At 33.9% G+C, this 51,116-nt stretch overlaps 6 protein-coding genes, 1 long non-coding RNA gene and 1 pseudogene across 9 annotated transcripts; 2 read left to right on the top strand and 6 right to left on the bottom strand.

Annotated features, from left to right (window-relative positions):
* Positions 1 to 16,672: 16,672 nt before the first annotated feature.
* Positions 16,673 to 17,571, top strand: LOC106418867. Its single transcript, XM_013859611.3, has 3 exons — positions 16,673 to 16,787; positions 17,030 to 17,150; positions 17,227 to 17,571. Exons 2-3 carry the CDS (start codon positions 17,045 to 17,047, stop codon positions 17,364 to 17,366), a joined length of 246 nt encoding a protein of 81 aa, XP_013715065.2. The 5' UTR covers positions 16,673 to 16,787; positions 17,030 to 17,044; the 3' UTR covers positions 17,367 to 17,571.
* A 1,607-nt stretch (positions 17,572 to 19,178) lies between these two features.
* LOC111198854 lies at positions 19,179 to 21,085 on the bottom strand. Its single transcript, XR_002652966.2, has 3 exons — positions 20,803 to 21,085; positions 19,978 to 20,098; positions 19,179 to 19,534 (listed from the first exon to the last, which is right to left on the bottom strand). It is a non-coding gene; the product is annotated as an uncharacterized LOC111198854 (long non-coding RNA).
* An 852-nt stretch (positions 21,086 to 21,937) lies between these two features.
* Positions 21,938 to 22,888, bottom strand: LOC125576903 (zinc finger BED domain-containing protein DAYSLEEPER-like). The gene is made up of 4 exons (XM_048737426.1): positions 22,598 to 22,888; positions 22,295 to 22,382; positions 22,086 to 22,189; positions 21,938 to 21,958 (listed from the first exon to the last, which is right to left on the bottom strand). Exons 1-4 carry the CDS (start codon positions 22,886 to 22,888, stop codon positions 21,938 to 21,940), a joined length of 504 nt encoding a protein of 167 aa, XP_048593383.1.
* A 2,694-nt stretch (positions 22,889 to 25,582) lies between these two features.
* Positions 25,583 to 28,691, bottom strand: LOC125577275 (annotated as a pseudogene).
* Positions 28,692 to 30,635: 1,944 nt separating this feature from the next.
* Positions 30,636 to 33,023, bottom strand: LOC106418791 (phosphoribulokinase, chloroplastic). The gene is made up of 4 exons (XM_013859544.3): positions 31,994 to 33,023; positions 31,497 to 31,666; positions 31,179 to 31,423; positions 30,636 to 31,080 (listed from the first exon to the last, which is right to left on the bottom strand). Exons 1-4 carry the CDS (start codon positions 32,530 to 32,532, stop codon positions 30,829 to 30,831), a joined length of 1,206 nt encoding a protein of 401 aa, XP_013714998.2. The 5' UTR covers positions 32,533 to 33,023; the 3' UTR covers positions 30,636 to 30,828.
* A 1,666-nt stretch (positions 33,024 to 34,689) lies between these two features.
* On the bottom strand, positions 34,690 to 37,396 carry LOC106418905 (secretory carrier-associated membrane protein 4). Of its 2 annotated transcripts, none has more exons than XM_048738561.1 (12): positions 37,204 to 37,396; positions 36,714 to 36,809; positions 36,574 to 36,636; positions 36,460 to 36,493; positions 36,240 to 36,362; positions 36,093 to 36,155; positions 35,875 to 35,968; positions 35,739 to 35,784; positions 35,575 to 35,642; positions 35,185 to 35,233; positions 35,017 to 35,082; positions 34,690 to 34,915 (listed from the first exon to the last, which is right to left on the bottom strand). In XM_048738561.1, exons 1-12 carry the CDS (start codon positions 37,267 to 37,269, stop codon positions 34,883 to 34,885), a joined length of 801 nt encoding a protein of 266 aa, XP_048594518.1. In that variant the 5' UTR covers positions 37,270 to 37,396; the 3' UTR covers positions 34,690 to 34,882. The 2 variants fall into 2 exon arrangements, with proteins under 2 accessions (XP_048594518.1, XP_048594519.1); XM_048738562.1 differs by having other exon boundaries at positions 36,717 to 36,809; positions 37,204 to 37,395.
* Positions 37,397 to 38,826: 1,430 nt separating this feature from the next.
* Positions 38,827 to 39,487, top strand: LOC125576904. The gene is made up of 2 exons (XM_048737427.1): positions 38,827 to 39,367; positions 39,453 to 39,487. The coding sequence occupies exons 1-2, from the start codon at positions 38,827 to 38,829 to the stop codon at positions 39,485 to 39,487; spliced, it is 576 nt and encodes a 191-aa protein (XP_048593384.1).
* Positions 39,488 to 45,518: 6,031 nt separating this feature from the next.
* LOC106418768 (DEAD-box ATP-dependent RNA helicase 5-like) lies at positions 45,519 to 48,390 on the bottom strand. 2 transcript variants are annotated; one of them, XM_013859524.3, is made up of 13 exons: positions 47,895 to 48,390; positions 47,708 to 47,829; positions 47,522 to 47,629; positions 47,369 to 47,449; positions 47,214 to 47,292; positions 47,033 to 47,118; positions 46,897 to 46,953; positions 46,754 to 46,821; positions 46,606 to 46,674; positions 46,427 to 46,520; positions 46,187 to 46,351; positions 45,993 to 46,085; positions 45,584 to 45,900 (listed from the first exon to the last, which is right to left on the bottom strand). In XM_013859524.3, exons 1-13 carry the CDS (start codon positions 48,373 to 48,375, stop codon positions 45,811 to 45,813), a joined length of 1,593 nt encoding a protein of 530 aa, XP_013714978.2. In that variant the 5' UTR covers positions 48,376 to 48,390; the 3' UTR covers positions 45,584 to 45,810. The 2 variants fall into 2 exon arrangements, with proteins under 2 accessions (XP_048594520.1, XP_013714978.2); XM_048738563.1 differs by having other exon boundaries at positions 45,519 to 45,900; positions 46,754 to 46,953.
* Between the last annotated feature and the right edge of the window lie 2,726 nt (positions 48,391 to 51,116).

A 51,116-nucleotide genomic window follows, 5' to 3' on the forward strand; every position in this document is an offset into this window, starting at 1 on the left:
CTTCACAAATAAATATTAACCACATAATCACATCATCAAAAATCATATTTAAGAACAATAAAATAATATTCCACGCGAAATGCGGATAACCCTGTAGTTTATTCATATGATTAATTCTATTTTATGTTATAGTCTAAACTCTAATTTGCTAACTAATCCTTCCGTATTTAATTACCAACTCTTCAGTATGCAACTAAAATTATATATATATATATATATATATATATATATATATATATATATATTTTCTCAGTTGGATCGAAAGAATTAGTAACATAAAATTTTTATATGAAGAGGATGTAAATGTGTAGGTAGTTAAGTTGGTTTACCAATCTCTCTAACCTATGCATGCATGCATCTGAGCATCAACTTATACACATGCAAAGCAATTAAAGACAAAATATTAACTCACGGATTCTTAATTCTAATTAATAGGATTTGTCGTTATCTGCAAATTAATTAGGTTAGTTAAAAAATTAAATTCATTTATATCGTCCCGTAGAGGGCATCGGAACAACGACCGGTTGGCTAACCGGAAAAACAGCCGCCGCTAGGCTACAAGAACAAAGACAGAGTTACATAATTAGATTTTGACCCCAAAAAAAAGTTACATAATTAGATTAGTTTTTTGGTTGGGTTAATTTCAGAACTTACTTAACAAAGCAGCCTGTTAAGTCAAAAGAAAAGAACTTACAAAAGGAGAATCAAGATTCGTGGTTGTGATAATTAAATGACATGAAATATATAAAACGTTATCACCAACACCAACTATGCAGTTCTCAAAAAAAAAAAAAAAGACACCAGTACCATTCATGTTTAAGAAAAGACACCAACTATGTAAGGAAACAATCTGTCTTTTTCATTTTTTCTCTTTTCTTTTAGATAATATAGTGATTCCATTACCATATGTACACACAATCACTAATGGTCCACAGTGTTCAAATGTCTGCCAACTTCTACATTCAGCATATATATAAAAAAGTTACATATGTTTTCCTTTGTCAAAATTGTTTGTCGACTTTATCTATTATTTAAATATTATTATAGGTATTGCATCATAAGTAGATATACTTGATTATAGACTTGTTTATTCTGGAATTCGTTTTTACTAACCTATTTTGTGTAGAAGACGAATTCTACTTTTAGTAAATAGATTTGTTTATTTTGAAATTCGTTTTTTACTTGTTGTGAACGTGAAGAAAACAACGTCAAAATAATACGCACCAAAACTTGACATTTTTGTGTTGTTATTTATTATGTGGAGTCCACCGTCACTATGCACGCACAGTAACTTTCTCTTTTTCACTTCTATATAAATGATCGTTTCGATCAATTGTAATACACCATCTCTTTTTCCTCTTATAACATATTCTCTCTCGTTATTATCTTGTATCAGTAGTATCTCCTTCCTGCGGGTATAAAATTTCGCTTTTATTTAAAATTTTCGATACTATAAAATTATAAGTTATTTTATAACACGTTATCAGCACGATCACTCTGCGATTCGGTAAAATTTATATGTATCATATCTACTCTGCTATAATGGCCGGTATACAGCCTATATTATTATTTATCATTTTATAGTGATTGTTTAAATTAATGCGGGCGGTATGTCGCCTTGTTAATAAACCTTGATTGCTAATTACACTATAATTATTAGCTTGGCTGTGCCGCCGCACAATCTATTTAATGTTATAGTTTTTATCACCATAATACGATTAATATCTATTTGTTCATCATATGGTTATTATATAAATGTTTGGTCACCTACATAAAAGATTACGAAATTTACGGAATTTGGTTGACTGATTGTTACAGTATTTTCAGATTGATTTTCGTTCATACGATTTAATCCAAACGGTCACAAAGAAAAAATTTCAAAATTTTTACCCTTTTCAAACGGCTATGAACAGTATTTTCATCTATAAATATAATCATTCTTCACTCATTTACTTCATCCAAAATATTTCATCTTCTCTCAAATATTTTCAAATCACCACATTCCGGTTATTCATTGCAAGAAAGATGATTCGCATATTTATGGTTTTATGTGCAATTCTAATTTTTGCTTCTATGTTCGGTCTTTTTATTGGAGAATTTTCTCCTGAAGAATTTACGCTTAATGTCGGTTTACTTTTCTATGTGTTGTTTAAAATTACACAATTCTAATAAAATATATTATTTTGTGTTTTAGAAATACAAATGGCAAACATCGAGAAACTTCAGTTCCCGGCTCTGAAAATAACTGGCGAAAACTACGTCGGATGGGTCACAAACGTGAAACCATATCTGATGACGAAAAAGATAACCGAAACGATTGTAATCGGTAACAAATCGCCGCCCGAGCATATAGCCGAAGCGATAATCTTCCTGAAGAAGCATTTAGATGAGAATCTAACGCACGACTATGCAAACGTCGAAGACCCAGCTGAACTGTGGCAAGCTTTAAGAGAAAGGTTCGATAACCAGAGACAAGTCAACCTCCCTCACGCTCTAGAAGAGTGGAAAAACCTGAGGTTCCAAGATTTTCAAAAGTTGAGGATTACAATTCCGCTGTCCTGAGGATAGTTTCACTCCTGAAATATTGCGGTAACCCTGTCTCTGAGGCAGAAATGATGAATAAAACATACAACACTTTTCACAAACAGCTTCACTTCCTGCCCAAAATTTACAGAAAATGCGGGTACACAAGATTTTCTAAATTGATGGTTGCGCTCATGTTGGCTGAAAAGAACAATGAGCTCCTGATCAAAAACCACAATTCCCGACCTACGGGAGCCAAAGCATTTCCTGAAGTGAATGCTACGGCGGTAGAAAATTCGGAAAGGAGGAACCAGACCAACCGAGGTCATGGTCGTCGTTTCAACAACAAACATGGAAAAACTTACAATCCCAAATGGAAGGGATCTAACAAGTGGGTTAGATCCGAGCAAGTTTCTAAGGGTAAAGAAACTCAAGGGGACACCACCCAGAAGCGTGAGACCGTGTGTTACAGATGTGGCTGTAAAGGACATTGGTCCCGTAGATGTCGTACTCCTCCACATCTCTGTAAGTTATATCAAGAGTCCACGAAAGGCAAAGCTAAAGAAGTGAACCTCACTGAAAACTTTGAAGGGACATCATACCTCGATGCCTCCGACTTCGCAAATGAGCTGGACTAGATTACTCCTGAAGAGAACTGAGATGCTTATAATAAGACTATTGAATAATTTTCAGTATTGTCATGTATAATTATTACATTTCCTGTTTTAAACAAATAATGATGTTTTAACGTCACCTTAATGTATAATTATTGTGTGTTTCCTTATATGATTATTATATGAATGAATTTTATGTTTTTCTTTTATTAATGACAATTTCAGAAATGGATCGAAATACTAATGGAGCAAAATCCAAGAAACGGATTCGTGAAATATGTATACCAGATAGTGGAACAACACACACTATTCTGAGACAAAAGAGATATTTCTCTAATATAAAACCGACAAGAATTGTTGTCAACACAATATCAGGTCCTGCAGACGTGATTGAAGGAACTGGTAAAGCAAACTTTACGTTGCCAAATGGAACAAAATTTTCCATAAATAATGCTCTATGTTCTCCAAGTTCTAAAAGAAATTTGTTGACTTTTAAAGATATATATCTTCACGGATATGATACTCAGTCTGCAACTGAGGATGGAAAGAAATACATGTATGTAACTTATGAACAATGTGGCAGAAAACACATATTGGAAAAGTTTCTAGAACTTCCTTCGGGACTACATCATACTTATATCAATGAGATTGAATCAAACCTTGTAGTAAAACGGAACCCAGAAGAGTTCACTTTATGGCATGATCGTCTCGGCCACCCAGGCACTACAATGATGCGTAAAATCATAGAAAGTTCACATGGCCATTCATTGAAAATCCAGGAGATTTCTCAAGGGAATAAAATGACATGTGTTGCATGTTCTCTAGGAAAATTGATCGTAAGGCCATCGCCAACCAAAATCGATAAAGAATCACCAAAGTTCCTTGAAAGAATTCAAGGTGATATATGTGGACCTATACACCCACCTTATGGACCATTCCACTATTTTATGGTATTAATTGACGCATCTAGTAGATGGTCACACGTTTGTCTATTATCATCTCGAAATGTGGCATTTGCGAGATTTCTAACTCAGATAATCAAACTGCGAGCACAGTTTCCTGATTATATTATTTAAAGAGTTAGACTAGACAACGCTGGTGAATTCACATCCCAAGCATTCAATGACTATTGTATGGTAACAGGAATTAAAGTTGAACATTCTGTTGCTCATGTTCATACGCAAAATGGTTTGGCTGAATCTTTGATTAAGCGTCTGCAATTGATTGCAAGACCATTGATCATGAGATCAGAACTTCCAACCTCTGTATGGGGACATGCTATTTTGCATGCTGAAGCACTTATTCGGATCAGACCGAGTGCATACCATAAGTATTCCCCACTACAGTTAGCGTTTGGTCGAGAACCAAACATTTCCCACTTTAGAATCTTTGGTTGTGCAGTATATGTACCTGTAGCACCACCACAACGTACAAAGATGGGACCACAAAGAAGATTGAGAATATATGTTGGTTGTGATTTTCCATCAATTATACGATATCTAGAACCACAGACTGGTGACGTCTTTATGGCACGTTTCGCCGATTGTCATTTTGATGAAAAAGTATTCCCAGTTCTAGGGGGAGAAAACAAAAATGTAGAAAATGATATCAAATAGAGTGTACCATCATTACTATATCTTGATCCTCCTACTAAAGAGTCTGAACTAGAAGTTCGACGAATCATGCATTTACGGAGTATAGCTGATCAGCTACCTGATGCATTTGTGGATACCAAAACGGTAACTAAATCTCATATACCAGCTGCAAATGCTCCTGCTTGTATCAAAATAACAAATGAGCAAGGAAAAGCAGACGATACACGAGATTCTAAAACACGCTTGAAGCGTGGCAGACCTACTGGTTCTAAGAATAAAAATCCTAGAAAATAAAAGGGTGTCGAAATAAATGACACACCCAAAATAGCGGAAAATATTTTGGAAGAAACAAATGATGAGAACAGTGACAATGTAGAGCATCATGAGTCAGAAAAGAACCATGAGATTTCTATCAACTACATCCATAATAAGAAGATATGGAATAGAAATGAACAAGATGATGTTGATGATGCTTTCTCATATATTGTGTCAAGTGAAATAAATGAAGAAATCGATGATTCATAACCAAAATCTGTCTATGAATGTCAAAAGAGACATGATTGGAAACAATGGAAAGATGCAATATAAGCCGAACTTGATTCTCTTAATAGACGAGAAGTATTTGGATCTATTGTCCTCACACCTGCAGATGTGAGACCAGTCGGGTAGAAATGGGTTTTCGTTCGAAAGCGAAATGAGAAAAATGAGGTTACGAGATACAAAGCTCGTCTTGTGGCTCAAGGTTTTTCTCAAAGACCTGGAATCGATTACGAAGAAACATATTCTCCAGTTATGGATACAATCACATTTAGATTCCTAATGAGTCTAGCCGCTGATAAATATCTAGAGATGCGTCTCATGGATGTTGTTACAGCTTATCTATATGGATCATTAGATACTGATATCTACATGAAAGTTCCTGATGGTTTTAAAATGCCAGAAGCATTAAGTTCCAAACCTAAAGAGTTATGTGCAATAAAATTGCAAATATCATTATATGGGTTAAAGCAATCTGGACGTATGTGGTATAATCGTCTCAGTGAGCATTTAACAAAAGAAGTGTATGTGAATGATCCTATATGCCCATGTGTTTTCATCAAGAAAACAATGTCTGGATTTATAATAATCGCGGTCTATGTTGATGATCTTAACATTATCGGGACTCAGAAGGAAATACAAAAGGCATCAGACTATCTCAAAAGAGAATTTGAGATGAAAGATCTTGGACAGACACAGTATTGTCTTGGCCTACAAATAGAGCATTCACAAAATGGTATATTTGTGCATCAATCCACATACACTAAAAGAGTATTGAAACGATTTAACATGGATAAATCAACTTCTCTTAGCACTCCGATGGTCGTTAGGTCACTTAATATTGAAAGTGATCCATTTCGACCACCTGAGGAGAAAGAAGAGATACTTGGTCCGGAAGTACCATATCTAAGTGCAATTGGAGCGCTGATGTACCTTGCAAATTGTACACGGCCTGATATATCATTTGCTGTAAATCTTTTGGCAAGATTCAGCTCATCTCCAACTCGAAGACATTGGAATGGGATTAAACATATTTTTCGTTACCTCCAAGGGACCATTGATTTGAGTTTGTTTTACCCTAAAGATTCAAAGGGTCAAATGATTGGTTTTGCAGATGCAGGATATCTTTCAGATCCACACAAAGCCCGATCGCAAACAGGATACGTTTTCACGATCGGAGGCACTGCTATATCTTGGCGTTCTCAGAAACAAACGCTCGTGGCTACTTCTTCAAATCATGCTGAAATCATCGCACTCCATGAAGCAAGTAGAGAATGTGTTTGGCTAAGATCAATAAGCCGACACATCTGTTCAAGCAGTGGGATTGACGGAAATACAGAGCCAACTATCCTACATGAAGATAATACGGCATGTGTTGCTCAAATAAATGACGGATATATCAAAAGCGATAGAACGAAACATATTCATCCGAAGTTCTTCTCATACACTCAAGAGCTCGTGAAAAAGAAAGAGATTGAAGTAAGATATGTCCGATCATGCGACAATGCAGCTGACCTTTTCACAAAATCACTTTCGACTTTGGTATTCAGAAAACATGTCCATAACATTGGAATGCGTCATCAGAAGGATCTATGACTGCTCATTCGAGGGGGAGCTTACGTAGTTGTACTCTTTTTACCTTACTATGGTTTTTCCCATTGGGTTTTCCTGGAAAAGTTTTTAACGAGGCAACAAAGACGTTAAGCAAGAAACGATAGTGACACTGGTCTCCAAGGGGGAGTGTTGTGAACGTGAAGAAAAAAACATCAAAATAATACGCACCAAAACTTGACATTTTTGTGTTGTTATTTAATATGTGGAGCCCACCGTCACTATGCACGCACAGTAACTTTCTCTTTTTCACTTCTATATAAACGATCGTTTCGATCAATTGTAATATACCATCTCTTCTTCCTCTTATAACATATTCTCTCTCGTTATTATCTTGTATCAGTAGTATCTCCTTTCTGCGGGTATAAAATTTCGCTCTTATTTAAAATTTTCTATACTAAAAATTATAAATTATTTTATAACATTACTAACTTATTTTCCATAAAAGACGAATTCTACTTTTAGTGTTACAACACAAATAACATGTTCACATCACGCATGTCCATACATTCTTTCTCAAACATTATATATGCTTTTGTAATATCTGTAGTTTTTAAATCTTTTATATTATGAAACATTATGTATGTTTATCAAGTTAAGATATTTGACATATTCACCGTATCACATCCATGTTACATGTGCTAGAAATTTTATATTTTTTGTACCCCCACCACATCAATCACGTCCACAATAAAGACTTTCTGTTGTATTGCGATCTTCTAAGGATGTGTTTTTAGTTTTACGTCTGAGTTCGTTAAGAACATTTTTGGAATAACAAACAAAATTCGGCAAAAAATAATAAGTATGTTAAATTTACAAAGAACACCATAGATAACAATTGTACAATTTTCAAAAATCTACTAAAATATTGACTGGCTAATAACGAACAACTAACAAACACGGAACACATATAACATATAGGGATATATATAGGAAAAGGTCAATTTTAGCAATCGTTAACCAATCAAAGAAGAATGAGAAAGTCTTGAGGTATTGAATATGGTAGAAACTCACCTGTATATGTTCTGGAGGGAGCTGACCTTATATACATCATTAGCATGTGGGTGTCATCATTATTAATTTGGTTTTATTTACTATATGAATCCCCACTCTTAAACTCATTGTTATTTCAAATTGATAACTGATAATCAATAAAATTATTTTCTTGATTTATGGGATTGGTATTATTTACTCTATTAATCCTCATAATTAAAACTCATTGTTATGGGGATTAATATGGTAAATAAAACCTATCTCCATATCCAAAAAAAAAGAAAAAATCATTGAGCCTATCTTCTAAAACACTATTTTCCCTAAATCTTGATTGTTCTATTTAGACTATTTTTAATTTCAGGTTATCTGTATAGTCTAAAAAAAAATGAAGATTTAGGAAAAATAGTGTTTTAGGAGATAGACTCGATGATATAATTTTTATACTGGATATTGAAGAGTAAATATTATCTACTCAATATCACTTTATGTATATACATAAATTGATTCGAAAGAAGCCTTAAAAATGAAGATAGGGGCATATATAAACTACTCGAAGATTCTTATTATAATTAGTATATGTAACTCACTATTGCTTTGGTCCATATATAGCACAAACAATCCATATATCAATAATTGAGCATGTTCTTCGGAAAATTATGGGAAAATGATATTTAATAACCAATAATAATGTGGTTACAACTTACAACACACAAGATATAAAATCAATTGCAGATGGTGGGTATGACATGTAATCATCTCCAATCTTGTTTGTGGGAAAACATATATACGCAAACAGATATAATGATAATGTTTCGAAGATTGATTAGCATGCAAGTTTTGTGCGCTTGTGGTACCGTGTCACGTTTGATCATGTACACCCTAATATCCATTAAAATATTTATTTTTTTTTGGCTGAAAATATTGAATTCCTTAGACTAAAAAATACAATTTGTTGTGAAACAAGAAAAAACAAAATTAGTTAATCTTATTCTTATTCCATAAATAACGATACATATATATATATAAATATATATAAATATAAATACAATGCTAGGGTTTAAAACCTCTAGAATATGAGTTTATGGACCTATATGAACATCCACATAATAGTTCGTAACACTCCTCATTGGATGTCCATTATACAAAAATACTTCTTAAAGCGCATAAGATGTTGCCTCATTAAAACCTTTATCAAGAAAACCCAGAAGGAAAAACCATGGTTAAGGAAAAAAGAGTGCAGCGCGCATCTACTCCCTCTGATGAGAACATAACTTGAGATATCTGAGACGATACAATCCCATCTGATAAACTGACTTCTTCTTAGTCTTCTTCTTCGGCCGGTCCACTTCTCTTGGCAGATTTGACACTTCTCGCTAAAACTTATATCTTGATGACCGTAGGACAAAATGACTTCAAACCATTTGAAAATCAAAGATAACATCCATGTTAGGCACCGGTCTAGCTCTGGTAAGATGGGAATATCGAGAAATATATGGGATATCAGTCGAAATTAGGTATTCTGATACAACTTGTACATGTCTCACGAAAACAAGCATATCTCGAGTTCTCTCATCGAGAATGACTTGATCCCAATTGGAGATTAAAATAGACTCAAAGATCTTTCTCTGGACACCGATTTAATATTTTAATTCCATCTACAAGGTCTCTTTTGATTGGCAAACTTTTGACCTTCGACTCTGTCTCGTGAATAGAATGTGTTCATGCCTTGATTTTTCATCAAGTATGCTTGATCTTGATCATTCTCTTCTGCTTCTCTAAATCTCGAAAATACATTGGAATATTGGTAGATCTTTATCACTTAAGTGATAACATTCCTTTTAAAGTGTCTATCATTTGCGTGTTCTTTGTTGTTTCGTTAAAACTTTGACATGGAAAACCCAATGAGACAAATCCAATGGCAAAGAAAAAGAGTACAACCACACACATCATCATATTCTCCCCTGGAAGAATCATATTTGGGAGATGTATTCTCATCATATATATAATCTTTTTAAGAGTTAATATATGCATATCCTTAGTGATAATCTCGTTTGATCGTCGGATAATCTCTTAGACCATAAGATTTCTTTTGTCCATAACATACTTTCACACAAAAGGTCATATTTTGGTTTATTTGGATTCCACGTCCAAATTTCTTTTTAGACAATCTTTTAAACTTGATATTGTACATACGAGTTATTCTCTTTCTTCTTATAAAATTTACTAGGATGGCCACTCTTCTTGTCATACGAAATTCCATCTTTTAATCATGTTATAAATAAGTAAATTTCCAATCATGGTACTTCATGACCAAGAATTATTTCTTTTATATGTTCAATACACTCGTGCGTTAATATTCTTGAGAACGAGCACTTACTTCTTCTAGCATCCAATCCTTATGGGGTTTACTCCTTCTTTCAGTTTGTATACTTTTGAATCATTGACATAATTGTCATTTTCCAGTGGCTTTCAATTCTTGCCTGACTAGAGAAACTTGAAAATTGATGCTTCCACCACATGATGATGTGTTTCTTTATAATCAATTATAGGTCTTTGTCACAAGCCTTGGAGAGAAAATGACAAAGGCCCGAAGTTGACCATCGATCATGAGTATCGATCGATGGGCGAAGGCAATAATCGATCGACACACACCCTGTGGTGTTGATCGACGGCGAAGCGCGCAGAAGACAGATTGGGTTCTAGCTGAGTTAAAGCGCAAGTCTCACAAGTATTACCGGATTACCCCTGACAAGTTTTAACCTAATATTTATGTGCTTTGGCATTCTTCTAGAAAACACACGCTTTCATACTTTCTACTTTTCATACAGAAAAATACTTAGAGTCTTAGGTTTGGAGAGAAGATCCAAGAACTCCTTCAGAGATTTGTGATTGGAACTCTAGTTTCTTTATTCTATTCTATTTTATGCATTTTTCTTATCTTGTTGTTATGAATTGCTTAGCCATGTCTGAGCAGTTCCTCTTGTTAGATTTTGGGTTCATATATTCATGAGAAAATAGCCCGAAATACAAAATTGCTAAGTGTTAGGATATTAATCAAATAAACTGTTCTTAAGGCTTGTGTTCTAAAGTAGCTACCTAGGACCTTGCCTATAGACATTAGGGCGCATTCGGAAGTTTGGTTCCTTGTCTGAAATAGTTTATGTTGTGCTAGAATTGCTAGAAACAAGCGGAAGTTGATTTAGTTTAACCTAGTGAACACGTCAAACCAGTGTGTAACGCTCCCTGGAAGGAACGTCGATCGACAACTCATTAGTTGCATCGATCGATGGCATGAAAGGTGTATCGATCGACACCCCGTTGTTGGAATCGATCAAAACTTTCTCAGGACCAACAAGCGACAGCTGAGGTCCTAGATCCGGCAATAGATAGTCTAAATATACAGAAGTTGATCGACTATTCTTATTTGTTTGAGTTCTACAATATCCATATATGCTTAGTAATCTATATCTCTATAATCCTGATTGTCTGAATATAAACCCTAAGTCTAAAGTTCCCCTTATTTGTCTTAAAACCCAATCAATCAATGGAACAATTACTTTTTCATCCTTGCTATTTTACATTTAAACCATTCAACCTTGATTAACTACATAACTAGATAAATCTATTGTGTGCCTTAGCTCACTGTGAATTCGATCCCTAAGTACTACAACTAAACCTCTTATTTGAGTTATGTGTTTGGATACGTAATTTTTCACCGATTGGAAATTAGATAAAAGAAAGTTTTAGTAAAACAGATTAAACTGAACCATTAACCATACGCAAAACTCGGTTATTTTACATTTTTTGTTTTTATAATTTTCACAAAATTAATGTTGACTAAATAATAACGAAAAATATCCACGATTACTTTTATGTTAATATAATTAATGATGTGATGTATTGTTAAGGTAATATAATTAATGAAATTATTAAAAAAGATATTATATTTCTTTTTTATACTGATATCCATATTTCCAAACAATTTTCGTTTATAATGCTATCTATGTTTCCAAACAATCATCAATTGTACGTCAGTTTTAATGATATAGATTTGCACAAAGTTAATTTTGATTAAATATCAAATAAAAAAATCTGCATTATTACTTTTAGGGTAATATAATTAATGATTTGATATATTGTTAAGATAAATTTAATTAATGATGTGATGTATTGTTAATGTAATATAATTGATGAAATTATTAAAAAGACATTATACATTTTTTATATTGATATCCATGTTTCCAAACAATTTTCATTAATACTGATATCTATGTTTCCAAACAATCCTCAAATGTTCTTCAATTTTAATGATATAGACTAGGTTCTGACCCGCACGCTTGTGCGGATATATTTTAAAATTGTTTTTAAAAAACTTTCAAATATGATTTATCAATCGTATATATTTTTACCACTTACCAATATTTAATAAATGTTTAATATAATTTTATAGTTTATATGAATCAAGTTTATTTATTTTTTTGAATTGTCATTTGTTTTAGTTGTTTGTATATATATATAACAATAGTGGTGAATTATCATTTATTTGTTTGGTTATATATCATTTATTTATTATGATAATTTATTTTATTTAGAATATACATTTTTAGTTGTTAATGGATAATATAAATAGGGGTATTAGATGATATTTTGTTATGAAATTATACACATTTATTATATATATTTTCTTAAAAATAACTACTTTGTGCAATATATTACATTTTAAACTATATTAGATAAAATAGGTCAATTGCTTTATTATTTTAAATTATATATACATTTTGGAGCTTTATAACAATCCATTGTACTAAATCCCCCTAATCACATAAGTAATATAAATGGGCAATTATGATATAATAATAACAAACATGTGCTAACGTAATTAATAAAAAATCGTGCAAGTCTAATTTGATAAGCAAATAGAGTTTTTCCAAGAAAAGGATTAGTTCTTTATAAATATGCATGTTAAATATTGGTTTTAAATGTAATTGGAATTTATGATTAAATTTACACGTATCCATTTATTTGATAGTATATAGAGAAAGAATATTCCATAAATTAGGCAAGTGCATATTTTTTTATTTTTTTAAATATTTATATTGTATTAATTAATGAGTGCTTAAATATAGAAACAATCTTATATATTAAAACAGAAGTCATGATTTCTTTTCATGTGTGATTTTTTTAGTTTGGACTATTCCTAAAAAATATCATATTTAACATAAGTTCATTATTATATCTTTTAATATCTTTATCTTTTTATTTGAAATACAAATGAATATATTTAAAATGTTCTAACAAAATCTTTTTAAAATCTTCTTAGAATCTTTTTAAATTTACTTTCAAAAATTAGTTAGTTTTAATTTAAATTATCATAAAATATAATTAGAAATTAAAATTGAATATAGTTTTGGTTTATAAACGAAAATTTAAATAAAATGAAATTAATTAATTTCACAAATACATTTACTAATAATTTTAAAAGATTTTGTTAGAAATAAAAATTTATTTAATTTTAATTTTTTCAAATTTGTTTTCTAATAAAATAAAAATCATGATTTTTTGATGAGTGATATTTTTATTTGGACCATCATTTAAATTTTATATTAAATGTATATCACTAATACTAATATACATAAAACTTTTAACTACTTTAATCATAATATCTTTTATATCTTTTCATTTTTTTTATAAAAAAAATTAAAATTCTAACAAATCTCTTGAAAAAGATTATAATAAGATCTTAATTGTCATAAATTGAATATAAATATTTTCGACTAATTTTGTAATTAGTAAAGAAATGTTACTAAAAGAATAAATTATATCGTATTTTATCAATTTTATAATAATATCTATCATTTTAAATAAAAATGTTATATTGAACAAAATATGATAAAATTATTTTAAATTGATAAGTTTCATATTTTATTTTCATAAATATAAAATATTTATGCTAAAAATATAGTATATTGGTAGAACGGGATGATATTAGTAAACTATATAATACATGTATAAAAATTTAACTTATCTTAAACTTTTTAATATACAGTAATTTATTATATAAAATTAATAAACATTAAAAAATTACTAAAAAAATCTAGCGATTTGAATTACGGATCATGATTATAATAAATTAAATACAAAATTGTTTCATATATGTTGCTTCATGCATTAAAAATTTTAGTTTAGTAATCAAACACAAATTCAATAAGATAAATATATAATAAGCAATATATATATGTGATGATTTTAATTTACAGCATGAAAACTATAAAATTATTATATTTGATATAATTATACAAACATTTAAATATGTGAGTAACATTAAAAATATGTAATAATTATGTAAAACAAATATTTATATATATAAATGTGAAAATATATACCCGCACGGTTGTGCGGGTGGAAATCTAGTCTATACTATTAAAAGAGAATAAGTTTTTGAAAATCTACTTATAAAAGGTTGTTGGACCCTTTCACTAAAATATTTATATAACCTTAATTAATCAACTCCACATAATATGTTTAATATTTGTGCCAAACTAAAAGATTCTACCACCTGATTTTGTGCTTATTAACAGAAAATAATTATAATAGCATTTATTTTCAAATACAAGAAATATAACGTTTAGATATAGTTTATATTGTCAGCTATGATGATCATTTATCCGCTCCACATAAAGGCTGATTTACAACATTTATTAACATATTATATGAACCAAATTTTTTTATATACATAATGTGAAACTTTTATATAAAACATAATGTATAGAAACATGACAATACTTTAAAGTTTTTTATTATATTCAATATTTTATGCGTATACACAAAATATGTTTCTAAAAATCTAACATTTTATTTGAAATCTGAAACATTAAACGAAAACCGAATCTGAAACACAAAATAATAATCGTGACACCAAAGACATATTTGAAACAGAAAAATATATTTAATATACACAATACATTTTAGATACTCAGGGTACCGGTTCAGATCTCTGTAGAATCCAAACCTAAACCGACACTTCGGGTCTGAAATATACCCAATAGATACTTTGCCGTAGACTTGGATCTGAACCGATTCGGATCGGTTTTTATTCGAACCAAACAAAATGTTTGGACCTAAAAAAGAGTTACATAACAATATACATACAAAATTTTAAATAAATTAATTCATAAATCATATAATTTTATAAAATTCTATGTTTTGATATAATTCAATATTGTAACATAATAACATACAAAAATCATTAACATTATTAAACTTTTTATTGTAAGAAAACCCGCGCTTTTGAAGCGCTGGTCAAGATCTAGTTATTAATTAAAAGATCAGCAGCCCCTTCTCAACAAAAAGTAGGACCCTGAGCTGGAAAAAAAAATTTGAGGCCCTTTTAAAGAAAAAAAAACAAAAATTAGAGCCTTTTTTTTTAAGAATTTTTTTTAAAAATAATTTTAGACTCTAATATGGCCCAAAATATTTTAAATGATGTAATGGGTCCTGTGCAAATGCATTCTGAACAAATGCACAGGACTGGGCCTGAATATCAGTGGCATAAATTTGTAATATTAGAGGTGAAGTGGGGGTTTTTTATTTGTATTTTATTTTTAATAAAATTCATTTTTAATAGATTAGATAGATAGACGAAAAAAAAAGAAAAAAAAGTATTTTTAGGGTGTAACTGGATTAACATTTTTTGGAATAAAACTGTTTAGAATAGCCTATTCCTTTAGATTCCAAATTTTAGATACCAGTTATATGGAAAAAGAAAATAAACTGCATTCCATAAATTATTTTGGAATAAGTGGAAACATATGGAATCTAGTTGTAATACATTCAGGATAAAAATTGTACGTGAATGAGATGGAATCATTGGAATGGAACACAATTAAATTTTAAAAATTAATTAATTTAAACATTAGCTAACTTATTAATGCAATCAAATAGTAGAATTGTTAAGATTTTAAAATTTAAAATTCTGGTAGATTTTTATTATTTGTAACTAATTCAACAAAGTTATAGCAACATCTTCTTCCCGATTTAAGCATTTTTACGTTTGATTATTTTTTTTTTTTTGAAACACACGTTTGATTATCAAACCATCAAATGAAAAGTTGCTTCTCTCCTAGCATTCTATCTCCTTCATCATTTTTATATTATATATTAATTTTGTATTTTGATAAATGAATGAAACACTTCCTCCACGCTTATTTATCTTTTCTTTCTTGATGAACTATGATTTATACCCACATAATTATATAATTTTTTTTTCGTTGGTTAAATATGAGATTCTTTTACCATTCATTTTGATTCACTCTAATCTAGAATATTATAGTAATTAAGTTAAATAGTGCATTTGTATGTTCGATATATTTTATTAGCATACTGAAAATATTCTTAGTAATTTGATTTAAATTATAGTTACTTTCATTCCAATCTATTCCTCTAAAAGGTTACCATTTACTTCACCAAAATGTTATCCTGCAATTACTCATTCCATTTTGTTTTATTCCATAATAACCTCCTTCATTCCTTTTGCTGTCATTCCATTTTCTTTAATTCCATTGATTCAGAGTATTCCTAATTTTTGTTACCAATATTTTTGTCGGAACTGCTTCAGTTCAGTTATCTGGTCTGTGAGAGCCCGGTCGAATTCAATTTCATCAATCCAGCAAAACCCGGATTAATCCAAGCAGTATCTGTGGTCTTATCGGTCAAATCATAACATGTTTGCTATCCGGTCTGCATTGAATATAAACCGGATAAAATAACATAAACCGGATAAAATAACATAAACCGGTGAGATGGTAAATGATACCAGAGAAAAAAAAAAGGGGTTAGGTTCTCTCATTTCACCAAACAATCGAGCAGACTTCTCTTTCATCAATCTCCGAAGAAGAGCTTCTCTGCCTTCTAAAAGGTAACCAGTTTTCATTTTCATTCGCATTGTTGCTGGGTTTTGAAGTCATCTTATGATTACTTGCCTTGATGAGCTTTTCGAATTTCAAAATGTCAAAGTTACGATCTTTGGATTTAGATCTAGATGTTATTATGTTAATGGTTTTAGAAAAATAGTTATGATGAGCCTCTAATGCTGTCAACAACGACAAATCCGACCAGTTTAGTCATATGACATGAGTGTTTTTGTTTTAATTTTCGCAGGGCGGTTCTTCGGTTATGGTTAATGCCTTAGATTTGCAGAGCTTTATTCTCAGAGCTCGAGTGCTTAAACTGTACAGGCAAGCTTTGAAGATAGCTCACAGAGCTCCTCCTCAGGCTAGAGGTTCGTGTTCTTGTATTCATTCATTGGAAACTCTTTGATGATGATAGTAAGCTTGGTTGTTCATTCATGCCTATAGGGGAATTAAAACAGAGTATTAGGCAAGAGATGGAGAAGAACAGTGAGTGCAAGGACAAGCAAAAGATCAGGTATTTGATTAGTGAAGGATTAGAGAGGATTAAACAACTTGATGAGATGTTGGACATGCAAGGCCATTGAAAGCATATGTTTTGTCTGATAAAAGTAAAGTACAAAAGAAACATGTGTTCTTCTTGAACATATATTCATTTGGTTTGATGCTTAGTTAGGTTCAATATCTGAAAAATCAAGTGTAACAAATATGTGTGGTAATAACAAGAATGATGTACTTTTTACTTACCAAACACATCCACTTGCTAATAGGACACAGCTTGTTTGAGTCTAATGTCAGAATCATGTTCTGCTCCACTTGTTATATATATATTTTGCAACACATAGATCTCTCGTGGCCTATGAATTATGAAAGGTAGGTCAGTCTTTCTTCATCAATGGCGATAAAAGTTTAACAAAAACCTTCCAACTCCCTAATCCTCCCCAAGCTCGAGAGCGAGAGCGCTCTCTCTCCACCCTCCTCCTCCGCCACTACTTCCCCCTCGCATGTCGCGTCGCTCGCTCTCTGTTCTTTCTTTGCAAGTTACGTTGTTCCCGAACCAAGGCTTCTCCATCGAGATAGCAGCTCGTCACTCTGCTAATAATGGACGGTAAATCAATGTCTATGTGTTGTAAAATCATGGGCTCACTTATGTAACACACGGAACCATAGCGGACATAACTCCGTTTCTAGATCGTACCCATCCCGCTGGTCTTGACGCAGAATCTTGGAGGTAGTGTCGAAAGAACAAGAACAGTTTGAGATCGCTTAAGCTGCCTCCTAGCGGGGAGATTAGTCCAGACATGGTCCAGATCTAGGGATGTTAAAATGGTAAAACCCATCCCATTTAAACCAAACCCATTTACCCCATTTACGACCCATTCCATTTAGAACTCATATCCGTCTAGACCCATTTAAAAATAAACCTATTAGAAGTACCCATTTAGAACCCGTAAAATTTACATGTACCCATTTAAACCCATTTAGATCCATTTAATCAGATTCTTTTATTTTTTTTTTGTTTTAATTATGTTTGTAAAACGATTCTATAAAGATAACTAGGGCCGGCCCGGGCTACGCCCGGGGTTTTAGATTAAATTTAAATTTTAATTATATATTTCATATGTTAATTTTATTTATAAATATTACAATCTTATAAAATATAAGTAGCTAAACAATTATAAAATTATTTTAAATTATTCATTGTTTTTGTTTTACGCATTTTAAATAATTAGAGATGTTAGCGCCGGGTTTATATAATATTTTTTTATTTAAAACGTTTTGATACAATAATTTAAATATATAGTTAATTTGCTAATATACATTTTATTGTAATTGTATAAAATTAGATTTTTTCCATCTTAAAATATTGATCAAAAGTATGTAGATATAATTTATTTCAATTTCTACATCATTGATCCTGAAATCATTGTAAAGAAAGTGAATTTTAACTTATGCATAAATTAATTAACTATTTATAGAATAATTGGTCCTGCAATCATTGTAAAGAAAGTGCATGTTAACTTATGCATTAGTTAAATTTCACTTATGGTGTTTAATTAGTTGGACTATAGATATGTTTCATTTCACTTGCAACTTATTATAACTTTTGTTTCCAACTGACCCTCCCCCTTTAAATCTACAATCTTACTTATTTTTTTTTTCAAAAATCAGCAGTTTAAATGTTATAATATTTTCTACGTCAAAAAACTTTCAGAACTTATGTGGACCATATACATGTATGAGTTGATCATTAGTGTGTGTACTGTGTCTGTTTATGTTATTGTAGGCTTAGTTTCAGTTACGGTATTTGCTAGTGTAGTGTAACCATACTAAACCAAATTTAATTAACAAAATATTTTTTTTACTATTGATGTGTAGTATAACCATACTAAACTGGATTTAATAAAAAATATTCTTTATTTTAATTTATATGTATTTATGTAACAAACTTAATATACAAATAGTTAATTACTAAAAAATGTTATAAAGAAATATCTGTTTTTGCACACTAAACTACAATAGCTTTCTGTACCGTTGACAGTTTTTAAATTGTTTTTTTTTCTAGCTTCGGGCAGCACTTAATGTTGGCACGGCCATGTATCGGGTTATAAGGTATCAAACCTAGAAGAGCATACTCGAAGGAGATTCGTCTGGTTGTTACTCCACGACAATCCTTCACAACTGCTTCCAGCGGATAAGACTTGGCATTTGGTACATTTTTCTCCCGGTTTGGATGGACCACATAACCTGAAAACTGAAGAAAAGTTCAAGAATGAGTAATAAACAAAGAGAATTAAAATAATTAAAGAGGCGTTTGTGTAAAAGATCATTTTAATTATGGAACATCACGCGAATAAAGCAAGAAAGTAAGCTTAGCTTCTCATTTCGTTTGGAACACTACAAATGTAGATTTTTGTAACCATTAGTTGTCCTAATTCAATGTCCTAACTGAAAAGGAAAAATATACCAAGAGTGACTGCTTGATATGTCTTAATGTTTTAACATTTCATGCACTATATAATGTATGAAAACATCACATGCCAGTTTACAGTCATATTTATGACTCATCAAACATAGATACTTGTTGTGGCTTGTCAGTTAATTTTATAGTGCATAGATAATTAGACGCTTAGCAAGAAGCAATGTATATAACTTTTGACAAAAAAAAAGAAGTATGTATATATGGCAAAATATTACCTTATTCAAACAACGATGAGCATCAAGTAGTACTGACTTTAGGTTCAACATCGGCTCACCCATCCCCATTCAGAACCACATTTGTCACCCTGTGCTTGAACATTTCCTCGATAGCCATCACCTAGAAATTTAAATTTACAATTGAAAACTCAAATCACATTTACACTGTACCAAGAAATTTTCTCACGGGTGTGGATGGTTCAAACAACTAAATCCAGTACAATGTTACATTCACAGATAAACTAAAACAACAAAATAAAAAAATCTTATTATTTAGTACTATTCAATAGCAGAAAGAATCTATTATTATAAAAAAGGATTTACTACCTTTTAACACCTCAAGACTAAGCACAACCTTGAAAAAGATACAAAAACTCAAACATAAATTGAGAATCTTATAAGATGATAACCCAAGGGTCAGATTAATATCAGAGATAGGATGAGAGAGTTGGAGCTTAAGGAGTCATATAGTCAAATTACCTTTCTTATTATATAGAAAAATGGGGATAGATCTCTCACAGTAGAGATTAAACAGATCTGTAAAAATGGGGATGTCTCTACAAAAAGTAGGTTATTGTACTTCTCAGCTTCAATTACTTTCTCAAGCTAATTTAACAAAAGTCAAGAAGATGGGTTAAAATGGAATCAGCCAAGAACTCAAAAAAGCTTGAGCCCTTTTCTCATCAGTACTACTAACAATCAAAACCAGAGGTATATCCAATCTTCAATTCACCGTTCCTTAAAACATTGGGAGATTCTAATGAAACAAAACTACCTTGGTTAAACCTATTTGATCTCAGTTTATCAAAATAGAAAGGAACTAACATTGGATCGAATCGAAAACCTGCTGTTGGTATTGGCCAAGCTTGCGTCTCTGAGTTTTGAGAGAGAGAATCGCTCGATCAACGTCCATTTAAACACGAAACAAACATAAATGGGACCGTTTCAGAGGCCGAGATGAAGCTCAGGCGTCACTGCGCCGTAGAACAAAAAGGGGATCAGAACTCCATGGCTCTGCGTCTTTAGAATTAGGGTTAGAGACAAAATGCATCTGTCCGGGCTGCACACACACTTTCACGCAAGATTTCAAAAGCCCACGACCCAAGCCTATCATGCAACTGATTTAATGAAACGGTGAGTTTCACCATCCTTGGACACGTGTTGCGACGACAGCCTCCGACTTTCTGACGTGGATTGCTTAGGTGGCGCAACTGGAGGGAGGCAAACATCTTTTTATATATATAGATTTCCTTTTTTTCATTTTTGTAACTTTATGAACTCTAAATAAATTATATATCAATAACTTTTGATATGTATTCTTGCTTGCTTGTATCAAATATTAAATAAATTATTTATCAATAAGTGATGCTGATGTGAACTCTAAATAAATGTAAAATGTTAAACCTCTACACACTATTTACAAAATATTGTTTGTATTCTTCTCCTGCTGAACCTCTCGAATTTATAATTAACATTCAAGAAAATGATTGTTGTTGTACTAAAACAACTCATAATGTTTTAAAGAAAGCTAACAGAACTGCTCCAAGCGAAAGAAAGTCTACCGAATGTAAACAAAATCGAAACAAAAAACATAGTTTTGAGAACAGAACTTGTTCGTCTGACTCTGAGCTGCCGCTTGGGATCAGGTGGTGGTGCACTTGGAAGTATCTTCTTTACTTCCTACAAAGTAAAGAAACAATGTAAGGTTTTGCTACAGAGGAAGATGTGTCTTGTCTTGTGTTATGAACTTGTTTCTAATGACCCAAAACGACTCTTACAAGAAGCAAAAAAACAACAAAAGCCTAACAAGCCTCAAATCTACTTTACTACGTCTTCTGTCATCTACCAACTTAAAGACCAAACACAATCAATATAAGAAAGATATACTAACATCAGTCAATATAAGCAAGAGATCCTAAGTAGTGTAAGTGTGTAACCATTGTTCTCAGCCCCTTCACTGTCACATTCTCACACCCTCTCCCTATAGCCACCAAATCCATATCACTCAAATCACCAGCATTTTTTAAAAGACAATGACAACAATCCATACACAAGTAACAAGTTTCTCGAAGATAAGAACCAATGATATTCTCAAATGTTCAACGTACATTTGAATCTTCTGATCTTGAACCCTTGACTCCAGAAATATTTGTAGTCTTCCTAGCATCTTCGTTGCACATATCATCAACATCTTCTATTGTACCTTCATACTCTGCAAATTTTCGCAGCCAGTTACGAGTACAGAGTAAAGCCTGGACATTCTTAGGAAGCAAGCGATTTCAGTATGGAGTTAACACCCGAGCTCCAATACTGAAACCTGATTCAGATGCTATTGTGGTGATAGAGATACTCAGTATATCACGTGCCATCATCGCCAAATCACCAAATCGAGCTTGGTTTTCCCTCTAATAGCTTAATACATCCAAATTTCAAAAAGACCTTCTATCTAGCCTCTTCTCATCCAGATACACATCTAAATGTGTTCTTGTGTTTCCTACATTACTCCCAAGGCTTCTTTCTAGTTCAAAGAGATCATGTAATATATTATAATGTTAGTTAGAAGAAGTAATAATGACAGCCAAGTAAATGCAAAATAAGAGTAAAGATGCTTGAAACTTACATTGTCTAAATCATCTTCAAGAGGTGATTCAGTAACTAGATCATGTGAAGTTGGTGTAGATGAAGTACCAGAAGAACTGTCCCAAGTCCTAGCTTGATATTCTTTATAAAGTTTAGTCAAATTAGTCCTCAGCTCTTCAGTTTTAAAACTAGAATTAGAGGGATCCACTCTCTCATAAGCTTTCTCAAGAACTTCCAAATTCAGCCTTGGATCTAAAATTGCCCCCATAGCCAAAATGATTGTGTAATTCTCCCAGTACTTAGCAAATTTAACTTGCATTTCCTTAGCCATCTGCTTCAAATCATAATCATCACAGCTCGCAAAATGCTTCAGCAATAACTCAATCCTCCAAACTTATGTGAAGTACACACTAGATGTTGGGTACTTTGACCCTGAAAAGAGAGTAGTAATTTGACTGAAAGGTTTCAGCAACTCACTTATTTTTTGCCCACGATCTCACTCTCTTTCAGAAGCTAGCCATCTGTAATGCCTGTCAAAAGCCTCCAAGATTTTAAATGCTTTCATAAACTTCAACGCTCTAACGAGCATTTCATAAGTAGTTCCACCTGGTAGCAACGTCAAGTGATAAACCAGATCCACCAAGAATCTCCACTCGCTCTACACATGCTGCAAGGGCTTGAATTCTTGTCTGAGATACTTTCACATACCTCACACTTTTCCTAATGTTGTGCAAAAGATCTTTTGCTAATTCCAAGCCTTCTTTCACTATCAAGTTCAGGATATGCGCACAACATCTCACATGTAAATACTTGCCATCCAACAATAAGCCATAACTACTCATCATCTGAAGCTGTCCCTTGAGGATCCTCTGCATACTGTCATTATTATTAGCATTGTCTAAGTTAATAGGGAATACCTTCTTCTCTAAACCCCATTCCATCATACACTCAAGAATCTTGTTAGCAATCTCTTCTCCTGTGTGTGGAGGCTTCAAATCGCAGAAAGCAAGAATTTTACTCTGCAAGTTCCAACCATCATCTATAAGGTGGGCAGTAAGACATATGTATCTCATGCTATTAGGACGATATGTCCAAAGATCAGAAGTAAAGCAAACCCGAGCAGTATGTCTAGCAAACACTTTCTTCAGCTCTTCCTTTTCTACTTCATACCTCTTGTAAAACATATGCTGCAACCGTTTGTCTACAAATGGTCTGACACTCTGGATTCAGATACTTGTCTCGTTGTCTAACCTTCTCGTATTCTACGTATTTGAACGGAAGATCATGATAAATGATTACCTCACTAACCATCTCACAATCTCTCTTCTGATCATATGCATCCTTATCTTCCTTTGGAGGCTTCTTTGGACAAGTTTCCAAGTGGCGTTGTAGATGATGAGTTCCACAGCTCACATTCTTTTCATTACGTGTCACCAACTTCATACAACAATGCAAGCATCTGGCCCTTTCTTTGCCATCATTTTCTACCCCCACTGATACAAAATCTTCCCAAACCCGTGATGTTTTACGTCTCTTGCCTGGAGCTTGAGCTGATTCCCCAGAATTAGTTTCACTTTGCTGTTGTGTAGCTTCCAAATTTATCTCAGCTAGAGCATCATCTTCATTCATGTATATAAACTCATCCATCATGTAATTAAAAGCCAACACTAAATCCTCTAGAACTCTATAAACATAAGATTGAAGATAACTCGAGACCATACTTAAACCAAATCACAATAAAACTAATACAAGATCACATAGTTCCTCAGCTCAGCTCAGCTCAAGCAATTCTATACATCAATCAGAGAATTCTCATTCTCTTCGAGACCATACTTAAAACCAATCACAATCAAAACTAACATTTGAATCAAAGAAAAATGAAGCAAAGCGATACACAAAACTTTTATATGATTGCAGATGATTACACAGGCACAAACCGTAATCCATACAGTGATACAAAACACATATTATATGCAATTTATGTGAACAATATGCAATTTTTTTCTCATGGGTTTGCTTAATTTAGAGAAATGTGCAATTTTTCTAATGAAATCAAGTTCACAAACAAATCAATTTATATGAACAATAGGAATCGAAGGACAAGAGAATAGTTACCGATCTAGAGTTGGGAGTGGGTTTCAGAAATGGAACTTGATCGGAACTTGATCAGAGACGATGGGTTTCAGAAGTTGAAGCGATGGAGATTACGCTTCAGCGGAAGTTTCAGAAGTTGAGAGGCGGTGGAGATCGGAGGCGATTTGATCGACGAAGGAGACGATGAAAATGAAAAAAGAAAACTTAATGCCCTTAAGGCTTAACCAAACGACAACGTTTAAAATACAAAAAAAAATATTAATGGGTTAAACGGGTTCCCGTTTATTTTGGTGAAATCCCATTTAATAAATGGGTCTTAAGAAGGTTATCCATTTAAAACTCGACTAGCTAAATGGATCTAAATGGGCATTTATTTTTTTCAGAACCCATTAAAAACCGTGAACCTAAACCCATATTAACATCCCTATCCGGATCACACTCGAGTTGACTCGGGAGAACGTCACAAACTCAAGGAGCGAGCTAAAAACGAGTCAGCTCGGTCTCACCTCGAGCTTCTTCACTTTTCGACATTCTTTGGTCATGTTTTGGTGAAAACACGTGGAGGGTACGCGGTTTGGTTCTTGTACGCAGCTGATTTCACCTAACCATCGAACCGGTTTGGGTTATACGAGTCGGATTTTGGGTGGGGGAAACCGGTTAGCTGTGAGACTGTGTCTATTGACCGGAACTAGACTATTTGAGAGGAGGGATGAGGCTGCTGGTGTGGAGATTGGTCTGTGTTTGAACAAGCGTGAGATGGATTTATTTGTTTCTCTGTTTCAAAATGGTCTTTAAAAAAAAGCTGAGACAATGGATATGGTAATAGTACTGTCAGTAGAAACCTCATCATAAAGAATTCACCAATGTGGATTGAGGCTTAATAAAATGTGTATCAACCAACATCAAAGGAATGTTAGAAGACGCAAAGAGGTGAGTTAATCTGTTTTCTGAGGGGGGAAGACATTTTGCTTGTTTTTAAGAAAATAGTGTTCCATTTCTTTGCTGTAATTTGTTTGAAGCTAAACTTTTTCTAGATTGTTTTCTCAGTTATCCTAAGATTAATTGTCTTCACAGGAAATCAGAATTTGTACGAACACAGTCCGAGCAACATGATTGACCGAATAACAAAGGATTTGGAATGACGGACACTAATTTTGTGTTTGTCATTGACCCACCACCATATGCAATATATAGTTGAACTCTATTTTATAAAAAGACAAAAGGGGTCCACACTAAAAATAAAATATACACTTGTTAAAGAAGAGAGCATTTTCTCTTTTACTTAAATGAAAAATGCACCATTAATTAAGCTTTAGATAAACCACACTACTATTAAACAAAACTCGGGTTCCTAAAATCACATAGAACTGTTCTTGAGTTATGCTGAGTTGTTGTAGGAACCATAAGTGGTCTCCGCAACATTTTGACCTAGTTCTTGCTCGTTCTTGTCCAAGTTTACTCCTTCCTGTGATGGGTCTGCCGTAAATCGATTCTGCACACAGGAACTTATCAATCTATTATGAAACTGGCATGAAGATTATTTCTCCTGTAACTTCTTAACTTTAAGAGAGCTATTTTCAGTAAAAAGCTCTTCTTATTGGCTTTTAAACTCGTTAATTTCTGCTATAAGGCTTGCGTTTTCTCCATTCAACACATCTGCTTGTTGTGCCAACTCATCGCATTCCGCCTGAACCACACAAATAAAATAAAAAAAAGGATTTTGATCATTTCGTATCTACTAGGCTTGATTCTTTTGAACTTGTTTATGTTATACATGTTTAGGCAACCTGGATCTACGGGCAGACTCCCTATTGGACAGCTTCCGGTTCTGTCGCTTAAGCTCTCTCTCATCCGATTTTCCAAAACAATCAAACACGCTGCTTGAAGAATAACGATAGAGAAAGGGAGGGGACACAAAACATGTATCCATGTTTGTGATTGGGAGCCATCTACTACTACAACTCCAGGAACTGTTGTAGAAACATTCCCATGGCCGCTCCAATAATCTATTCCTATGTTTAGATTTGTTGGTGGGCCTGGAACACCCGTAGGCAATGATGGGAACGATCTAGTGCGCTGGCTGATTACTTCCATGAGCACGCAGTGGTCCATGAGCAGAATCTGAAGCTGAAAGAAAAAGAGTAGAACATCTTTCAACTTTTAGGTGCACTCTCTGAAATATGCATCCTTCAACATTCATTTAGATTTGTATCACATAATAATATGAGTTTGAGATATGTGAAAGACAGATTAACGTTACCACCCTTCCCGTTGTTTCTAGACCCAGAGTCCTGCAAAAGTCACAAAGCTAATCAGTAACGTGACCCATATTCATAAATGGATGGCTAGAAACTTACGTTTTGTGAACTTGCATCACTTCCTTCACTTGAACCATCAGAAGCGCTCTTAGCACTGTACAAAACCAAGCAAAAATCTACTAATTAGTTTATCATAGCTAGCAAACAAGCTTTTGATTTTCATACAATCGTGAAGTGACATGTCTTTTAGAACAAGCTCCATTAGCTGATGCTCCTGAGTTTTTGCCAGTGTCGTTGTTCTTTCCTATAATCATATTCAAACTTTCCAAGCTTCCTTTTGATCTTTTGATAGGCAACTTTTCCTTCACCTCAGCTTGTTTACTACCATCACCCTCTGTATTTCCCTGAAACCAATGCATTCCTCAATCAAGATTCCATTTTGACATAGAAACTAATCAAGAAAAAATGGAAAACTCACAGAAGCTTCAGCCATTCCATAGGGACTATACGGATAAGATACATGTTGCAGCAAGGAAGCACGTTAGCAGATAAACATTTTACTGTTTTGAATACATAACCGGAAGATCCAAAATGTAGCAGTAGTACTGGAGGTAATGAAGAAGGGTGGCCGTACATCCTACCTGGAGGATACATCGCAACATATGGATGAGGCGGTGTTCCATAAGGAGGCATCATATACTACAAACACAATACATTCAGTAATCAGCCTAATGTTTAACCTGATTAAACCTACACAAGTGCTTCCATAAACTTCAACGCTCTAACGAGCATTTCATAAGTAGAGTTCCACCTGGTAGCAACGTCAAGTGATAAACCAGATCAACCAAGAATCTCCACTCGCTCTACACATGCTGCAAAGGCTTGAATTCTTGTCGAGATACTTTCACATACCTCACACTTTCCCTGATGTTGTGCAAAAGATCTTTCGCTAATTCCAAGCCTTCTTTCACTATCAAGTTCAGGATATGCGCACAACATCTCACATGTAAATACTTGCCATCCAACAATAAGCCATAACCACACATCATCTGAAGCCGTCCCTTGAGGATCCTCTGCATACTATCGTTATTATTAGCATTGTCTAAGGTAATAGAGAATACATTCTTCTCTAAACCCCATTCCATCATACACTCCAAAATCTTGTTAGCAATCTCTTCTCCTGTGTGTGGAGGCTTCAAATCGCAGAAAGCAAGAATCTTACTCTGCAAGTTCCAGCCATCATCTATGAAGTGGGCAGTAAGACATATGTATCCCATGCTATTAGGATGAGATGTCCAAAGATCAGAAGTAAAGCAAACCCGAGCAGTATGTCCAGCAAACACTTTCTTCAGCTCTTTCTTTTCTACTTCATACCTCTTATAAACATCTGCTGCAACCGTTTGTCTACAAATGGTCTGACACTCTGGATTCAGATACTTGTCTCGTTGTCTAACCTTCTCGTATTCTACGTATCTGAACGGAAGATCATGATAAATGATTACCTAAATAACCATCTCACAATCTCTCTTCTGATCATATGCATCCTTATCTTCCTTTGGAGGCTTCTTTGGACAAGTTTCCAAGTGGCATTGTAGATGATGAGTTCTACAGCTCACATTCTTTTCATTATGCACCAACTTCATACAGCAATGCAAGCATCTGGCCCTTTCTTTGCCATCATTTTCTACCCCCACTGATACAAAATCTTCCCGAACCCGTGATGTTTTACGTCTCTTGCGTGGAGCTTGAGCTGATTCCACAGAATGAGTTTCACTTTTCTGTTCTTCTAGTTGTGTAGCTTCCAAATTTATCTCAGCTAAAGCATCTTCTTCATTCATGTCTATAAACTCATCCATCATGTAATTAAAAGCCAACACTAAATCCTCCAGAACTCTATAAACATAAGATTGAAGATAACTCGAGACCATACTTAAACCAAATCACAATAATACTAATACAAGATCACATAGTTCCTCAGCTTAGCTCAACTCAAGCAATTCTATACATCCATCAGAGAATCCTCATTCTCCTCGAGACCATACTTAAAACCAATCACAATCAAAACTAACATTTGAATCAAAGACAAATGAAGCAAAGCGATACACCAAACTTTTATATGATTGCAGATGATTACACAGGCACAAAGCGTAATCCATACAGTGATACAGAACAAATATTATATGCAATTTATGTGAACAATATGCAATTTTTTTCTCATGGGTTTGCTTAATTTAGAGAAATATACAATTTCGCTAATGAAATCAAGTTCAAAAACAAATCAATTTATATGAACAATAAGAATCGAAGGACAAGAGAGTAGTTACCGATCTAGAGTTGGGGGGAAACAAATCAATTTTTAAGCCCATTTCGACTTTATTAGAAACCCAATCAGATTATAATCATTTTTACGTATACTTCAAAGATCTATACTAAAATCGATTTATGACATATATGCTATTTACATTGTATTACCACTTTAGCCATGCCAAAAATCTGAATATATATGTTTTTATTATTACTTTTCGTTTCTTTTTTTTTGGTAAGACCGTCGAAGAAGTTGGATTACTTGTGGGTGGGTTTCACGAATTTATAGACTGAAACTCATTTAAATAATTAATTTTTATTGACAAAAAAATTTAGAAAACCCATTTTAAAACAGTAAAACATAAAAATGGATTCAAATTTTTGTTTGTATTTCTTTTAATCACCTTTTAAAATATGCTAAGAAAAGATATTTGGGATTTAATAGTTTACAATAAACTAAAAATATTAATACAAGGAACTCTTTAAAAAAAACAAATTTTTGGAATTAGTTTGTATGACTATAAAACATCTAACACTATTTAAAAAAGTAGTTATCAAATAACACATAAGATTACAATCAACAAATATTTAATTTTCAAAAAAAATAAATCCCGTGCTTTTATAATACGAGTCATTATATATATTATTATATTTATATCTCAATACATATCATCCTAAATATATAAAACAACTACTACACATATAACAAAAAAACAATTATAAAAATATAAATATTATAAATATAATATGTTATAAAATAATATATTTAAGAAATAGATAATCCTGTGCTTTGAAAGCGCGGTCAAAATCTAGTGTCCTATAAAAGTGTAACAACAGCTTTGTAGGCTAAGTAGCCGGAGGCTCTTTCCCTTCTGTTCAATTGCTTATGCCTCACCGGAACCTTCGGATCATTACTGTGTTCTTTTCCTGCTGTCCGGCAGAGTTTGTTTCCCTTCGATTGGCGGTGTCAAAATCTGGCGAGTTACTTAAAAATGGAACCAGTTTGTTTTGGATGTAAAGGCTTGTATCAATGAAAAAGATGATGGGAGAAATTCTTATATATATATATATATATATATATCAAATCATCTGTATTTAAGATTTGTTATATCTTAGACTCTTAGCTACTAAATTTGTCATGCATTGTGGATTTATATCAGAACTTGGGGTTTGAAGCTGATCCAGAAGGCTGAAAGGCATGTTTGGTACCCAAACCAGAAAGCATCAAAGGCACGGTTTGGTACCCGAAGTAGTAGTTGGTGAATCTGCAAAAAATGGGATTATACTATTTGGTTGTATAGCTTTAATGATTTCTTATGTGGATCTATAAAGAAGCTTTTAACTGTGCATTTTTCCCCAAATATGAGTATGCTCTTACACCAAAATATATATATGAGTATGATCAATAGGAAGATGGATCAATGTATTAACCAGATTATTATTGCTCTTCTATAAACTTCTCTACATATATATATTTTTTCTTGACCATCTCCACACAAATTACAAACCAAGAAAAACCGTCCTTTTTCGCCATGAAAATCCGCGGGAAACAACGCATAAAGAAAGAAGGAAAGAAACTGGGAACGGATTTATCGATGGATTCTATTTTGCTTTCTTAGGCTTTAGCAGCTTCTGCAGGAGCAGTGGCTTTGTTGGCGATGAGCTGCTCATAGAGATCTCTGATCTTCAATCCAACAATGGTCTGGAAAAGACCAGTCCCGTTGTTGCTACCAGGGAAGTCAGCATGTTTAAGCATCTGTTGAGTGACTTCACCGTAGAATTTGCTCGAGAGGTTGCTCAAATGGCTCTCCACGTAAATCAGCTCGTCTAGTCTATCGAACTGCCCATCCATCTCCAAAACCGAAACCTGAAACCGACGGAACAAAATTCTCAAACTAAAGCTAAAGAAACTATAAACTCATTTTTTGCAATGTTACCAATAGAGAAACATAAAGATAAATGTACCTCATGGTCGAAGTAGGTATCAGGTTCGTAGTTGAACTTGATGCCAGGGTACGAGCAGGTGAGTTTGCGACCACAAGGGATCCACGAGATGGTTGAGCCTTCATCGAAAAGGTAAACCGGGCTGAAGTACTTAACACCTTCCTTCATTATCAATCTCACTCTCAACACTTTGCCTTCATTGTCATCTGGAATCAGCTGCGTTGGAAGCACTTCTATCACCGCATCCGCATACTGCTTTTGCGGGTCTGTATAAGCCGTTCATAGATTGTTAAACAGATCATTTTGTTTTATCAGTGAAAATTGAAAATTGAATTATACCAATGAATGCATCGAAGTCGGGCTTTCGTGCTTCGATACTTGCTTTGATGCTCTCTAAGCTGTGACCTCTTTCAGCCATGTCCCTCTGGATTTTCCAAGCGAACTTGACCTCATTGCTAATGTCTAGGTAGATACTGAAGTCCAATAATTCTCTTACTCTCTCATCAAACCTTCACATGTTGATAAAAGTAATTACTATTAAAAAAATATTAGATGACCGAAACTATATAGACTTAATTAAACATGTGGATAAAACCTTTATTATAAAAATATTGTAACGAGTATCCACCAAAACTATAGACTTAATTATTCGAATAAAATCTAATACTGCCCAACTACGAGAGACTTTCATGCAAAGGTTCAAAAATACATTCTTTTGATTCTGATACTGGATCTTATTTTAAATATTTTAATTATTGATTATCATCCAAATTCCGACAAGAAAAACCTATAAATATGTATGTCTGAAAGAATAAACAGCGTATTGAGTAGCTTACATTGGGTGAAGACCCTCGATGACGAGAATTTTGGGAGGCTGAATAAGCTCAGGGGCATCAAGAAGTCCAGTGACGTGATTATAAATGGGTTTCTCGACGGCGATACCACTCTTGAGAGCTTTGACTTGCTCATACATGAGATCAAAGTCATTGGCGCGTGGGTCCAAAGCAGTGACTCCTTTCTCTTTGCGACCAGTCCTGTCTAAGGAATGGTAATCGTCGAGACAGATCACAGTGGTCATGTCACTGATGAGTGTGTTGGAGTCAGGGTTCCCTCCTTTTGGTGGCTCGGCGGCGCCACCGAAGACACTGGTCAGCCTCCGCATGAAGGTACTTTTTCCGCATCCTGAGTCGGCTGCGAGTCCGATCACGACGGTTTGCTGTGCAGCGCAAGTGATGATTGTGTTGAATCTACGGTTGGTTTGGGATTGATGACGACGGTAGAAGAAGACTTGTTTTGAGGTGGAGGAAGAAGGAGAAGAGGTTAAGAAATGAGTTGAGTTGAGAGCTTGTGTTGAGTAGATTGTTGAGACAGCCATTGTTGTTGATGTTTGGGGATCCTCTTCCTCTTCTTCTCCGCCTAAGCTCTCCCTGCTTTGGTTTGAGTGATGAGGATTAGGATAGAATGTAAGAATTGTGGGTAACGAGTTTTGATTTATGGGTTGTTGTGTGGTGATATAAGGAGATAAATGAGAGGAGGAAAATGGGTCTAAAGGAAACAAATGGCAATATGCAAAGAAGAAAATGAGTTTTGTTTTTTCTTTAAAAAAATGTGTGGCTCATGTTTTGGTTTACTTGAGTAATATGCTTTGTAATCTTGTTAGTCTCTTTGTCAAAATAATTGTTGATGATATAGAGGATAACAAAACATTTATAGCCACAAAAACAAGCAACATTTTTCTATTTATTTCATGTTTTCTTTTGTTTGTCTTTGGTTAAGATGTGCAAAATGGTATATGTTTAACTATTAAGTTGAAATGGTTACTGGATATTGAAGTTTCAGAGAGGGTGGAGTTGCCGATGAAGCGATAAAACAAGGCATGGAGAGACACATGGTCGTTATTAGCTTACTTTTGGGGGTTTTGGATATTTGTATTGACACGTGGGGGAATATAAGTGGAGGAATGGGGATTATGTGTTTATGGTCTGAAGTTGTGTTGAGAGTGTATTATGTGGGTCCCATTGACATGCCCCGTATATCTAGAGCTGGGTTGCGGGTCAAACCCGCCCCGCTGATCCACCAACCCGCGGGTAAACTGATTTTTTTTACTCAAAAAATTTGACCCGCTTGACCCGCAAGAAGAAAATATGAAATCCGCACCCGCCCCGCTAAAATCCGCGGGTGATCCGCTAGACCCGCGGATAATATTAATAATATTAAAAATTATTAATTTAAATATTTTTTATTAAAATAACAATAAAATTTAATATTTTAAATATTTTTTATTAAAAATAACAATAAAATTTTATATTTTAAATATTTTTTATTAAAAATAATAAATATTAATCTATTTATAATTAAAATTAAATTATTTTTTAAAAATTTTCTATTTAAAAATAATATTTAAAAAAAAAAACTTTTTTTTTTTTAGTTTTTGCGGGGTGGCGGGTACCCGCACTGAATTTTGGCTGACCCGTACCCCGCCCCGCATAAAAATCACTCAATCCGCACCCGCACCCGCTAACCAAATTTTTCAAATCACTCGACCCGTACCCGCCCCGCAGCGGGTCAAATGGGGCCTTGGAACAACTTTATCCGCGGGCCCCGCCCCATTTGATAAAATTATATCCATTCGGTTTATATGGTATATACCAAAACCAAACCATATTGTCTATTTCGGTTCGGTTCAGTTCGGTTTTACCATATTGAACAGCCCTAATTAAGCCGAATGAGAAGCTTCAGTCTAAGTACTTTTTGATCTTGGAGAAGAAATAAATGAAAGAACTTAAAGTTGTTCCAAGGCCATAAAGATTCGAAGCTAAAGGGGGATTTTCCGCGGCTGAACGGCTGGGAATATGAATGATAGTTATATTTTACTAACCGAAATACCGAAAACCGAAAAAAACCGAACCTAAACCGAACCGATATTCGGATTGAACACCCCTAGGCTTAATCCACAGAAATCCAAATTCGTTAAAATTATAAAAGCAATTCTCACAAATAGTCATGTTTGTTACAAAAATAATCTTTAAAAAGCAAAATGACTAAAATAGTTCTTTTTTATTTTGAAAATTTTAATATTAATTTTTAATTTTTAAGAATTTAAATCTATCACTAAAACTCCACCATTTAACTCTAAACTCTAAGTGTTAGATTAATCAACTCTAGAATTATAAATCCATATTTATCCTTCAATAAAATAAAAAATTTTGATCATTTTTTTTTCTGGAAGACTATTTTGTAAAAATAAACTAAAAAAACTATCTAAAGAATTTCTCAAATTTTTATTATAATACAAAAAGTAAAATAGGTATATGGCCAAAATAAGATAATTAACTATTTCAACAAGTATTATTTATTAAAAATATATTTGATTGGCATAGTGTAAAAGTCGCTACCACTATGCATTGATAAACAACAGAATCAGAGATGGAGACCGAAGTGAGTTTAGACTTTAGACTGTTAACAATTTTATGGCTATTTTGTCTTCAAAAGTTCACTTTGTCACGAAAACACCAAATGTTCAGAGAGACGATACTGGTACTAAAGGTATTGCAGACGAAAAATATAACAGAAATAGCTGAACAAACCACTCTTGCTACTATAGTAACTAAAGAATTTAACTCGACACAATGGTAAAATGGTAATTACAATCGTACGAGATACACATACTTCAAACCTTTTTACCGAACGGGAAAATTACCACCATCCTCTCTTCCTTCTTTTCTTTACTTGTTCCCCCTAAAGTAGAGGTAAATTTTCTGCAAGAAACACAAGATGTTCGTTACCCGCCGTTCAATTAGCAGAACCTGTTCTGGTTATCAGTTGTTAGAAGCCATGTACGGTATGATCAGAGGCTTACCTGAAGAACCCATAGACTCAGAAGTGACTCCAAGCAGAAGAGACCAAAGCCGATGAAGTAGAAGATCTGCATTCATTCATTAAGGTCAAGATCATTAGGCTTTCTTCAAGGTGAACATATACGTATATACTTTGGGAACATATTATAAAATGGATGTAAGGCTTGTACCCCGGCTAATACACTGTCTGAGATGACATCAATTGCTGCAAGCACACCCCTGTTGATCAAAGAAAAAAAAAATGTGAACAAAATTATCCCAAGTAAATATAGCATAAAGAGACGCGAAATGGCCTAAAGCATTATCAGATAGAGCATTAATTTGACAGTCGTTAGGTTTCTCTGTCCGCAAAAGTCTTGCAAAGTTGAAACATAGTTGGAGAAAAACGAAGGTCAAGGAGTAAATATAGTTATCAATTTTAAGTTATAACACGGTATTTTTAAATCGAACAAACAATTTAGAACTTTGCAGTGAAAACCTCATGAGACTAATTAACTATAAACGAAGTAGAAAAAAGCTCGAGTGCAAAGAGAATCGTTGCCAATGATTGGAGGACTTACGTTAATGATTTTCCATGGAAAAAGATCGGCGGGGCAATGGCGGCAACGATGCAGAAGCCAATGTGAATCTGTAAATAGCTAAGGTCAATCAAATGGGAAACGGAAACTACATCTGCTTACGGGTAAGGTATAAATTTAGATATGACAAGTTTTTTATGACTCACCAAGTAGGTGAAGAAAAACCAACCAAACTTCAAAGCGCTGTCAGTCCTACAAGGTCGTATAAAGTAAATCAATTATATGAAATATCGTGTTTAATATGCAATTATCTGAATAAAAACTAGTTAAAAGGAGCATTACCTCATGGCTCGGTAGAGAGGCCTGTACCATACAACATACGAAAGTGGACATCCCATCAACGCATAGATTGTGGCAAGGAAAAAGATCTTCACACCTACCATTAATATTTTTAAAAGCAGTATTAGTTCATTTTTCATCCAAAATCAAAACAAAACTTGATAAGAACAGTTAACATTAGAAGATTCGTAAAAAAAACAATAGTATAATGTCAAGCTCACCTCCGCCTTTAATCCAGCAGACCATGGTTGCAATCACATTGAATACCAAGCACAAAACGATACCTGAAAACCAGCAGTACAATACAAAGCCCCCGTCAAAAAACATTTCATCGTAAAAAGGCAAACAAGAAAAAACTAGAGACTTACCTAACCAACTAGCAAAAGCCAGATACTGGAGCTTTTGAGCATGAACTGGTATCTCATTAGCAATGTCATGATGTATGATTGGAAAAAACGGCGGCCAGTTTTTCTCATCTATCTGAACACCAGCTGCAACATTATTTTACGAGTATAGTTAGTTATATTGTCCACGACGATAGATAGATACACAAAAACTAATTAAAAATAGTTGTTGTTGTTGGCTTACATTTAGCAATAGCATCCTCTCTTCGTTTAATATCCTGAGTAAGCGAGTACAATATCAATCAGTATCAAAGAAGATTAAATTTGACAAAGTTAATATCAAGAGGTGTGTACATACCATTTCTTTCTTCCTAAGCTCAGCTTCCCAGTCAGCAAGTTTTCTCTGTTTCTGTGAAGAGTCCTGCACCAGTTAAAAACACACGAACGTTAGATAAACATTAAAGAGGATGATGATGATGATGAGGTTAGAGATACTACTACATTCATGTTATCCAAGGGAATATCAACAGTAGCATCGAGGCTTTGGCCAAATCCAACTGGCCTAGATGCAGCAGGAACTCGTCCACCGCCTTTCTGTAAAAATCAAAGTTTACAACAATCAATCCGTAACCTAGAGGAAAAGTTCAAGATGATAAACTGAGTCTCTCAACACTAAACTAGATCTAACGATACAGTGCTGCAGTACGATAAACTCCAGTAGTCTACACTCCAAACTAGTAGTTTCTCGGAAAATCTTAACCTAGTTCCCAGATCTAACGATACAACCGGAGATCCGTAACCTCAACACTCTTAAAATCAATTCCAAGAAGAAACGAGCATTGGTAATCAGGTTGAAATCATATAGGCTCTCCACTTGCAGAAACTAAACTAAGTGAGAGATCTAGATTCATCTACCGTTCAGGAACTCAAAAACCAAAAAAAAGAGAGACCTAGAAATAGAAAGTGGAGAATCAGAGAAAAGCGTTACAGAGAAGGGATTGACGATTTCTTCTTCCTCTTCATCGAAAGGGTTGGGGTCGTGGTGGCGATTCATTGTTGATTGCAGATCCCTAGATTCACGAAGAAGAGAGAGAGAGAGAAAAAGATAGATAGCACACCGACTGCGTAGCAAACTGGTGTGGATGGACGGACACTCTTTTTCTCTTTCTCACGCGGAAAGCGGGATTCGGAACCATTGGTTTTTACGATACTACCCCCAAAAGTATATGGGCCGTTGTAGTTAATTGGGTATAGGCTTCAAGGTGGGCATAACTCATTAACAAGTTATTTACCGTGTATAAAATATATAGAAGAAAACGAGAAAACAAAAGCAGATCAATGTTGGTTTATGTGTTTTGAAAACAGATGATTGTTGGGGGGTTCGTGAGCTGAAGTAACTATTAAGAGAGAAACTATGAAAAATGAAAAGTGTTTGTTATTCTCGTTAAGTTTGTTACAGAGTTTTTATAGAGCTTTATATAATGGTGATGATTGGTTGGGCTTTAACTTAGTACTTTAGCTTTAATTTTTCCTAAATCACTAATCCTAACCAATCATGCTTTAGCTTTATTTTCTAAGTTAAAGTCTACAGCAAAATTTTATAATTTTTTGCCAATCAAGTTGTACCTTTATTTTTTCAAGATACGGCAAAAAATTAAAATTTTAACTTTTCTATTTGCTTTAGACAAAAATCCTACATCCATATTATTTGGGCTGTAGAAAAAATAAACTCATAACTTAAGCAAGGAAAACCCTAACGTAACACTTGTTTTATAAATACCTAGCTTTTCTTCTTCAAAGCGTTAAGTGTAGAGAACTAAATTTTCAAATACGTTTTCCAAATCACGTGAGAAAGAAGAGCAAGTTGGAGCTAAACCTGTCCATTGGTAAGAAAACCAAACATATGATTAAGTTAATGCTTTTAGTGGATCCCGAGAGGTCAAAGACCCACTATTCAGATTTGGCATCCTTGTTTCCAGCGTTTCAATTTTTAAAATCTAATAGAAAAACAGAAGCAACTAAATTCAATACTATAGTGGTTTAAATTATGAGTTCACGCTTCTCAAAGCCGACTAAGACTAAACATTACTCTGTTTGTTTCATATTTGTGTTATTATGTGTATATATGATGCCATTCAATGTGTATTTGTTGCAGATATGGCAAACGTGGGGACATCTTCTCATCAGCGAGAGGTAAAACACAATTACTTTTGATATCTTGTAGGAAAAAATTGCTTTTTATTTTGCTTTTTATTTGAACTTAGTAATTTAATAATTTTTCTTTTATACTAAAAGTTTATATTTAATACTTTATTTCCCATGTAACTTATATTTAGATTGTTATTTACAGATTGTACAACTATTTTGGTGTATGATAGAAGATGGAGATGAAGAGTCTCGGTTGATTTCTGAACTCTCAGACGAAATCAGGCTAGAGAAAATGATTAGACAACCATTGTGTGCGCATCCTACTCGTGGTCGTCAACTTGTCCACGATTTAATCCATGGACATCCATTACAATGTCACTTTCTCTTAAGAATGCAGCCACAGGTATTTCTTGATCTATGTGACAAGATAGAGAATCAATACAAGATGAAATCTTCACGAAATATGTCGGTGAAAGAGAGTGTTGCAATATTTTTGTACATATGCGGTCACAATGCCACTCAGAGAAGCGTCATGAGAATGTTTGGACACTCACAAGAGAGCATCTTTAGAAAGTTTCATGAAGTTCTTGATGTCATGGAACTTATGGCAATAAATATGTTCAAGTCGGATCCAACAAATCTCACTCAAGTCCATCGAAAGCTGCAGTCAGATAGACATTATGGATCAAACTTCAAGGGCTGTATAGGTGCAATGGATGGAACACATGTTCCTGTTATGGTGTCAGGACGAGATCAACAACGATACTGGAATAGGAAAAATCAATGCAGCATGAATATTCTAGGAATATGCAACTTAGACATGTTGTTCACATATGCATATGTTTTGGTGCCTGGGTCTGCTCATGATGCAAAGGTTCTAGCATTGGCTATGGAAGATCCTATTTTTCCGCATCCACCTTTAGGCAAATACTATCTTGTTGATTCAGGGTATGCTTTATGTCGTGGATATCTGGCACCATATAGACAATCTCGGTACCATCACGGTCAGTTTCAAAATCAAGCACCACCCAGCAATTTCAAAGAAAAATTTAATTGTATTCACTCTTCGATTCGATGTGTTATTGAAAGAACTTTTGGAGTGTGGAAAGGAAAATGGAGGATAATGTAAGATTGAGCAAGATATGACATTCAAACGACAAGAAAACTTGTGGCAGCAACAATGACACTGCATAACTTTGTACGAAAATCAAGTATACCAGATCCTGATTTTGAAGCAAATTGGCAGCATGGGGGCAGCCATCAAATAGATGAAGAGATTGAAGACCATGAAGATGCACAAATGGTCGATTCTCGGCAATACATGGAAGGCTTTCGAGATGAGATTGCAATGAATTTATGCAATTCTCGTAGACAAAATTTATTATTATTTAGATGGTGGTTTTCCTTTGACTATTTTTTTTATTTTAGATGGTTTTCTTTATTTTGGATAGATTTTATAAATTGTTATATTTTTAAATTAATAGAAAATTTTTTTTTACAGCTACAACACATTTTATCCAATCATGTTTTATTTTACAAAAGTACAGCCAATAATTTACAGCTACAATTATCATAACTACAGCAAAAATCTCTGCAGAAAAATGTACTTTAGTAAATGTACAGTTACAACCAATACACTTACAGTACAAATTCTACAGTAAATTTTTTACAGTACAGTCCAATCAATCACTCCCAATAGCTACTGAATCCGAATTTATCTAAACTGTTTACAAAACTAAACCAAACATTAAACTAATACTCTCAAGATGGCGAAAAGACTGAATTCAAAGTCATATTGCCAATGATAGAGTAAAAATATCAAGGTTAAAATGGTTTAGAAAAGACGTCAGCAAGTTGATTGTTTGTGCGTACATGAAGAATCTTTGATCAATCCTTTGAATATCAATTCTCTGACTTTGTGACAATCAAACTCAAGATGTTTAGTTCTTTCAGGAAACACTGCATTGTTTGCAATGTGAATTGCTGCAGTAGAATCACAAAAGAAAGCCACCGGTTGACTCTGAAATACTTGGAAATATGTTAAGAGATTTACCAACCCTTGAATCTCACGAATTGCAAACCCCATAGCTCTGTATTCAGATTTCGCTGATGAATGTGAAACTGTTGTATCTTATTTCTTAGACTTCCATGAGGTCAATGAGTTTCCAAGAAACATGCAATAACCTGAGGTTGAACGACGTGTCTCCAAACAAGAGGTCCAATCTGCATCTGTAAAAGCCTTAAGCACAAGATCACTGGTGAATGAGTAAAACATTCCCATTTCGATTGTCCCTTTAAAATAGTGTAAGACTATCAAAGCAGCTTGGTAATGTGATTAACGTAGAGCTGAAGCAAAATGACATAGCTTGTTTACAGCGAATGTAATATCAAGGCGAGTGATTGTGAGATACATCATTTTGCCAACTAGTTTTCTAAAAACTAATAGGTCTTCCAGAAAGGCATCAGTATTGTCTGCACGCAATTTAACACTCGGATCCATCGGAATAGAACATGGGTTGCAAGCCAATAGTCTGTAGTCCTCAAGCAATTCCAGAGTATACTTGGGTTATGAAACAAATCTTCCAGAAGCTGAATGAGTAATCTCTAGTCCCAATGTCGTAATGGACCAAGGTCTCTGAGTTTAAAGAACGATTTCATGTTTGTTTTCAGTTGAACAATATCATCATCATTGTTTGAGGCGATAATGATGTCGTCAACATAAACTAAAACAACAATGTATATGGCAGAATCATGACGGATGAATAATGTGTAGTACAGAATTTTAATAACCACTGCTTTGATGCATGTTTTAAACCATATAGGGACTTCTTAAGTTTACATACAACGTTTGGAGGCAAGCTGGTTCCTTATTTTGGAGTATATCCAGGAGGTAGATGCATATAAATCTCCTCCTTTTGCCCACCATTCAAGAAAGCGTCAGATATATCCAGTTGTGTTAAGCTCCATTTCCTAGCTGCTGCAACTAATAACATAGTTTTAACCGTTGTCATCTTTGCCACAGGAGAAAAAGCATCAACAAAGTCAATGCTTTATTGTTGTGTGTACCCTTTGGACACTAGCCATGCTTTATACTGTTATAGAGTTCCATCTGCGTTAAGCTTCACCCACTTGCATCCAGTGGTATGTTTACTCGGAGGAAGAGAAAAAATATCGTAAGTTTGAGTATTCTCTAAAGCAATCAGCTCTTCATTTATTTCTTTGAGTCATTCATCAAACTTCTTTCCATGAGTAAATGATGTGAGTTATGGATTTAAAGCAATAACTATGTATCTACAACAATATTTATTGAAAACTTAGCCGAAACGTTTTCAGAAGCATTAAGACTCTCTTCTTACATGTAGCTCTCAATATTCCAACAAAACCAATAGTAAAGGACGAGAAAGTCATACAATAAAGTGAAGTGATAGAACCACCATATGTTGATGTTGTCAGTGTTTGATCATTCTTTAGTTGCGAGTTGAAGTAAGCAATAAATACTTGAATTTGATCATTTGACATCGTTGTAAAAGTCTCAACATTCACATTCTTTATCCGTTTGTGATTTTTTGTGTTTGAATTATGGTGCATAGCCATGGATCTTGTAGCATTTTTCACTATAATAGTGTGACCATTATAACCACAGTGAGAGCCATCCACATGGAAATCACTAGCATTTGATATCGGATTGATACTCGTTTGACTAAAGTCTTGATCCAGAAGATTATACACTTCATACAAGTCAGGAACCGTCTTCTTCATGATGATCTGACTGCGAGCATTTGAGTAAGAATCATTTAGTCCAACTAAGAACTTGATCACCTTAGTATACTCTGAATTTGTAGTCATTGATCTACAACAATTACAGTTTTACATGTTTTAGCACAATTCCATCAAGATCATCCCACATTGTCTTGAGTTTTGTATAGTACATGGAGAGATCCAATGATCCTTGCTGGAGAAACCATACATGTTGTGTCAACTGATACGATCTTGGTAAGTTGGTGATGTGGAATCTTGTTAATAGATCCTTCCATATCTCAGAGGCATCATTAAACCTGAGAATGCTTCCATAGATCTATTTTGTCACCGAGTTCAAGATCCAAGATTTGACCATGCTGCTGCAGCGAGACTAGATTCTATATTGTGGATCAGATTCAATAGTCTAGCTAAAGATTCATCAATAAACGCAACCTTTTTCTTCGCATCAAGAGCAATATTCGCAATACTCCAAGTGTTATACTTAGATCCATTCGGTACCTCAAAGATGATAGATGTTCATGGATTATCTCCACTGATAAGAAAGTATGGATAATATTGAATCCCACCAAAGTCGTGAGATACATTTGGTATTTGAAAAACTGATGTTCTGGATTCGCCAAAGTTGACACAAGAATATGTGGTATTGGAAGTCCATTTGCCTGAATTGGCGAGGTTGCGCTGGTCGTCGGAACGGACTGTCTTGTCATAGAAGGACAAGCAACGCGTCTCGTTGATTACTTGAGAGTCACCATCTTCAAATAAGAATCTTTGACGCATGATTGGAGGAACATATTGAACCGAGGTGATCAGAGTGAAGTTCCGACAAAGATCACACAGAGGTAGAGCCTGCAACAAGGGTTTTATAAACAATTTTCTTGTCTGTAGTATTATCATCATAACCTATGCCAAAATATTTAAAACTAGGTTTGTTAACCTCATCCTGAATGCATCTAGTTTGTCCTAACCATGGGTTACAAACCAAAGCACGTTTGACCATGCCACATAGAAAGAACCCATTGCAATCGGCCAAGTCATTAGGTTTATGATCTTTTAAGCCGGGGATATCTAAGGTTAACTTACACATTTCTATATCGGGATTGAGGCTCTCGGTGCGACACCTGTCCACTTACACTATACACTGCGTTTCATTAATTCAAATGGCCATCGATTTTTTAGTTCAGTTTTTCAGAAAATATTTCAAGTCCAAACACTTCGTTTATTCAAGGCCGAAAGGCCATTACAAATGATCGTTAGCCCACTACATTGTTAAAACCCAATAAATATAAGGACGAGAGAACACGTGTAGGCATATGGAAGCTCTAGAGATGAGACGGAAATGATTCATCTCCACAAAGCACTTTCATCGGAATTTCGGTCACCTCCGTCACGCCTTTATAGTTCATCACCGGTAATCTGTTTGGCCACATCTGATTCTAGGCACCACAACCACCATGCAAAGCTCCACTTGAGGTAAATTTCAGTAACATCCGGTATTAGCTTCCATTCGCTGCTTGCTCTGAGTACCATTGAATTGATCTTCTTTACCCTTAACTGAAATCGTCATCGAGATTGAGTGAACTTTCATCATTTCATTGAAAATGACTCACTCAGCTATAAACTTCATGATTTAGGAGCTGAGCTGCACTGAAACAATCAGTTATTGAACAAATCAATTCTTAAAATCAGATCAACTTTGCTTAATCCTATCTCCTAGGCCTAATAAGGAAGCATTGATTTACGGACTCTCTAAAAAGAAATATCAAGTAAAAACACTGAAAGATTCAGCCAATTAATAGGATGAAATTGAAAATGAGAGAAAAATGAGAAGACAAGAGAACAAGAAAGTTGAGTTATCTTAACATTTACACACCAAAAAATAAGCTGAGACACTAAACATAACAAAAAATTCAGATGACTTTAGTTATATGCCTAAGTCAGAATCCGTCAAAACAGAAGCAATATTCCACTAAGATCGAAATTACAAAGAAGAGATAACTTTATCTAGGATTCAGAGAAGCGAAGTCCCCTAGATGAATTATGTTTGTCACATTTACTAAATGGACTTTTGTGTCTTATTGTAAACAAGCTTGAAATTAAAACTCGAACGCAGATATGAAATCAGCTGTTCGGAAAAAAAAAACAGATATGAGATCAAAAAGGTGAGAAATGAACTGATAGTGATGTCTCCGTGAAGTCCTAGGAGCATTTTGACCATTCTTTTAGGTACGAGAGAGGAACAAAGGACCGAGCTATCGCTTTGCCAGCAGAAATATTCGCTTTCTAGGCATCAAAGCCTCTATCAACCAGTCTTCTGATCCTGCTCCAATAGTATAATTAACGGTGAAATCATTGAACGCCAATGCCATTTTTAAGCTTCAAACATTCCTTGAACCCATCAAAGTTAGATCTTTATTTTCCTCACTGCAACAAAAAAATAACACAGTGTTGAGAAGATATGGCTGAGTGTAAAAACCTAGAACATAGTTGTAAATTAAAGTATATTCATGGGCATGAAAACATTTTTGGGCTTACTATAAAACTTATCTATCTAAATTCAATCACAATATAAATATATGGCTGTAACTCCATTTATTGTTATTATGTATAACTCGACCAACAAACATACATACACAAGACAACTATATGATTTGCACATTATGTTTTTCTTTGTAAGAGTTTTCGTAAATAATTTTAAATTATTACGAAAAATTCAATAAGACAAAAGAAAATAAACTTGAAAACAAGATTCATCCAAAATTCTAAATAGATTCAATTTGACTTCATAAAATAATACAAATATCCAAAACAGTGGCCCAACAACATTCTCCACTTACATATCAATATTTACTCATTTTTTAGTTTTTAAATCCAAAATCTCAATATTTGTTTATATTAATCTTTTCTTATTTTCCTTTTTTGTAAGTAGTTACAAGATTTATTAAGTAGTCATATAATCATTAACCATTATTGATGTACAAAAATTAATAGCTTAATAATACATTTAACATTATATATATATATATATATATATAAGTTATTAGTTTTAAGTATAATCAGAATATAAATAAATAAAACTAAATTATAGATGTTAATATATAATAAATCAATGACAATTAAAGAGGTCAACGTCAAAGAATTATTTTCTAAAAATATTTTTGAATTACATTATATTGGTTTTAAAGGTAAAATAAGTATGTGTTTTTAGTATCGTGAATAAAAAAATTAAGGTTATTATATTAATTAAATGTGAATTTCTTTTAAAAAAATTTTAAAATAAAAAGAGCAAGCATAATTTTAACACTGATATGAAACTAAAAATATATATATTTGCATAGTCAAACAAAAGATATAATGTAAAATAATCTGATAATAAAAAAATAACATAATAAAATTAGATAACTTATACTAAAACAAACAAATTAAAATATATATATACCCACAAAATAAAAATAGAGCACCACTTTACTAATAACCACAACAATCATATTAGAAATTTTAGTTAATCCCAATGAAACGAGTTCGGCGGAAAAGAACGATAACAGTTTTATAAGAAACTCCAAAAATGACATTTCATACATAACTAAAATAAAATCATTTAAACTAAAAAAATGGTAAAAGAATATATAATGAAACAAATTCCCGCGCGAAGATTGCCCTAGTAATCATAAAATAATAAGACAAAACTAGTCTAATCGTCAGAATCAGCAAATGTGATCTTCTTAGCTTTTGGAGCATCAGCTGCAATATCTTTGAAATGAGGTCCATACAGTTTTGATTCCTGCAGTTTTTTTTAATCAGACAATACAGCAGCACATGAGAGGAAATAACGTGTGTGGAGGAGAATCAAGAATATGATCAAAGAAATCAAACCTTTTTCTTTACATGAGTGCCAAACTTCAAAAGATCAGCGGGCACGACTTGTTTAGCTTCCCTGAGAACATTCACTAGCTCTCCGGCAAGACCCTTTAAAGGGACAGTGAGTGAGTGACACAACAACATATGTCAATAACTCTGGAAAAAAGCTGCTCAAAGAATTTATGAAAAAGAGAATTAAAATCATATACCTTGTTCTGTTGTGTGAAGAAGGTGTGTGCAACGCCCTTTTTACCTGCTCTTCCCGTTCTCCCGATTCTGTGAACATAATCCTCTGTTGTCAAAGGGAAACTGTAGTTTATCACAACTTCCACGTCCGGGATATCGAGCCCTCTTGCTGCCACATCAGTAGCCACCTACAATGAATAAAACAGTATCAACCAGCATGGTTAATACTAGTATTATAAGCCATGGAGTTGAGAAACACGTACCAGCAACGGACAGGATCCTTCTTTGAACAATGCCAAAGACCTGGTACGTTCGCTCTGTGCTTTGTTTCCATGTATAGATACAGCTTTCCAGCCTCTGAATAGTTATGTAAATATTTATAATGAAGAGCAAGATAGTCAAGATTTTTGTTGAGTTGATTTAGGGGAAAAAGAGATCAAACCTTGTCTGAAGAAAACGCTCAAGACGGTCAGCTTCCACCTTGTATAAGGCAAACACCAAAACCCTGTTTCTGCAAACACCAAAAACGCTTGGTGTTAGTATGGTGGTGAGACAAAAGGAAAGATCTGGTAACTGAGTAGCAGATTTACTTTTGAGACTTGTGGTATTTTTCTAGTAAAGCAACTAGGCGCTGGTCACGAGCACGATCGTCCAAGACCTGCATTTGTAGACAAAACAAAGACATGTTGTTAAAGGGGGGTGAGATGATTTGCAGAGGGAAAACGCTACATACCTCGATGATTTGCAAAACGTCGTGGTTGGCAGCTAAGTCTACAGAACCTATGACTACCTGAAAGAAATTTGAATGATATAAGGTTGAGAAAAATGAAAAAAAACTGTGTAGGTTAGAGAAAAGAGGAAAAGATTACCTTGACAGGGTTTGGATCCATGAATTCCTGAGCCAATTTGTGAACTTCCATAGGCCAAGTTGCACTGAACATAACCATCTGACGAACTATAAGACATATAAAAAAAAAAAGAACTTTCATTAAAATGTGGCAGGAAGAAATCAAACAAGATACATGAGTTGTTGGTTCCTCAACCACTTGCCTTTATTCGTCTTGCTCAGTATAAACCGGACTGGTTCCTCGAAACCCATATCAAGCATTCGATCTGCTTCATCCAACACCTGGCACATAGTAAGAACCTGTGTTACTATCTCTAATACATAGGCATTACAAAGAGATGTTATGTTGCTTGCTTACCACAAAGGAAACATCAGAGAGACGAAGCTCATTAGAGTCAATCAGATCTCTCAAACGACCTGGCGTACCAATGACAATATCCTACAACACACAATATTAAACCGTCATTTGATTGATTAGCCAACACAAGACAGTGTAAAGAAGAAGTCTTACAACTCCAGATCGAATAGCGTTGATTTGAGGCCTCTTAGAGCTTCCACCATACACACAAATCGATTTCAAACCACACGGTTCTCCAGCTTCACTCAAAACATCAGATATCTATACAAACAACAAAAAATAATAAGAAAATATGTTTCCTTTCACCTTTATAATGACTAATGTTCTCTCTAGCTAGACCTGAACAGCTAACTCTCTTGTCGGAGAAAGAACAAGACATGTCGGGTTCCTTGTTCCTTTACCCTTCTTGTTCTTCTTCAACATGTGCATAATCGCAGGAATCCCAAACGCCAATGTCTTACCTAAACCCACCCAAATCAAAAAAAAGTTTCGGTTTTTAAAAAACGTTTCATGCTTCTGAGATTACCTGAACCAGTTTTGGCAATGCCGATAAGATCACGACCATCTAACAGAAACGGCCATGAGTGAGACTGAATCGGAGAAGGCTTCTGGAAAGTCTTGCAGCAATCGAGAACATTCTCAGGCAACTTTGATTCAGCGAAAGATGTTAAAGCTGCGTACTTTGCTTCCTCCACATCTTTTCCGGTAACGACAACTTTCTGTTCACTCTCTCCTCCGTTGCTCACACCTGAATCTTCAGGAACTTTATCAGCTTCCTTCTTCTTCTTGTTCTCCATCTCATTCTCCTCTCTCTTACGCTTCTCCTTCTTCTTCTCTTTGTTACTCAACTCCTCACCGTTGGTGACCTCTTGAGGCACTTCGACTTCCTGACTTTCCTCTGAGTGTTTACTCTTCTTCTTCTTCTTCTTGATCGTTTCTGTCATCGGACTCTCGACAGCGGCTAAGGGTTTGTCGGAGACGGGAAGCTCTTGCTTTTTACCAGACATGTTTTTTTTGTTTACGGTGAGAGTTGTTCGGTTTAGGTTTTTAGGGTTTTATAGTATGGGAAATTGGATTGAATAACCAAAAAATAAAGTATAATTAACTATCTAACTAAAAAATAAAATATTTCTATTATTATTACAATTTATAATTATATGCTATACTATCTCTATTATCCGTTAAAAAAAAAAACTAAATATATTCTTCTACCTTCTTCTCGTTTAACTATTTTCTTCTACAAACCACCACCACAATCTTTAATTACCACCATCGTAATTTTTAATGAGTAACCAAATATGTATTCTTCGCTATATCACATGTACTTACCTTCCTCTCCTTCATATCAACCACCATCGCTTTCTCCTCCGTAACTATCATCCACGATCACTTCTTCCATAACCACATCCATCACTTGACCTCTAACAGTGTAGGCTCTACCACTATGATCACCACCAAATCTATAACTTCTAATATATCTTTTGTATCAACCACCGAAGATTCTTCGTAACCACCAACTCTGCAATACACACATAGTATAATACTTTATACTATTTGATAATTTTGATAATAAGTACTATACCATTTCATTTGTTCATTCTATTTATATTATCATCTGCAAATTCTTGAAAGATGTAAGAGTTATGTTCACTTAAGCTACCTATAATTTTGTTTTCATGTTGTTTAATCTTCTACTAGATGCATATGATTATTGGAAGCAATCTTAGACGTTGACCGAGTGAACAAAATTTATTTTATAGTATACCATTTTATTTGATAACTTCATTAGTGTAGACTACTATTTAATTTGTTCTATTCTATTTATAATTTTTTATAAACATTTGTTTCTTCAACGATCATCACTTTCTTCGTATTTACATGTATTATCTTGACTACGCCCACCACAGTCATCACCATCACCACCACCAAGTTCTTTGTCTCTTTTACATATTTCAAATTTATCACCGCTTTACCAACACCACCATACTCACCTCCATCGCAACTATGATAACCATCACCGTCACAATCTTAGCCGCCCCTACCGTAATCACCACCATAAGTTTTCTGCTGTTGCTTTTTTTTTCTACAACTGAAAACTTGTTTAAAAGAAGGATAAAACCGAGAAAATAGTGAACAAATATTCAGAAATCTAATAATGTCAACATCAATATCATATGCTTAATTTTACCTTCAAAATTGGTTATTACACAAATTAACGCTTATAGCATTGTAAAGTTTTTTTTTGTCAAAAGCATTGTAAAGTTTTTTTTTCTGAATTTGCAATTTCGTCTGGATGTTTTAATAATTGTCTGAAAAGATCGTTACTCTTGTTTTATTATTTGTTTGTCAAATAAACCTTTTTTCCTCCAAAACTTCTTTATTTCAATAAAATCTATCAAAACAATAATAAATATGTTAATAAAAAATATCTTTCTCTCTCTCTCTTCACCTTTGAAATGTTTTAGAGAGAATTTTTTTTTAAAGAACTTTTTGTGTTTCTTTGGAAACTATATTTTTAGTATGTGAAGATGTTTCTTTCCGCTTGATAGGATAATAATCCAGATCTAATCGGATTTTTTGCTTTGTTTAGTTATTTTCCGGATTAGTTCGGTGTTACTTTTTGCATATTGGCTCGGGAGTCATGGTTTGGATTCAATTCTAGAGGGCTAAACGATTTCTCATCTTTGCGAGACAAACCGGATTCTCCTTCAGTTGGGAGTATTCTCCTCACTTTCTCGGCGTAATTACCTAAACCAAATTAAAATGAAGTTTTCCCATTTAAGAGAGAGAGTTTGGAGTTAGAAGATTGTTCGATCGTTTGAAGTTGAAATAAATAGAGCTGGAGCCAATCGACATCCTAGCAAATATTTTGTATTTTTGTTCAGCTGTCGGGTTTGAAGATCTTGCAAGCTGTGTAGATCCTTTTGAAGTCTCCGGTGAATTCATTGAAAACAATGAAAAGTATAAGCAGTGATATGATGCTAGAAGCTCCAAGGCAGAGGATGGACTAAGAGCATCTCCAATGTATTACCTCTTTTCTTACTCCAAAATGATGCAACATCAAAATGGAGTAAGGTTTTACTCCAATGTATTACTCCATTTTCTACTCCAAAAATAATATTTCTTAAATGATTTCATTTTTATTTTATTAATAATTGCAAATAAAATCTTATATTTATAAAAATTTATCAATTAACCCCAACTATTTTATGTTTACGATAAATAATTAAAATATAAATTATTTGAATTAAATATTTTTTATTAAAAAGTACAAGAAATCATTAAAAAAGACAACATATATGTGGGTTCAACAATGAGCATTAGAATATTTTTCCCACAAATGATCAACTAATGCATTTCGTAATGAAAAATGAGCTTCTTTATCTTTGATATTCCTAAATCGAACAAGAAAATTTTGAAATCGGACATTTTCATCTTCTGCAATTTCGATACCCGGAGGTGGAGCTTCTCTTCCAAGTTCAATGGGTGCATCGAGTTCACGCTCATCCATACAAGATCCAAATGTTCGTGTTAAAGATTGAAAGGACCATTTTAAAGATTATTTAAGTAAGAAATAAAAATATTAAAGATTGAAAGGACCATTTTATAAATAAAAAAAATTCAACTCTAAAATAGAGTAATGGGTAAGATTACTCCATAAATGGAGTAATCCTAGCCATTACTCCATTTTGGAGTTGAAAATGAAGTGGGGTTGGAGAAGATTTTATTCCATAATGATGTTTGGAGT

The sequence above is a fragment of the Brassica napus genome, chromosome A8, assembly GCF_020379485.1.
Source record: "Brassica napus cultivar Da-Ae chromosome A8, Da-Ae, whole genome shotgun sequence".
Taxonomy (NCBI): domain Eukaryota; kingdom Viridiplantae; phylum Streptophyta; class Magnoliopsida; order Brassicales; family Brassicaceae; genus Brassica; species Brassica napus.

Excerpts from the sequence above, each read along its gene's own strand:
- LOC106418905 (XM_048738561.1), bottom strand. The coding sequence starts at position 37,269 with ATGAATCGCCACCACGACCCCAACCCTTTCGATGAAGAGGAAGAAGAA. Across the intron at positions 36,637-36,713 it reads CCTTGGATAACATGAATGTA|GACTCTTCACAGAAACAGAG; the intron begins GTAGTATCTCTA and ends TAACTGGTGCAG. Across the intron at positions 36,156-36,239 it reads GGCTTTTGCTAGTTGGTTAG|GTATCGTTTTGTGCTTGGTA; the intron begins GTAAGTCTCTAG and ends GCTGGTTTTCAG.
- LOC106418768 (XM_048738563.1), bottom strand. The coding sequence starts at position 48,375 with ATGTCTGGTAAAAAGCAAGAGCTTCCCGTCTCCGACAAACCCTTAGCC. Across the intron at positions 47,830-47,894 it reads CATTGCCAAAACTGGTTCAG|GTAAGACATTGGCGTTTGGG; the intron begins GTAATCTCAGAA and ends GGGTGGGTTTAG. Across the intron at positions 45,901-45,992 it reads GCACTCATGTAAAGAAAAAG|GAATCAAAACTGTATGGACC; the intron begins GTTTGATTTCTT and ends AAAAAACTGCAG.
- LOC125576903 (XM_048737426.1), bottom strand. The coding sequence starts at position 22,888 with ATGGCTAAGGAAATGCAAGTTAAATTTGCTAAGTACTGGGAGAATTAC. Across the intron at positions 22,383-22,597 it reads TTGAAGATGATTTAGACAAT|AGGGAAAACCAAGCTCGATT; the intron begins GTAAGTTTCAAG and ends TTAAGCTATTAG. Across the intron at positions 22,190-22,294 it reads CACAATAGCATCTGAATCAG|AGTATGAAGGTACAATAGAA; the intron begins GTTTCAGTATTG and ends GAAAATTTGCAG.
- LOC106418867 (XM_013859611.3), top strand. The coding sequence starts at position 17,045 with ATGGTTAATGCCTTAGATTTGCAGAGCTTTATTCTCAGAGCTCGAGTG. Across the intron at positions 17,151-17,226 it reads AGCTCCTCCTCAGGCTAGAG|GGGAATTAAAACAGAGTATT; the intron begins GTTCGTGTTCTT and ends TCATGCCTATAG.
- LOC125576904 (XM_048737427.1), top strand. The coding sequence starts at position 38,827 with ATGTCGGTGAAAGAGAGTGTTGCAATATTTTTGTACATATGCGGTCAC. Across the intron at positions 39,368-39,452 it reads ACAATCTCGGTACCATCACG|AACTTTTGGAGTGTGGAAAG; the intron begins GTCAGTTTCAAA and ends TGTTATTGAAAG.
- LOC106418791 (XM_013859544.3), bottom strand. The coding sequence starts at position 32,532 with ATGGCTGTCTCAACAATCTACTCAACACAAGCTCTCAACTCAACTCAT. Across the intron at positions 31,667-31,993 it reads ATCGAGGGTCTTCACCCAAT|GTTTGATGAGAGAGTAAGAG; the intron begins GTAAGCTACTCA and ends CAACATGTGAAG. Across the intron at positions 31,081-31,178 it reads ATACCTACTTCGACCATGAG|GTTTCGGTTTTGGAGATGGA; the intron begins GTACATTTATCT and ends CGTCGGTTTCAG.